The sequence below is a fragment of the Nilaparvata lugens genome, unplaced genomic scaffold, assembly GCF_014356525.2.
Source record: "Nilaparvata lugens isolate BPH unplaced genomic scaffold, ASM1435652v1 scaffold1768, whole genome shotgun sequence".
In the NCBI taxonomy this organism is placed as follows: domain Eukaryota; kingdom Metazoa; phylum Arthropoda; class Insecta; order Hemiptera; family Delphacidae; genus Nilaparvata; species Nilaparvata lugens.
This window is the reverse complement of record NW_024090259.1, coordinates 12,510-84,598: the sequence shown is the minus strand read 5'-3', so window position 1 is coordinate 84,598 and position 72,089 is coordinate 12,510. Positions and strand designations below refer to the sequence as shown.

At 33.4% G+C, this 72,089-nt stretch overlaps 2 protein-coding genes across 5 annotated transcripts; one reads left to right on the top strand and one right to left on the bottom strand.

The window, feature by feature from the left end:
- The first annotated feature begins 3,163 nt into the window (after positions 1 to 3,163).
- On the top strand, positions 3,164 to 5,167 carry LOC120355454. The gene is made up of 3 exons (XM_039443835.1): positions 3,164 to 3,526; positions 4,384 to 4,618; positions 5,157 to 5,167. Exons 1-3 carry the CDS (start codon positions 3,164 to 3,166, stop codon positions 5,165 to 5,167), a joined length of 609 nt encoding a protein of 202 aa, XP_039299769.1.
- A 24,546-nt stretch (positions 5,168 to 29,713) lies between these two features.
- On the bottom strand, positions 29,714 to 53,918 carry LOC111050392. 4 transcript variants are annotated; one of them, XM_022336709.2, is made up of 13 exons: positions 53,796 to 53,918; positions 49,438 to 49,805; positions 47,848 to 47,986; positions 45,867 to 46,041; positions 43,887 to 44,012; positions 40,392 to 40,501; positions 37,920 to 38,017; positions 36,539 to 36,724; positions 36,038 to 36,175; positions 35,301 to 35,599; positions 33,241 to 33,330; positions 30,749 to 30,870; positions 29,714 to 30,044 (listed from the first exon to the last, which is right to left on the bottom strand). In XM_022336709.2, exons 2-13 carry the CDS (start codon positions 49,802 to 49,804, stop codon positions 29,921 to 29,923), a joined length of 1,974 nt encoding a protein of 657 aa, XP_022192401.2. In that variant the 5' UTR covers position 49,805; positions 53,796 to 53,918; the 3' UTR covers positions 29,714 to 29,920. The 4 variants fall into 4 exon arrangements, with proteins under 4 accessions (XP_022192401.2, XP_039299772.1, XP_039299771.1 ...); XM_039443838.1 differs by having other exon boundaries at positions 36,545 to 36,724; XM_039443837.1 differs by lacking the exon at positions 53,796 to 53,918 and adding an exon at positions 52,732 to 52,865.
- Between the last annotated feature and the right edge of the window lie 18,171 nt (positions 53,919 to 72,089).

Here is a 72,089-nt window from a genome sequence, read left to right as displayed (position 1 = left end):
TTGGAATAATACTTTGAATTCATCTATTCAGATTGCATTTCAAAAACAGATGGCCCCATGCGTTATCTCTTATTCTCGCTACTGCTTTTTCCTCTATTACGAAAGAGAAATCCAAATTTCCTTTAATTCGCATCTTCGATATCTATCAACTATATTCTTATTTATAATATAACATACGCTTATATGTTCTGACTTCAGTTCTTCACTTTTACCAGGTTTTATAAATGTTAAATATTCCTCAAACGTTAGTCCTTCTTTTCCGAAATTATTCAATTCTAATATTGTTTTGTCAATAAGTTCGAAATAACAACATCTATATTTTTTATCGATTTTATTCGAAAAATAGTTCTTATCAAATGAAATTGAATCCATCTCCAATCTGAAATTAAACAGAATATGCTATCAATCTTGTTCTAAGCCTGTCTCATCTGAAGAATCTCGTAAAAAATTCCAGATAAGTTTATTTAATTGTTCTTTTGTTAAATGTTTATTTTTTTCTGTTATAACCTTCTTAATTTTATCGATAGACTCTTTAAGATGACCACAATCACATCTGTATGAGCCTGGGATATTGCCATTCTCCCAGAATTTATCATATGATGTACCGTATAATTCACAAACTAAAATATGATTATAGTTATCACTATGCCAAACTCCTAATTTTTCATAATCTCTCACAAATGTTAAATATTGTAGATTTGTCCATCCTTTTTCTGCTAACTGGTCCAATAATTGGTGATGCGTCTCCAATAGTTCAGTTAGTTCACAACGATAACTTTGTATTCTCGCCATTTTTTCTAAAGAAACAGAATCATATTTACGTAATTCATTAAAATGCCTATTTATAATATACTAAGCTTATATATTCATCAAATGATTTCCGTTCGAGAGCACATATCTGAAAACATATTAAACTATAAGTTGGAATGATCAGCGTATATAATCAATTGTAAAATATTTACTTAGTTAGTAATTGACTCTTATCTATCCAAGACGGTTCACTAAAGTGTGATTTTCTAACTACAAATCATCATTTTTGTTTCCAAGGAGAATATAAAGAAGACTATAATGTGATAGCAGATAACAATAAAACTGTTGGGATTGATTGTTTGAGTTGGGCCAATAGCAAAACCTTTGAGCCTATTCAAGATAGCTTGTCACTCTTGAATGATAGTAGAAATTATTTCCAAAATGCTCCAATTTATTCTGTGTCCTTGGCTAAAATGTGGAGAAAACTGACAGATAATTTGAAAAATAGTTGTTGTTTGATCTATAATGATCTTCTACAGTATGTTTACTGGGGGTAATAGCAATACCAGCAAATTGAGTGGAGTACAAGTAAAGCTTCCCACTGACCCACAACATAGAAATAAAATAATATCCTATGTAATCTCTGCATTTAGCTTTAATCTACTACCTATTAATTATGTGGAAATTTTCGAGGATCCATCAAACAAAAATAATATCAGTTTCTCACAAAAGTGTGGAGAGTGGAGAGACTTTTTTCTCCAAGTCAACCACAGTTTTCTCTACCATATCCAAAGTTGTTGACCTAGATGAGTTGGGTCTTGTAGCAACAGGTAACTTAATACCACAAGTCTTAAGAAAACGGGCAAACATAACTTGTGAGCTTCCTCCATACCCTTGTCTCCTATCTCAGTGCTATCAGCCAAGAAGCGTAAGCTAGAACTGGATGAAATTGATCTAAAAACGGAGGAAAATTGAGTTTTTTGAAGCCACACAGTCATTTAGGGAACAGCATAAGCAGCTAGAAGAATTTTAAAATAGAAAATTTGAGAGGAACTTGGACCATTCACATTGGCGAAATTTTGAGCCTAGTGGAGTTTATAATGTGACTGCATTTACTGTGAATAATACTGGGAAATTCCCATATGTAGGTGTACTAGGGGAGAAAGATGGTTTGAAAAACGTTTACTTTGTAAAGGGCTGTCATAAAAATGTTTTCATTAATGCATACAAAGCTATCGAAACTCTCAAGAAAGAGGGTTATTTTGTAATCCCTTACACTGACAAAAAAGAAATTATTTGTCTACCAAGGGAAGAGAAAATTTGTGTAATTACAGTCAATGCTATGTCAAGCTATAATGGGCATACATTTCCTAGAATAGAATCAGTTAAGTTTCTCCCAGATGTTTGGAAAAACTTGGAAGACACTCCCTTCACACAAAAAGAAGTGGAGCAGTATAATAACATCACAGTGCTGGAAATTAAAGGGAAAGTGAAAGTAGGAGAGTGTAAAAAAGATTGGAAGAGTTACCACAAGGTATAGAGTTAGTCATTATTGCAATAAAAGAAGTGTACAATAGAAACAATACTCGGTATATACTACAGTTTGAAAATGTGGAAGCATTTTCAAACTATTGGTTAGAGGAAGAATTTGAAAAGCCGAACATAGATTTGAATTATAAAATTAGAATCAAGCTAGATGTTTTATTCCCAGTAGGAATAAGGAAAGAGTTACTTTCTGTATTTGATTTTGGGCATAGATATGCTTTGATGTATGTATAATAATTAAAAAATAAAGAAAATTATTGTGACAATCCTCATGACATTGGGCTCTCACCTCTTCTCCTGATTCCTCTCTCATTTTTTCTTTCCTGCTAAACGAGTGGAGGAGGAGGAGGAGGAGGAGGACAAAGGACAATTTTTGTCCTCGGAGGGGAGGAGGAGGAGAACAATTGTCCTCCGAGGAGAGGAGGAGGAGAAAAATTTAAGTAAAAATGAACTTACATGTGTTGATTTGACGAAATGAAGCTCAGCTAGCACCTCGGCTATGATTTTCTAGATGCAGGTAAGGTTCCTTCACGAGAGCACAATTGCTTATGAGTAGTGAGGTGAGAAAATGCTGTGGAAAAACAATGTAACCAAACTGTAACACTAAATATATATTATAAAAATCAACACTTTCACAAAAATATGAGAATATAACAAAAATTTTCACTTACAATCAATAATGACCTCAAGCTAAAGCTCTGGGGAGTATCGGCAGTGTTTGCCAATTGTGATACACACCTCCTTTGTGTTTCCATCTCACTCGTACAAGCATGCAACAGACAGAGAAACGACTTGCTATATAATCGCTTTTCTCAGTGGAAAATCATCATTCACGTTAGAGAGCTATTAGTACGCGCTTCTCGACACCATGGACAAGTCACACCGTGCATCCTTATCCTCATTCTTATTACTAGACAGCCCGCCTCCGGAGAGGGAGCTGAACTACTGGGAACAGCAGAAGCAGCAGAAGAAGCAGCAGAAAAGCCTCAGCTCAGCTGCCACCTCTGCCGCCCCCTCCTCCTCAGCCTCAACCTCAGATCCCTTGAAGAAACAAGGGATCTTCGTCCAAGATGAGGATTCCAGCATCATCGTGGGAGACAGCAGCCCTCCCCCGCAAGCTACTGGGGCACCACGCCGAGCAACGCTCACATCGGTACCCGCTCCCAAGCAGTCTGTCAAGAGGAGGCTGTTTGTCGACGATGAGGAGCCTGGCGTCCTCACTCAATCAAAGGTTAGCATACAAAAAATTATTATTGTAATGTACACAAAATCTTTATAAAATGTGAATCTTATAAATCTTTTGTGTGCATTTACTGATTCTTATACTGCGAGCGAAGACTGAGCTATCTAATTGTACTATCAAAACAATCCGAACACAGATAAATTGTCACGATGGTTGCATTGAAATTTGGATAAAAATTCAAAACATGTTTTAGTAATTTCGATAATAAATTCGAATATGTTGCATGAAACAATTCAATTATCTACCAATTTGAATTGAGTTCAAGTAATCGGAGAATTTCCGAGTTATTACTTATATATATTAGTTACTATATCAAATTACTGATTCGAATAATGCATAAACTGTTTTTGTGAAACAAAAATTTGCATGAGTAATGAAACGTGAAATTCGAATAATATTGTTATTATAAATCCAATCATATTATTCTGCAATAACTTTGATGACAAATTACTTATTACTTATATGAAAAATCCAATCATATTATTCTGCAATAACTTTGATGACAAATTACTTATTACTTATATGAAAAATAGTTGTTGTTTGAGTGTGAAACAAAAATTTGCATGATTAATGATTAATTTATGTTTTCTGCAATCATTTATGTTGATTGTAATGAAGTGAAAAATTTTTTCCGATAATTGAGAGTTATGTCAGAGAATTTCCAAGTTATTACTCACATTTTTTGAGTAGTGAATCTGTTGAGCGCAAGATCACTCTCTCATGTCAGAGAATTGCGAGTTATTAGTCACAGTTTTGAGTAGTGAATCTGTTGAGCGCAAGATCTCTCTCTTGTATGATTTTATAACCTGAAACAAATAAGAGTCTAATGAAATATTTTTCAACAGAAACGTGCGGTGGAAGAGGATGAGGAGGAGGACAGCTCCATAATGACGTTGTTACAGCAGGAGGAGGATGAAATTCTCCCCGAGGAGCACTTCCTCACCGTCATCAATAGGTACTCCCCGAAACCCTGGACTCCTCTAAGAGAGTTGATGGAGGGTACACCTTACCCTATTGAGGACGTGAGGGAGGTCTGCAATCAACATGGACGTCACGTGGTGCTCAAGATCCGGCTGTCAGGTCAGAGAACAACAGATGTTTACATACCTGAACGTTTCACGCAGATCTTGACCTCCAAAGACATCCAAAATTTTAAAAGTAAATGCAAATCATTGTTACTGTTTGTGAAACATATTAATCAGTACATGACTGACATAAACATTGTTAAAATGCATAAAATTTAAATCATGATAATTATATTACTTATTACTTATTTTGTTAATAATCTTGTAACAAATTTTCAGATTTACTTTTAGGGTTTCAGTTAACATTTTATGAATTTTATTATTACTTATAAGTTATTTTGTTATCCGGCTGTCAGGTCAGAGAACAACAGATGTTTACATACCTGAACGTTTCACGCAGATCTTGACCTCCAAAGACATCCAAAATTTTAAAAGTAAATGCAAATCATTGTTACTGTTTTGTGAAACATATTAATCAGTACATGACTGACATAAACATTGTTAAAATGCATAAAATTTAAATCATGATAATTATATTACTTATTACTTATTTTGTTATAATCTTGTAACAAATTTTCGGATTTACTTTTAAGGTTTCAGTTAACATTTTATGAATTTTATTATTACTTATAAGTTATTTTGTTATCCGGCTGTCAGGTCAGAGAACAACAGATGTTTACATACCTGAACGTTTCACGCAGATCTTGACCTCCAAAGACATCCAAAATTTTAAAAGTAAATGCAAATCATTGTTACTGTTTTGTGAAACATATTAATCAGTACATGACTGACATAAACATTGTTAAAATGCATAAAATTTAAATCATGATAATTATATTACTTATTACTTATTTTGTTAATAATCTTGTAACAAATTTTCGGACTTGACATTACATCGTCTTTCAGCAATATAACCTATATCTTGTAAATCACAATTTTCAAGTATTTAGTTTTGGCACAAGCCATTACATATATTTTCATTATAATCTATAATTTTCAAGTATTGTGTTTCCTCCACTTCACTCAGCTGAGGTTGTATGAATCTATAATTTACAAGTTTTGTGTTAAGGTGACAATTGCATCGCATATCAGCATATACATAACCTACTTTGTTAACCGCATAATTTACTTGTTATATATCAATAAAAAATAGTTTGTTATTCTATAAAAAGTTTTCACTCACCTATCACACTAGTATACGTGTAGAGAACTCTCCACACTCTCCAAGTTGCATTGAGTGATAAGAAAAATTAAAATGTGTTTTATAGAATGAAGTGTGTACGCACGCGCAAGCATACGCATGAGCTGACAACATCGGGCGATCGCTCACTGTGTCAAGGTCGGCTCAACGCTCTGCCTTCCTTGTTGCGAAGTGAGGACATTGGCCCTTACACATCTGGTGTGATGCATTTCATTCATTCACGACCTTGCAAGGTCTTGTGTACATCGTACACATGGCTGGATTGACATTCCATTCATTCTTATCTGTATGACTTTTTCACATCAACTATTTGAAATGCATTTTGCAAATGCATTTCAAATAGATGATCTGAATAGATGAATTCAAAGTATTATTCCAAATTAATAGAAAATTTCCATTTTTCTTTTAGATAGTGTAATGATTAATTAATTAACTTTAGTTCTGTGGGTAGATGACACAAGTTGATAAGTCACATTTTTGACCATATTGAGTTATGCATATGGTTGTGTTCAGAAAAATTAGATCTATAAGATGGTATAACTAAATATGTTGTACCTTTTTAAATAGCTGAGATATAGACCTTGCTTAAGCCTGATACTGCATTTTCTTCCAAACCCCAAGTTGACAAATATTGATAAGTACATATATCTCAACACTCTTCTACCGGTTTGTATTATAATCCAATTATCAAAAGATGACAAAATTTGATAAGTGTATGTACTGGTAGGCTATTATAAAATCTGAAAATCAATAACCCATATTGAGAACTACATAACCCATACAACTTTGGTTAACTTGATCAATACTTGTAAATAATATCAATTAATTTTTAAAACATATATTCAAATTTCTATAAAATCGATTTTTAAGATATTACCTATACTGTTACATTGTGATTTGAAACATTTGACAGATGGCAAAACATGATATCTCTGACATCACTTGCAACAATGCTCCTTGTATTGTGAAAAACACCTAATTTTCAGCTTCAACCATCATCACCAGCTACATTGTCTTCACATTGACATTTCGCACAATGACATAAGTTCATGAGATTGTGTTCTATGAGAACCACCCGTTAGATGCACTTCATTTCAGTATTTCCTAGTGGAGAGGCGCGCATGAGGACACCTCAAGGATCAAAATTTCAAAAACTTATAACTTTTGACACAATACTCAGATTTCATCGTATTACACTTCATTCTTATCGGCTCGTCAATGCGGTCCAAAATCATGCATAAGTCAAATTCGGTAGGAAAATGGAAAATTTATTGTTGAGTGTACTTAAGCCAACACAAAAAATGGCCAATTTCTATATTAAAAGCTATGTATCTCGGTAACTCCATATTATAAAAATCATAACTTGATCTTGAAATGTACAATAGCATTTTCTCTTTCATCTGCTGTAAACAATTCATGAGATATGTTCATAAAATGAGATTTGATTGTTGGAAAAAATCCCGAAATTGTAGATATTTCACTCATATTAACGTTTTTGGTAGTTCTATGATATGTAAAAGGAATTCAAGATGAATTTTAGGCAACTGATCTCGTAGAGGATGAATTTATCTACAATTTGGAATCAATCGTGAATTTCTATGATGTATCAGACTTGTTTTAGAAACTCTTGATCAACAGTAAAACGAGGAAAAAAATGTAAAAACTGAAATCGCTATTTTTAAAATCTTCTGTAACTTTCGAATTGTATTTGAATTAAAAGTATTATTTATTGGAGTGGGACAATTTCCACATACTCACTAGATTTGGGAATTTTATCAGAAGTATTTCATAAGACATGCAGCTTTTAATATAGAAATTGGCAATTTTTTGTGTATTGGAATATGGGCTTAAGTACACTCAACAATAAATTTTCCATTTTCCGACCGAATTTGACTTATGATGCATGATTTTGGACCGCATTGACGAGAGTTCCGAATGATCTCATTTCATTCAGAACTATATACTGTAATCTTAAAAAAAAGCGAGAGCAAATTTTTCTCTCCGATTACTGGATTTGGTGGAAATAGCTGAAAACTGGAAAATGAGCCGAAAATACAGGGTTTTTGGGCTACTCTGTATATAGCACAAGGAAATTCTGCATGAAGAAATTGGTTCTGGACTTCTCTTATGTACCCAAATAATATATTAAAAAATCAGAACTGCAGTATAAATTGCATGCACCAATGTATATAGTGACTGGACTACTGATAGTATTTTGAATTCTACTTCAAGTAGTGTGAGTTATCCCATTTCCTTGTGAACTAATGATTTTCTCACATATAAGAGAACGGGTGATAATATTTTTTTTCGTGAAGTACGGATAATTCTCTCATGAATTGAGAGAGAACTCTCTTGTGAACTGATTTTATATACTATATTTTACCTAAACTAGTAATTTTTGTTCCATTTTCCAGTTAACTTGCAGCAGTTGTTGTGTATTTCTAGTGTTATATTATTTAAATAATGTACAGTTTTGTGTGAACTTGATTACTAGTATAATATGGCTGCTTCTGAAGTTAATTTAGTCAGGCTTAGAGGTAAAAAGCATCAAAAAACAAATTTTGATGAGGTTAATGAATTTCTCAGTGGAAATGTGCTGCCAAATAGATTAGCTAATGTTAGGGAAAAAATTCAATTCAGACAAAAATGCAGAGCATTCAGTTTGATTGGTGGGAGGTTGATATATAGAAAAAAAATTAAAACAGAGAATAATGAATACGAAATGAGGTCGGTTGAAATAATCAGACATCGTGAAGAACAATTGAAAATTATTGAGATGATGCACAAGGGAAGCGAGTGTTCAGTGCAGGCGACTGCACTCTCTTCACATCGTGGCGTAACGTCAACAACGGACCTCATTTCGAAGAGATTTTATTGGCACAATTTCACCTCAGATATTAGGAAGTATATAAAAAACTGTAATATATGCCAAAATGTCAACCCTCGACACTTGAAAATTGTTCCTGAACTCCAGCCTGTACATAGGCCAATCACACCTATGAGCCAGATAGGGGTGGACATTGTCCACTTGCCAGAATCGGGTGGTATGAAATACATTGTAGTAGCAATAGACTACTTCACGAAATGGGTGGAGGCAAAGGCTTTGCCCACTAAAGAGGCCACTGAAATTGCTAAATTTCTATATGAAAATATAGTGTGCCGACATGGGTGTCCACAAATTCAGATCAATGATCAAGGGAGGGAATTTGTAAATGCCGTTTCAAAAGAGTTTCATAGGTTAACTGGAACTTCCCAGAGAATTACATCGGCATACCACCCTCAAGCTAATGGAATGGTAGAAAGGGAAAACCGAACTATAAAAACATTTATTTTGAAAACTCTTCAAGAACAAACAGACCAATGGCCACAAATATTGGAGGGTGTACTTTTTGCGCAACGCACCGTTCGGCATCGGAGTACAGGCTTTTCCCCATTTTTCCTATTATATAATAGGGAACCAATCCTCCCGATAGACACCATCGAAAGCCTTAATGATGTACAAACAGATGAACAATCAGAAATCCTGAACGAAGAAAATTGGTTTCTAGACTACAAAACATTCCAAAATCATTTACAAAAAGTTATTAAATTAAAAAAAGTAGTTGAAAATAGCGCCAAAAAAAATATTATTAAAGAGCAAGATATACAAAAAAAATATTTTGATAAGAGACATGAAACTCGCGGCAGTAGAATTAATGAGGGAGCAAAGGTATTGGTAAGAAATCTCAAGAGAGACGATAAAAAGGGTTGTTGGAGCGAAATGCCGTGGATTGGGCCCTACATAGTGGAAAAAATAATAAATAATAATACATGTGTTTTAAAATCCATGAAAGGTGATATTTTAAAGAAAAAACAAAATCTGAAAAATATTAAAATATATTATTGCGATGAACAAGATGGTGATGGGGAAAAAAGTACACCCTCCAATATTTGTGGTGATAATGATGGTGACATCTGCTTCATTGATGAATTTCCGTTGAGCCAAAACTTCTTCCATCCAGTAGATAGGCAGTGGCAAGAAGAAAAATGCAAAGAATTCAATCTTAAATTCTTCAATCCTTTAACTATTATCAATTTCACAGGAAAAACCGCACTCACTGAACCTCTTGGTATAAGAAAAATTGAGCCTGATGGCAACTGTTGGTTTCGAGCAATTTCTTATGTGATCACTGGGAGTGAAGAGTACCACAGTAGAATAAGACAAGATCTCGTACAGTTCATGCGCTCGGAACCTATGCATTCTCAGTTAATAAGATCTTTTCCACCCCAACATATAATTAAAAATATGGGGGATGATGGCGTCTGGGCAACTGAAATAGAAATATTCTCCACAGCGGCAATGTTAGGAACAGATATATATGTATACTCAAGAATTTCTAATAGTAAAAAGGATTGGCAAAAATTTTCCAAGAAATTTATTTCAAATAACGGTGATCTTGGCGTTTGTACTAATCAAAAATCTATATTTATAAGTAATGTGAGTGGAATCCATTACGAGGTGGTACTTTCTGTAAAAATTTCATAGTTGATCAGTTTTGGTTGGGTTGGGCATATTGTATAATATACTGTAGTAAAAGGTTAAACTTGGTAATGGCTAACGAGTTCGAAACTTTGTTGTGTAAAAATATTTTTTACAGACCTATATTTTTGTAAGGGTCGTGTGATTCACTTAATCTATCAGGTTCAGTTAAATATTTATAGGCTGACTATACTTACTAATAGTTACTATTCTTATAATATATAAATAAGTTATTACTCTTACTATATACTTACTCTGGTGAAAATTTGTCATTTTATTTTAAGGTCTGTGGAATGTTAGAAGGGTTTAGATTGGAATCAATATGCAGTTCGGGTAATTTTTTGTGTAGCCTATAGGCCTACATTACATAAAACATGAAATTTATTTATTTTAACTAATACATTAGTTATCCATAGAATATAATATTCAATAACAATAATTGAATTATTATTATTAATTATTATCTTTGAATTTCGCATTTGAATGCAAACTATGTGTTGTGCATTTATCTTTTGTCCCTCGAAGGATTATAGAAAAATTATAGGTTTCTAATATCATAATTATGTTATTGTAGGGATGATTTCAATTTCAATTTATTTATTCACACACACACATAAGATACATCAATATGAAATAAAAATTAATTACATCAGTAAAAAAACATTACAGTATAAAATAAATAACATAAATATGAGAACACATTACAATATTAGAAGGCAAATTATACATGTTATGTGGTGAAGAAGGGTAGAGGATCAAAAGTTCTTCCAACTATGGCTATCCATGTCATAGGAAGGCTTTTGATCCTTGGAATTTTTGGAAAGGATTGGGAAAGGTATGTGATAGAGCACAAGTAGGGGAAGTGAGCGCACTAATCAGAAAAGTTCTCTGTTAACTTTCTCAAAGGTAGAAGAAGTAGTTAATTTTGATCCAAGCATTGATATCTGTTTTTACTTTTTTTGTTATCTTGGCACAGCTAATAATTTGTTCAGGAATTTTATTTATAATTTTAGTGCTTAAATATATGAGTTGTCTTCTAATATTTTCAATGTTAGTATGATAGATTAGGTACTTATTAGAGGTGGGTCTTAAATTGTATTGATTATTGATAGTATAATTAGTGCAAATGAAATTATTTTTATATTTAAATATATACTTCACTACATTCATTACATACAACTGTCTAACTGTCAACACGTTAAACTCTTCAAAAGTCAGGTTGGTTGGGAAAAGTCTAGGCTTATTTAAGATTGTTTTAATGATTGATTTTTGAATTATGAAAAGCTCTTCCAAGTGGGAATTATAACAGGCCCCCCATACTGTAATACCATACTGAATTATGGACTGTACCAGTGCAAAGTATACCATTTTAAGATGATTTGAGTTTGGATTTTTTTTGCTTCGTAGAAATTATAAGAAAGATATCTGATTCTTTTGCATAAAAATTTGCATAAAATATTCATCTATTATGACGCCTAGATATTTTGTGCTTGTTACTCTTTTTATTATGGGACAAGTGCAGTTATTGAAGTTCATGTTGCAGTTTGAATGTAGTCTCAGATTCATTTTTTCGTCGGGTTTACCAGTTGTATTGAGTGCAAAGGTGATGTAATTGGTTTTATCAATGTTCAAGCTCAAAGTGTTTTTGTCAAACCATTTTCTAATAACCAAAATTATTACCGTATGTGATGTTATAAAATGTGTTTTGTATTAAATGCACTGAATTTGGTAGAAGTGTTTATGTCCTGTTGAGAATTTTCTAGATAAATGAAATTTAAGATCTTTTGTTTTACATCTGAATGTTTTTATAAAATTTATTGATGTTATAAAACATCTGTGAAGTATATATTTCAATCTTTCTTTCCAATTTGTGTTAGATATTTTGTTTGATTATAAAAGCCATAAGCCTGCCTTGAAACCTGTAAATGAAAGATAAGTACTCTTAGTTTATAAGTTTTATATTTTGGTCTAGATTTGAAACAATAATTTCTGAGTTTTGAGAAAGCTTTTGAATCTAGTTTTGATGAACGTATCAAACATATTTGTAACCTGAATCATGTTCAATCTATGTATGATTATTTGTTCTAGTGTAAACTGAATTTTTTCAAATCATTTGAAAATTATAATTTGATTATTTGCTCTGAACTGGACTTCTTATTCATAGGCATTAAATCCGTAATCCATAGGCCATCCGAAAAATGTCATCAAGCTCTTAAATTATAAATGCTTAATCAATTTTGCAGACCATAAAAATTTAAATTTCAAATTCTTCTTAAAATAGGCTTTCTACCTATTCTCTTTTTTCAATTAGTCTATTTTTTTATTATTTCTTCAGTCTTTTTTCTATTTTCTATTGTGTCTTGTGTTATTTGCTATTTATAATGTTTCTTCCAAACTATTTTTATTGCTATTTTTCGTTTTTTCTTTCTTACTAATTTAGTTTCAGTTTGTGTAAACAATTGATTTTCAATGAGGCTTGTTTTGACATAAAGCTGTAAGCCTCTATATGTTGTTGTAATTTTTCTATTGATGTAAATAAATAAATAAACTTGTGATTTCAATAAATGTATTTGATAGAACTTGATCAATTATTTTGAATTTAATTCTTAAGTAACCTTATGAGTTTATCAATGAATAAATAACGAGCAAAGCTCGGTGCCCCGATATTTGGTATTAATAGATAGAATTTACAAAATGTACTTGTTCAGATGATATCTTTATTCCAAAAACCAAACCATTTAAAGATACATTTTGTTCGACTTGTGTTATTTACTCCTGTAATGTTAAAAAGTAAATACTACCAACAACACAACATCAGTGACAACCTATTCCAATTCATGATAAATATCGGGGCACCGAGCTCCGCTCTAGAGTACCTACAAATGCATATAAAAATTATTACGAAAGAAGAAATTATACTAAATATTCATAGTTCATACAGAAAGGTTCTATCTAATCACAGTCGATTGAGATTAATTCGCAGAGGAATTCAAAAATTTCTCTCACAAAAGCATGTTAAATTTTATAATCCTGATTCATGTCACGTGAACCAAATCACAGGAGACAATCTCAAAAAGATAGCTTATCCGATTGGTTCTACTGGAATTAATCAGGATTAAAATTTAACCGGCTTTTGTACAACTGTCACTAAGTACCTGATTGAATTATGTACAAAAGTTCAACAGCTGAGTCATAATTTTTTCTCAGTCCCACACACATGCACTCGCTCACTCACTTACGTCATCAACAGACGCCGAAATTATCAGCTGTTTTTCCAAGGATGAATAAATTCTTTTAATGTCCTTCAGCGAGTTTCCCCAGGGATGAGACCTAGTGTAATCGAATTTTCATATTATAAACCTACTATGTTCTGAATTTCGTGAGAATCGTTAGAGCCGTTTTCGAGATCCGGTGAAATACAAACATATAAACATCTAAAAATTTAAACATCTAAACAGAAATTGCTCGTTTAATAGTATAGGATTTAGAATACCTAAACTTGCCGACATTATATATTGTATGAATAAAATCGTTCCAAATTTGTATGAATGTTTACCAAGATTGCTATGCAATATTCTTTTGCAATAAATAATTATCAATGATATTATTATTCAACTTTTTATAAATAACCTTAACATTTAAAAAGCAAAGCCTCCCTTACTTATCTTTTAATATCCTATTGAAATATGTGTCATGTAGTTTTTCCTGATGTAATGAAGTTCTTTCTAGTCCTCCCGAACAAGAACGGGTGCACTGATAGTCTCAAAAATAATATCAAAAAGATACTTTATTTCTATTTTAAAGAGATAAGAAACGATGGTATATATTTTTACAATATTATGAAAACAGAAAGAATTCCTCTCAAGACCAAAGGTAAATAATGTCCTTTGGAAGATTAGAATGTAGAGGTGCGTACAGATATACGCGCCGCGAACATGAGCAATTCACTTTTAATCAGCTGATTATATCTGTATTTTTACAGAAACAGTACCTAATATACAGATATAAAAAGCTTGGCATCAGCTGATTAAAAGTGAATTGCACATGTTCGCGGCGCGTATATCTGTAAGCACCTTAAGATGTGAATTTTATTGTCATACACTGACTAATGTTAAAAACTAAAGAGTTGAGAGTTGGGGTACTTTGGGGGGGGGGTCATTAAACATGGATTGGGGGGCATTACACTTGAATTGGGGGGGGGCATGCGCCATTGGCCTTGGGGGGGCTGGGCACCCCTGATAAAAGCCATAAGCCTGCCTTGAAACCTGTAAATGAAAGATAAGTACTCTTAGTTTATAAGTTTTATATTTTGGTCTAGATTTGATACAATAATTTCTGAGTTTTGAGAAAGCTTTTGAATCTATTTTTGATGAACGTATCAAACATATTTGTAACCTGAATAATGTTCAATCTATGTTCAGTCCATGTATGATTATTTGTTCTAGTGTAAACTGAATTTTTTCAAATCATTTGAAAATTATAATTTGATTTGCTCTGAACTGGACTTCTTATTCATAGGCATTAAATCCATTCATGATTTATCAAGATGTTAGTATAACTGGAACCGATGACTTTCCTTGGGTGATAGGTGAAATACTATCAAACCTATTGGACAAAATTGGTAGCACGCCAGTATGAAAGTAATTTACACATTTGCGTTGGAACACAGCGCATTCCAACAATAGGTAATGTCAACGTTGAGGCCAATATTAACAGTAGGGCCTCTTTGACTTCTCAACAATTAGTTGAAGAATCTTTTTCTGTAATGGCATCGTAAATGAATTATTGATCCTGTAATCTGTAAATACATGTGAATGAAATACTGTATATTGGTTATGTAGTGCATTATGTAGTGCTGCCAATCAGTGTTGTAAATTCAAACTCAACTAAAAAGTGTTAGCCTTAACAGTAGGCTAAGTGCTGTAGCATGTTATTGCAAGAACAAGAAAACTACTGTATTCTCTTCGTGAAAATATGAATTGCAGTACAAAATAGTTTTTTCACCCGGTCTTTTTGAAATAATATCATATTCATTATCTCATTGATGAATGAGTTTCATGCATTTTTATTCCTAATATATCTTCTTGTCGTTTTATTTTTCCATATTGATATAACTTAGTCAGCGTTCATTCTTTGTGTATTTCAATAATATTAGATCAAAATGTTTCACGAGTGGTTCAGGTGTGCCCCAGGGGAGTAATCTTGGGCCTCTTTTGTTCCTTTTACTTATTAATGACATTCTAGAGTGTATAAAAACAGTAATTGTCTTATTTATGGAGATGATGTTAAAATTTATCGAACTATACAAGATGATCAGGACTCTAAGATGTTACAGGAGGATTTGGGCAGGTTGAATGATTGCAGTGAAAGAAACAATCTGGCATTAAATGTGAAGAAATGTAAAACTATTGTCTTCACTAGACAGCGACAGATTTTTGCTGACTACAAATTATTAGATGAACATCTTGAAAGAGTTTATGTGATTAAGGATTTGGGTGTCTATAGACTCCACTCTCACCTTCAGAGATCACATTAATTTATTACATCCTTAATAATTCAAATAAGATGCTAGGATTTATCATGAGAAATGTCACACACTTCACAGACATTGATTTAATCAAGATGCTGTATCTAGCCTTGGTGAGAAATAGACTTGAGTATTGTGCAGTTGTTTGGAGTCCTTATCAAGAGATATATATTAGTAGTATCGAACGCATACAAAATGAATTCCTCAGATTCATGTATTGCAAGAAGTATGTACATTCATGCCCGTATGACTGACTATTCTATGAGGTTTCTGAGAGTCAGTTTTCAAATTATGTCGTTGAAGAACAGGCGGGATTTCATATAATTAATTGTTCTATTTAGAATATTGAATAATCATTTAGACATTCCGAATATTATCGAACTCTTTAGTATCTTTGTTCCGTTAAATAGACCTAAATTAAATTTGTTTTTTGCTTTGGATAGAACATACACGGTACATCATGCAAATTGCTTCTTACAAAAAACTGTTAGATTGTACAATTCTTTGAATACGATTCTAGATATATTCACTGATAATATGTGCAATTTTAGTGAAAAATGTCATCAAGCTCTTAAATTATAAATGCTTAATCAATTTTGAAGACCATAAAAATTTAAATTTCAAATTCTTCTTAAAATAGGCTTTCTACCTATTCTCTTTTTTCAATTAGTCTATTTTTTTATTATTTCTTCAGTCTTTTTTCTATTTTCTATTGTGTCTTGTGTTATTTGCTACTGTAATATTACATTTTTTCTCGATTGGAATCGAATCTTCAATTCGAGATCTATAAAACTTTATAGTAAATATCAGAGTCATCGATATACGGACAACTTTTTGACTGAGAATTTATTGTAAATGATTGTGTTGCATGTTCAATGGTATCACTGAAAAAACAAACTCTGTAAACAGAGTTAACAAAATTAACAGATAATATAGAGATGGTATATAAAATTTAAAATAACAGTTTCAAAATAAAGTTTTATTGAGAACAAATATAAAATGTGAATTCTAAACTTGTAATTTATAATTTTTTTGGTGACTTGTCCGTAACGTCGACACTGGTTTGAGGGGTCTACAAAGCATTGCTCTGTTCCTTGTAGCTAGGCTTCCTTTCTTCTCTCTAAAAATATGGCTGGCTGCGTGTGTTGTAATTTTGTGCTCTCTGAATATTTTTCTGTTTAAGTGAATTATTAATGTTTTAAATTGAATTTTGAACAGTTTATAGTGTTCTATTTTGTCTATAATTTGTTTCTTGTGTATACAAGCCTATAGCCATTGTTTTTCAACTATATAAACTGGATAAGTATTTAGCTTGTAGTGACTTTAGATGCTTAAACATGTAAGATATTGTTCTTTGTGTATTTGTGTAGTATATTGCCAAAATTCTTCTGAAGATTATAAGTTCATTTGCTCTGAAAACTGGATTTCTCATTCATAGGCGATAGATCCATTCATAGTTTACCAAGAATCTATTACGTTGGAGCCGATAACCTTCCTTAGGTTAATAGGTGAAAATTTGCTATCCAACCGATTTAGGAGAAATTGGTAGCACAGCAAATGGTACCCCTGGTGGGACTCAAACTACAAAATATATCCCTGGTTATAAAAAATTATTGGTAGGATAGATATCTTGAAGATTTATGAATGGGAGATGCTGCTGAGTGGGAAATCGGTTCGAGAAAGTTCAGGTTCTAATGAGTAAATATTTTTTATGCAGTAGCAAGATGGAGAACAATAAAAATAATGAAGTTTTATCCAGTGAAAACATTCAAAACTTAGATGAAGAATCACAAGATTTAGACCTAACCTTAAACAATGACTCAAACGATATTGTAGCTGTAAGTGAAAACGTTTCAAATGTAACAATTCATGAGAAAGTAGTAGAAATATCAAATGAAACAAGTATGGTAGGAGCTAAAAATGATATAAATCTTATAGCATTCCTAACACAAAGATTTGATAATTTGAAACAAGAGCAAAATGCTAGGTTTGATGAGCAAAATGCTAGGTTTGATGAGTTAAATGCTAGATTTGATGAGCAAAATGCTAAGTTTGATAAGCAAAATGCTAAGATTGATAAATTGAAACAAGATCAAAATGCTAGGTTTGATGATATGAAGCAAGAATTTGCTAGCATAAGACTAGAGCAGGTTAGTATAAACCTTCTATTGAAAGATGCACATGAAACATTGAGTGATAATCATGAAGATGAAAACAAATTGAAGCATGATAATAGTAGTGTTAAGATACAAGATCAACTCATTCAAGTTTCTGACAATGTAGGCCTAGTTACTGTTGTTGAAAAAGTCAACCCTAATGAGATAGTAGAATTGAGTAAAGAAGTAGGTAGGGAGTTGTCTTCACTGAAAGTCAACTATCATGAAAGTGATATTGCTACATTGAAGGTTAGGAAAACTATAAACAAAGTGAATGATTACATGAGACAGGTTTCTGTGGAGGTTAGGAACAATGTAAACAAAATGAATCTTGCTTTGAATCAAGTTGATGAATTCAACTTTCAACTGAAAATTGAAAAGGTGTATGCAAAGCATTATTTAGTAAACATGACTGACTTTTGTGAGCAAAATGGCTTTGTTGAAACAAATTAACCCATGAATAAAATCATGTTCTTGAAGAAAACAAAGCACAAAGTCTCCATTGATGTGTTAGTATTCAAAGGTTGTTTTAAGTTGCTTACTTACAAGATGATGACAGTGAATCACATGATGAAAGGGTATTCCCCAGCACACAATGATTAGGAATCCTGTGTTATGCCGGGATTCAGAATAGCATAATCGCTACGCAGTGTATGGTAAGAGTCCATAATTGTGTCTTTTTTCTTTCCTGTAGCCTATTTTTCTTGGCCCTAAATCTTTTCAAATTTCGATTCTTTCCTGTCTTTGTGTAATGTTCAGTAAAATTCTTCTATGATGCATATCTTAACCAATCTTGTCCATAGTCATTTAAATTTGTATTCTTCTGAAATAATTTTGGAAGTTATAATAGTAGCTTATTTTCCTAATCTTTAAATTGTTGATAAAACTTAACTTTTCTAAAATCTATCCATTGTAGTGTAAATAATTGTTTGCTTGCGGTATATTTTTTAATCATGTATTACATATTTTAATTATGTCTATTTTTTTCAGGTATCATATTAGGTAATTAGGTTTTTCAGAGCAAATTATGTCCCATGTTCTCATCTTTCATTGCATATCGTGCCATAAGCCATATGTAATTAGGTTATAGTTTTCTTCTGGGCTTTTAACCCATTTTGCATTTTATTTTTTTTGCTGTCCAATACTTTGGATTTTTGGTAGACAAGTAGGTGTGATTCTTTTAGAGGTGTGGGCGTGAACCACATATGGCTGGACTCGATTATCTGACCTACTTGTTTGCGATATAAAAACTTTAAGACTGCAACATCAAATGTTTGTAAAAACTTTTGCATACTTTTGTTTTTGTGGTCCGATACTAGAGTCTGCTATCACATTGCCTTACAGACATCTAGGAACTCTCCACCCAGTCACAATAGTCAACATATTTTTCCCTTCACCAGTTGTTTTTGTGGGAGTGATAGCTCACAATTATAACAAATTAGAGTCATACTTGGAATTTACAAAATTCCATAGTAGTATATTTTATTAAATATACTTCCTTATGAAAGTTCAGTACTGACATGTAGGATAGGCTCTAATTAATCTTTCTCTTCTTTGTATTATTTAGGAAATTTATTTACCCAATTTTCTTTTTCTCTTGTTTGTATTTTTTAGGGAACTTATTTACCCATTATCCATCTTGATCATCTTTGTATTGTAATCTTGAAATGTTTGTATTTATTATACAGTCTTCAAATTATGAAATTATTTAAAAAATAAATGGTTCAATTTAGAACATGCTGAAATCTATTCTTATGTATAAATTCTTTTGTTATAATAAATAAACTTTAAAAATTGAAAGTATTAATGAATTGTGTAGCCATATATATGAGATGTATTAATGAAAGTTAACTTGAATAATGTTTTCATTGAATAAAAACGTCTTGTTATATTATTAATTGAAATGAGTTAAAGGTTAAAAAATTCTCTAAAGTTTTTGTAATTGATGTCTTTTTCTAAATTTTTTAAAATTGTTTATTCTATAAATTTTGATATGATTGATTATCGTTTGAAATGAATGCTGGAGTGTATGTAGAAATTTTAGTGGGGTTTGCTGATTAGAATTTTGCTGGTATGTGATTGTTTTTTGAGATGGAAACCCATTATTGCCTAAAGAAGGAATAACAGAGGTTATGACTTAGAGAGGCAGTAATGAGAGAATATTTTTTGTGTTGATTAATAATGTTGATTGCCATAGATGCAAAATAATGATTAATAATGTTGATTGCCATAGATGCTGTTTACTTATGAATATTGATTGCCTTTGAAGCAAAATATTATTGATGTTTTGAATGAATTCTTGTTTAATGATTGATAGTAAAGTTTTGTCATGAAATGTAGTTTGTGTTTAGAACATTGAAAAGTCGAAATAAACTATAGTATCCAACAAACGATGATTAATAATATTGAATAATTTGCTTTTTATAAAATATTTGAACAATGAATAAATGGAAATGAAATTATTTTTTTTTCTAGTGAAAATTTGTAATTGATGTCTCCAAATTTCACAATATATGTATTGCTGACTGTATAATAAGATGTTAACAAATTTCATTTTATATTGATTATATACTTAGAAATAATTTTCATGTGTATTAGATTGTATTGATAGCCTAATCAAAATTTTCTTTTTAGTTTATAAGCATTTTAAGATAACAGGTACAGCACAGACATTAACATTGAAATAATTATCATGTGAATCTCGAAATCGACAACAAGTGAACGCCATGAAAAGTGTTAAGAACATTTGGGTGATTTTCGAACTAGTGTGACTCATCAATTGAATAACAACACCAATAACTACGCCACTATCTACGCTGATGTCTACACCAATAACTACGCCAATATTTGCTCTGATGTCAATATCTACACCAATATCTACGCTGATGCCTACACCAATACCAATGCCAATAACTACGCCAATATCTACACTAATATCTACACCAATAACTACGCCAATATCTGCTCTGATGTCAATATCTACGCCAATAACTACACCGATGCCTGTGCTGATGCCAATGCCAATATCTACGCCGATGCCTGCGCCGATGCCAATGCCTGCGCCAATGCTGATGCCAATGCCAATATCAACGCCGATGCCAATGCCGACACCAAAGCATACGCCAATGACAACGCCAACGCTTATTGCTGACCTTGTATCTCAAACTTCAACACTATCACATTACCTGGAGGTAATTGCCATCCATGTTCACGTTTGCAACTTTGAATTCAGAATAACAGTCACAGTATCATGAAAGAATTGATTCAAAAAATCCTCTCCCAAATTATTCCTGTATGCAGAACTCTAAACCTTGAAAGCTGAAAATATCAAAAAACCAAACCTTACCTAAATTAATCCTCACCTAAATTAATCCTGTATGCAGCATCTATCTCTTTTCCGAAAAACAAATTACATTGTCATTTCAAGCCTGAAATGTACATTGTATAATTACAAATATGATACAAAATTTACGTGACTCTGTATCGAGTTTGGTATGCAGCCGTCTACTACAAGCATGAGGCAATGCTAACTGAGATGTCACCTGTATCGAGTTTGATATGCATCAGTCGACTACAAGTATCAGCCCAACACTACGTGCATCCAGATCAGCCCAACACTACGAGCATCCGGATCAGCCCAACACTAACGTCATCACACTGGAGTTACACTTAACTGAAAATCATACTGAGTGCCTTAACGGACTGTTTTCCAAAATTTGCATCGATAAAATCAACCGCGTCAATAGTGAAAGAAATGAACATTTTTTGATTTATTGAAATTTTATGTGAAAATTAAATGTAACAATTCATCAATTCATTTAAAAAAAAAAAATAATAATAATAATTTTTTTTTATTCAACATACTAAATTTCTTTTATGCAATAAAAAATTGCATTTTTCTATCTATTAAATTCATGTGCAATTTCAAAAAAAAAAAATTCTTTATATATTAAACTTTCTGTTGAGATATTTTCCTTTAAATTATAAAGCTAAATCAAAAGTAATTTTGATATTCTATACTTTGAAATATTGTTTGGAAACATATAACAAATGCTATTGATGAATTTTTATAATAATTTTCAATATTATAGGACAACATGTAATGTTTTTATAAAAAAAATTGTTACTGTTCTCGAATTTACAATTCAAAATTTTCCATTTGGGTCAATGTAATTTTTTCTTTAAATTTTCAAACAGTAAAATTTTTTATGTCAAGAGGGGGGTATTTGTAATATTACATTTTTTCTCGATTGGAATCGAATCTTCAATTTGAGATTTATAAAACTTTATAGTAAATATCAGAGTCATCGATATACGGACAACTTTTTGACTGAGAATTTATCGTAAATGATTGTGTTGCATGTTCAATGGTATCACTGAAAAAACAAACTCTGTAAACAGAGTTAACAAAATTAACAGATAATATAGAGATGGTATATAAAATTTAAAATAACAGTTTCAAAATAAAGTTTTATTGAGAACAAATATAAAATGTGAATTCTAAACTTGTAATTTATAATTTTTTTGGTGACGTGTCCGTAACGTCGACACTGGTTTGAGGGGTCTACAAAGCATTGCTCTGTTCCTTGTAGCTAGGCTTCCTTTCTTCTCTCTAAAAATATGGCTGGCTGCGTGTGTTGTAATTTTGTGCTCTCTGAATATTTTTCTGTTTAAGTGAATTATTAATGTTTTAAATTGAATTTTGAACAGTTTATAGTGTTCTATTTTGTCTATAATTTGTTTCTTGTGTATACAAGCCTATAGCCATTGTTTTTCAACTATATAAACTGGATAAGTATTTAGCTTGTAGTGACTTTAGATGCTTAAACGTGTAAGATATTGTTCTTTGTGTATTTGTGTAGTATATTGCCAAAATTCTTCTGAAGATTATAAGTTCATTTGCTCTGAAAACTGGATTTCTCATTCATAGGCGATAGATCCATTCATAGTTTACCAAGAATCTATTACGTTGGAGCCGATAACCTTCCTTAGGTTAATAGGTGAAAATTTGCTATCCAACCGATTTAGGAGAAATTGGTAGCACGGCACTACCTATTTATAATGTTTCTTCCAAACTATTTTTATTGCTATTTTTCGTTTTTTCTTTCTTACTAATTTAGTTTCAGTTTGTGTAAACAATTGATTTTCAATGAGGCTTGTTTTGGCATAAAGCTGTAAGCCTCTATATGTTGTTTTAATTTTTCTATTGATGTAAATAAATAAATAAACTTGTGATTTCAATAAATGTATTTGATAGAACTTGATCAATTATTTCGAATTTAATTCTTAAGTAACCTTATGAGTTTTTCAATGAATATCAGCCGTCTGACATGTGCACTTAATTCTGTATGAGCGCCTATGTCACCTAATCTACTTCATTTAAATTATTTAAAACGCAATCCATTGCAATAGCAATCTTTATATTTATGCAACGCTTATTTTCGTTAACAGAAATTCATTGTTATATTTAAGAAGTTTATTCTATAGTTTCTATCGAACTCACTTCTTCGTAGCAGCTAACATGAAGCCTGTTTCACACCTTGCTTATTTATTAGAGTAGAACACATGAAAATAATCCATTAGAAAGTGGCAAAAAATCCATTACATCAGGTAGCCTATATTATGAAAATATAAACTAATTTTTATTTATAATCAGCTAAATTGGCTACGTTGTATCAAGTCTCAATGGACTATATTCAAGCGTTTTACTCTAGTTGCTGATGAAATAGTAGTATCAGTAGCTTCTAGGAATAGCAGCTAATAAACTATAACTTATGTCAATCATGCTACTCATAAAACAGTAGCCTGTTATATTCCATTATGACAGGCTCAATAGTACCTAGTTAACGGGCTACTCAACATGATAATTCAAAAAACACTTCATTCACATGGGCTACTTTTTAAATTAATAAAAACAATATAAAAATCTTGAAGCACCCTTTATTTAAAAAAAAAACTTTAAAATAGTTCAACAACTAGTTTCGGTGATCACACCATCGTCAGGTTATAAACCTGAACGATTGAAACTAGTTTTTGAACTATTTTTAAGCTTTTTAAAAATAAAAAGGGTGCTTTTATTGTTTTTATTATGCTAATTCCATTATGCTGTGTATATGATAGAATTTTCAGTTACCGTACATTTGATCGAATCAACTCGATAATCAATCAACAGCTGATCGGATACCAGTGCATTATATTGAATAATACTAGGTTCATCAACAATATTGTTGCATAAAATCAGTTAATCTTGAATCTACTTTAACTCACTCACGATTATTATTGAATGGACTTTGATGAAATATTTTATTTCAGTCTTACATCTAAAAGGTTTTTATAAACTAAAAGTGGAATATTAATCATTGGATTATCAGGATTAGCATAAATGAGTGAGCCGCCTGCAAGAAAAACCATGAAATTAAACTTGATAACGCACATCAGAATTATGGATATAGAATATACACCTATATGATTTTCTATTTTCATAGAGTTTATCGCAATACTTTGAAAACAAATACAAATACAATCTTGAGTCAATATATTCAGTGACTATAATAATACGAGTATTATGATATTGACTTCGTTACACACTGCAGTCATATTTATCCATTACAGATGCCATAGATGAATAGATCTTTGGAAAAGATCAAACAGGTTTAGAAAGAGAGAGAATGATGTGTGGGAGAGTAGCGGTGGCGTGATGTATAGTTTGAGCATAGTGCGATCTTGAGCGTGCGTGCGAGAGGTAAGATTGTGACGTATACTACATTAGTAGGAAGAGGGGAGCGCGACAAACTGGTTTAGAAAGGGTAGAGAGGGATTGATGTTTGGGTGGGAAGTGGTGGAGTGATGACGCGGTGTACACTCTGAGCATAGGTCGGTTCTCGCATACTACACGTTGAAACGTAGAAAAATCTACCATCAAAATATTATCATGAAAAAATAACATTTTTCCCGCTATTTTGGGAAACGATAACTGTATATCTTACAGTATTGAAAATGACATTCAAAATGAAAAACAATACTGAACAATTTTATTATATTCAAAATTCTCAATGTTCGAGTATAGGCTATTAACCCTCCAGTAGAACCTCAACACAGTAGAACCTCTATAATTTGTAGCTTACGGGACCAAGCATTTAATACGAATTTTGGAGGGTGACGAATTATATATCAAGCCTTGCAATATCGAGGCTGATAAAATAAAATACGAAAAAAATATATCATGGATACTGATCCCATAATTACCCATAATTAATTCATAATATAGCCTCTATGAATGGATATTAGAAAATATTGTTAAATATTAATTTGACATACTTGTAAAAGATTTCAGAGATCAATACAACTGTTCATGAGCGAGTTCTTTAACCAAGGGTGTCTCTAGTTATATTATTATATATGAATCCATAGAACTTTAAAGTTCACTCCGTATGGGTAAATAATTCACAATCAGAATTCAAAATCCCTAAACTAATAATACCAATTACTATAACGTTATAGGTATTTCTATCACAAGTTATATTATCTAATACGTGTAGGCTATGTTGAAAACTAACAATAGAGAGGCAGACAGACATTAACGATAGCGAGTTGATGTAAAATTTGTATATTAATCAGCTGAATTCGGGGCATTAAGGACAGTCTATGTGATAATTCTCAAATAGCATTAGCTGTTATGAATAAATGGGTAAATTGTGGTAATTGCATGCAATTAATATTCCAGCTTACTAATGATAAATCACAACACCCTTTTTCCCGATTCACTTCATCAGTTGATGTGATTTTCGGTGTCCTCATCACTGGAGTTATTAGTTACTGTAGCATAATTTTCGATGAACTCATTACTGGAGTTATCAGTTACTATGGCATATACGGGGGTCCACCCATCCTTGAGAAATGGACTTTGTAACCTCCTTCTCGTGCATGAGGTAGGTAGGTAGAGCAGTTTATAAAAAGAACACATAGTCGAGATATTTCATCTGTAGAACAGCTGTTTTGACGACTTTAGAAAAAATCATCGAATTTCACAATTTACACAAAGGAAAAAGAACTCTGAAAACAATTATATATATACACATATACAGTAGTCTGATCGTAGTTTCAAATATGTTACCGCCAATCGTCATTATGTTATTCCCCTAAATTATTCCTAAATTATTCTCGTTTGAGAATGAGGCTTACAGTTCAATGAGCAAGGAAAGTTGTGTGAGTGTACCACACTAGTCTCTCTATCCGACCACCAGGATCATACAGATGGACAACGGCAGAGAATTTGACAACGCTGGTATACATGATTTTCTAAAACTTAATGAAGTCGAACCTTATATTACCCCTGGTCATCCAGACTCGCAAGGGTTAATTGAACGAACTCACTCCACTCTAATTGAACTTTTAAATTCTATCCAACTTCAAAATAGAAATAATAGCACTGAAACTAACATGAAAACGGCCGTGATTGCGTTCAATAACACACTCAATTGCACCTTAAAAATGACACCAATGGAAATAACATTCGGCATCTCTGAGAAATCGTTTCTGAATAACTCTACAGAACAGCTTATCACTGAAGAGCGTACCAAAGAGTATCACGATAGGTTACAGCTTATACATAGATTGCTAAAAGATAAGGTAGAGATGGAAAAACAAACTAGGACACAATTATTGAATAAGAATAGGGAAACAGACATCGAAATCACCCAGGCCCCATTTATTAAAACAACCTTCAATAAAAAGAACAAGCCAAAATTCTTCCAAGTACAATATGATAAACAACAAAATGTTGTTACAAATCCGAGAGCAATTCAAAAACGACCATTGAAAATGCATCCTAATAGGATGAAACGACCACGGAAAATAGTTGAAAAGAACAATAATAAATTAGTTTGAGAACAAGATGCTCCTTTGTGCTGCTGCTGTCAACTATAAAGTAACCGACCAACCGATCCAATCATGTGGCTTTACAGCACCAGTTCCAGCACACCACCTAACAACTCAATGGCACATACACATACATCCACAACATAAGCATTACACCACTACATGTTCAACTAACACATATTGAACACTGTCAACCTTTTAAGAGCTAACGATAGTGATAAGAATCGTTGTAATATCTTACGTTTGTATTTAGATGATAATTAAGCTTAAATTTGATCATATTCATATAAATAATCTTAGAATGAGAGAGGTCTCATAAACGGACTTGGTTCCGCAATAAGCTGGATTACAGGAAATATGGACGCTGACGACAAAGCGAAATATGACAAAATTTTAGAGAAAGTGCAAGCAAACGAATATCATTTAGAGCATAATGTCGAAAATCAATTGTTAATCAATAGAAACTTGATACACAAATTTAACAATGGGATTGATGTCATTCATGCCAACAATGTCAAGCTAAAATAGCTATTTATGTATTAAGAGCGTAATGCGTGACTTTATCACTTGCGCCAAACATTTATCACGCGAAGCAGAGCGTGATAATTTTGCAAGAGTGATAAAGAAGCATTTTGCGCGAATTACATACAAAATTTTTTCAACAACTACCCAAACCTGTTAAATTACTTATATCGGCGGATTTACAATTACCGACTTTTTAGGTTGAGATCTGACTTTTTGGCGAGCTGCTTACCATCAGCTGATTAGCGAGCGTAAAGAAACTCTTCTGCGCATACGCAAATGATAAGCGAGCGTAAAGAAAATCTACTGTGCATGCGCGGATGGTTGGCGAGCGAAAAAGTAGATTCTCCTCAGAAATAAGCTGTTTTACGAGGAGAATTGAGTATGTAAATTTTTTTTACGCGCAGTTGTAGAAAAAATTATTTTAATTCAATCACCACTCAATTCACTTCAATAGAGCTAACTCAACAACATTCTTTCTCATTCAACACATTGACTCTCATAAATAAAATAGATGATATTATGGTGAGCTTAGAATTTTGTCGACTAATCATAATCCATTCAAGTATTCTGTCTAGAAACGAATTGTCTTTATTAATTCATTCGGCTAAATTGTCTCTCATTTCTGATGAACCCGAAATTTTGTGGCAGCTAGGGTCTGCACATTGTCATGTGAAACATGATTTCATTGAGTATTTTATACAATTGCCTTTGAGATTGCTTTTTCATGCCTATGAGACATTTTTCTCCTATCCAGTCGTAAAAGAAAATGAATTGAGAACAATTGTTGAACATCCGTCATTCATAATTCGAAAAGATAACTCATTGTTTGCAGGAGATTGTTTACTAATAAGTAATAATATTATTAGTGTAAGAATATGTCTAGAATAGTTAATAAGTGTGTAAGTCAACTTTTAGACGATAAGGACCCTAATGATTGTAAATCTTTAGACTGTGAGATTCAACAGCTGCACTCAAGAAACCATCATTCCGCACTCGCCTACGGCTTGTGCGTAAACGTTTCTTTCGGTGCAGCATAGTGGCACTTTGCGCACTAGTTGCACAAATAACAATTTATTGATTCTGTATGCATTTTAGTGTGATGTTACTATAATTATAAGAATGTCCTAAATATTTATTTATAATCTACAGATGTGGACCAATCAGTCTAAAAATGTGATGATATGATGTTAGGAACTCCTGACTCATATCTAATATTATTGTTCTCATTCAAACAACTGATTAAAAAATAATTAATTTCCATCTTTCCAGATTTTCAGAAGAGATTGTAAATATAAGGTGAGTAGGGAATATTAGGATAGATTTGTAAAAATTAATGTATTAATATATATTAATAAATTGCAACTTGAAAATTATATAGAATATCAAGACTTTTTATTTCTTTCATTAAAAAAACACCTTGTGTGACTAATTTGTTTCAAATTTTCGATGTTTTTTCCTTACATGAAAAATCACTGTTGTTGGGTCTAGTCCAACAAGGAAAGTTCAGACTTGATCATTGTTGAAGCATTGTCCAGATGCTGCATTCCAGATCTGACTCGACTAGAATTATAAAAATTATAAAGTACAGCATACAGCATTGTAATATTCAAGAAATAGATTGAGAGTCATAAGAAATTATGATTGAACTAATGTGAATGATTGTGCTCACTATTAAATTGATGAAATCTATCACTTTATTTTTTAATTACAAAATATAATACAACTTATATAAAATATAAAAATGAAAAATATAAATGAATGTTTAAATATAGATAGAAATTCAAATCTCAGTACCCTTTTAAATTATTCTATCACAACATGTTTCGGACATTAATGCCATTTTCAGACTTGAAAATGGCTTCAATGTCTGAAACATATTGTGATGAAATAATAATTTAAAAGGGTACTGAGACAGATTTGTATTTCTATTCATATTACAAGTACTCATAAAGAAAAAAGACAAATGAATGTTTATATGTGATTCAGAAACTACTTATTATGAAAGTTTGGGAATTATGTTGTGTGAATAAGTCTTAAGTCTAGTAACACACACATCAATTTTTGAACTTACGATTTTATTCCATCCTAATAAATTTGATTAAATTGAACAAAATTTGACAAACATTATTACGATGTGATGATGAGTTGGTCAAGCTGCTGATAGAATTTATAAGGAGGTCAAAAAATCGTTCATTCAAAAATTGAAGTGTGTGTAGTTGAACACACATCGACTTTGGACGTTCGATAAAAATTTGTTGGAATTTTTATTGTGCAACCAAAACTTGAAGTAGGTAGCTTTTAGACACATCGATTTTATATCGTGGACGTGCATTTTCAATTATTTGCTTCAGCTGCTTGCCAGCAGTAACATATTGCCATTTAAAAGCCAAAACATTTTGTTTTACATTTTCATTTCCTCCCACACATTTTCTTTTACATTTGAGCCTAATAAAATAGAATTTATTAGATCATGTTTATTTATGACTAGACTGCCTGTGTATCAGCCTGCAATGTGAACGCAATGCTGTGACAACGTCCCATGTTCATGAACATCACAATGTCTTTTGACTGTCGACGTCGATAGCTACTAGACGGTACTTCCCAGTTTGGTGAAGTTTATGACGAATACTCTGACCGTTTTCATCCTTCAAATCAACCTCCACATAGTCATCATTTCTAAAAAAATAAAAACATTTTATTAATATTCAAATGTTATAAATTAGTTGTAGACTGAAACAATCAGTGAAGCAAGAACATTGAACTGAAACTTATTTCTCTGAAAAAAGCTTCCCTTGTTCTTGTAACCAACTACCAAAATAGATAATGCAATCCAAATATATTATTTATAATTGAAAAAATGACCAAACAAAACTTATTCTCTTTCAATAAGTTTTTAACAGCATACAGTATTTTCATTATAATAAATGACTGCTATTGAACACAATTTGATATACGAAAAAAAGGAATGCTTGAATCATACATAATACGAAACCTTTGTTATCAAAAATCACTAATAGGAAGAGAAAAATTAGCAGAAAAAGGTAATCAAACAAAAAGTTGAATTCTTAATCAGTTTCCGTAAATTGAAAATATTTCTTTAAAAATGAAGTAGTTATCATATATGGTGATTGAATCAACAAAACCAATCAAAATTTAATGTACCTAATAACATGTCACCTACATTTATGAGGTTTGGTGCTTAAAGCTATAAGTAAGTGCTTATAGCTATAAGCTATAAGTTCAACTAGTAAGGCATTGGCACAGGTTTATTCAAGCAATTTCAAATATAAAATTCTGGTGGTAGACGCTCAAAGTAATTCTTTAGTAATAATATTGGACGTTACTGAGAAGAAATTACATTTGGAAGGAACGCTTCGTACCTTTTTGTAACTGTTCCAAAAATAATTCTGTGTTCCCATTGGGAAATAATTGATGACGGTGGCTCATTAGGTCCCCATTGCTCCTTTAACTCTTCTACTCCTGCTATACAAAATTGAGTAGCCTGGAAAATAGAGTTCACCACATTTACATATAAATATTTTCAAATATTTTACATTTATTTGTTGATTATTTGAAGCTATCACGAGAAAAAAAGTAATCAATAATTGAACGTAAGACTTGATCTCGGGTATAGCTTGATTTGGAATCATTGAAATTAAGGAGGTAATAGAGTAGAGGTTCCCTTGCCAAGGGGGCATGAATACCGCTTCTTGGGGGGATTTGAATGGCCAAATTGATATTTGAGAGGAGGGGGATGAACGGGTGTTAGGTGGACAGAGTTATGGGGGAAAATGAAGGTGGGCAGCGAATTGTAGACCATGCACTGGCTTTCGCTTTGGCAATAGTCAATACTTTTGTGAAGGGAATCCCCTTCATGGCTACCAAGTCATTAACGTTCGTTGCCTTGGCAACCCTTCACAGAAAAAGTTTTTTATCTTGTTTATGTTTAGTCAGTAATGTTTGAACAGTAGACTTTTTCATTTAATTTTTGCGTTGTCAGTTCCTTACACTTTCTTTCAAAAAGAAAAAGGGAAGAACAGCTCATAACCTATATGAGTGGAAGACAAAGGAGCCAGATAGATTATATACTGTGGCGGAGGGATCATCGGAGGAAAATAAAGGACATCAAGGTGTTAATGGTGAAAATGTAGCTGCACAACATAAACTGATGATGATGGACTGGGAGATGGCGAAGAGAGAAAGCAGAATGTTCAGAAGGAATGCCGAATAAAGTTGTGGAAGTTGAAGGATGGTCTACTAGGGAAGACTCCATGAAGGAGGTCAAGGGGAAATAAGAAGGCATGGTGGTGGAATGAGGATGTGAGAGCTGTGGTTAGGAAGAAAAAGGAAGCTATGAAGCAGTTGATTGTGTCTGGTAGCACAAGAGTCAAGGAGTTATATACTCAAGCAAAGAAGGAGGCTAAAAGAGCAGTTGCCAGGGCAAAGGATGAGGCGATGGATGAAGCATACAGGGAAAGTTCGGGAGGGGAGGGTGTGGATTTATTATGGGTCCTCATGGCGAAGATGTAGGAGCAGAAGGAAATGCCAGATGAATGACGCAGCAGCATATTGGTCCCTATCTTCAAAGGCTTTGGTGACGTACATGATTGTAACAATACTACAGGGGTATAACGCTGATGTATCACACAATGAAGGCTTGGAAAAGAGTGATTGAGAGAAGAGACTGAGACAGGAGACGGTGATTGGTGAGGAGCAGTTTGACTTTATGCCTAGAAGAGGAACCACAGATGCGATATTTGCGCTTAGGCAGCTGGTGGAGAAGGCAAGAGAGACACGGTCTGAGCTGCACTTGGCCTTTGTGGACTTGGAGAAGGCCTATGATAGGGGGTCCAGGCAGGAGCTGAGGTGAAGTAAGAGGGAAAGGTTTGTCCCTGAAAAATATATTCGTCTGGTGAGGGAAATATTAAGAGGAGCCATCACACACGTAAGAACAAGTTTGGGAAAAACTGATAAGTTCCAAGTACAAGTCAGTCTTCACCAAGGCTCAGCACTCAGTCCATACTTGTTTTACTTAATTATTGATGTCATAGGATCTGAGGTTAAGAGGCCAGTACCAAGGTGCATGCAGTTTGCAGATGACATTGTACTCTGCGAAACGACTAGAAACCAGTTGAACGGGATATTGGAAAGCTGGAGAAAAGTGCTTGAGGAAAGAGGCATAACAGAGTACATGGCATTGGGGAACGATGAGGAACTGACCGTAGGACTAGATGGAAGCCAACTCAAATCAATGGTGAGCTTCAAGTATCTGGGGGCTCACGTTTGCAAAGGGACAGTGAACTGGATGCGGAAATACAGCATAGACTGAATTGCGCGGATGGTTCAACTGGAGATGGACAAGTAGTGTGCTCTGCGATAAGAGAGTGAACTGTAAGATGAATGCCTCTTTCAAAGAGGCTAGAGAAGAAAATGGAAGTGACTGAAATGAGAATAGAATGCTGAGATGGAAGTGAGGGGTCACGATTCGTAATGAGGTGATTAAGAGGTACAGTTGGGGTGGGACCATTGGGTAGGAAGATGCAGGAGGCCAGGATGAGGTGATTTGGACGTGAGGAGGATTATGTGGCACGGAGGGTGCAGGATTTGAATCTGGGTGGGACGAGAGGGCGAGGAAGGCCAATGATGAGGTGGAGAGGCTGATTCGTGGGAGAGGGGTTGGCGACGCGGGGAGGAGAAGGACAGGATTTTGTGGAGGAGACGGCTGAAGGAGGGAAACGCCGACCCCAATTGATTGTGATAAGGCTTGGTCAAAGAAGAAGAAATTAGCGGGGTAATTGAGATAGACAATATGAGCCGTTATGCTTGTCAAGAAATACTTGAAATTTTCATTTTTTATAAATTTAAATCAAACCTGTGGAGGAAGATGTAGAAATCTGGGTTCCATACGACGCAAATCACTGAGAGGAATTCTATTTGTCTCCCCGAAATCAATTAGGAATACCTGAAAATCAAATATTTCTATTTCATTACACATAAAAATCATTACGAATATTTTTATAGAATCACTAGTACCCTTTTATTTCAATTGATAACACGACTGGTTTCGCCCAATCATGCCATTATCAGGTGCCAAACTTTTTTTGAAAAAATCTGGTGTGGTACACTCACACAACTTTCCTTGCTCATTGAACTATAAGCCTCATTATCAAACGAGAATAATTTAGGGGAATAACATAATGACGATTGACGGAAACATATTTGCAACTACAATTAGACTACTGTATATGTGTATATACAATTGTTTTCAGAGTACTTTTTCCTTTATGTAAATTGTGAAATTCGATGATTTTTTCGAAATTCGTCAAAACAGCTGTTCTACAGATGGAATATCTTGACTATGACTGTGTTCTTTTTATAAACTGCTCTACCTACCCACGGTATATGGAAGAAAAAAAGTAAAAACCGTGTACCTACCTACCTCATGCACGAGAAGGAGGTTACAAAGTACATTTCTCAAGGATTGGGTGGACCCCCATTAGTACCCCAGCAAAAAGACTCATGTCAGTTGAAAGCTAATAAATAACTATACAGGATATGGATTTGAAAAAAATCTTTAGAGCCGTTTTCGAGAAAACCGTGAAAAACATGGCTTTTTTAGTCATTATCCGCCATTTTTCTCAAGAATATTACGGAGCTCCTGAAATTTTCCCAGGAATGAGACTCATGCCAGTTGATAGGGCTTATGAATAGCTATCCATGGTATGGATTTGAAGAAAATCGATGGAGCCGTTTTCGAGAAAACCGTAAAAAACATGGTTTTTTAGTCATTATCCGCCATTTTTCTCAAGAATATTACGGAGCTCCTGAAATTTTCTCTGAAATTAGACTTATGCCAGTTGATAGGGCTTATAAATAGCTATCCATGGTATAAATTTGAAGAAAATCGTTAGAGCCGTTTTCGAGAAAAATGTGAAAAACATGGTTTTTTAGTAATTATCCGCCATTTTTTCCGCCATCTTGAATTGAATTTTATTGAATTTCTTATTGTCGGGTCCTGATGGTATAAGGACCTTAAGTTTAAAATTTCAAGTCAATCGGTTAATTAGGAATGGAGTTATCGTGTTCACAGACATACACACATACACACACACACACATACACACACACACACATACACACACACACACACATACACACACACAGACCAATACCCAAAAATCATGTTTTTGGACTCAGGGGACCTTGAAACGTATAGAAAACTTGAAATTGGGGTACCTTAATTTTTTTTGGAAAGCAATACTTTCCTTACCTATGGTAGTAGGGCAAGGAAAGTAAAAATGATGGCATTCGTATGAGAAGAGTTTCCAAACATACTTGCCTTCTCAATACTCATCATAGATAACTTAATCGCAACTCATAATAAAATTCACTTAGAAGATACGGTCATGTACTGAAATACGAAAAAAATATTAAGCTCTGAAAATATTAATACTGATTAGAACTAGATTTCAATAGAACAGCTGATAGAACCTCAGCTGCATTTTTGAAAATTATTCTGCGAATTTTTCTCAGTCAAGAAAAAAGTATATTCTCATAAAAGGATTACATCCGATAGAATGCAGCAATTCACGTCTTCTTGGAGTGAAAATTGCATCAAAATAACGCTACTCTCAGGCAATCGGCGCAGTGAAATTTTGATGATGAGAAAATCATAATTACCATATGAGACTACAGATTGATTAACAAGGCAACTGACAAATATTTCTGTCAGCTGATTATAGAAATTATTAAGCTTTAGAATCTTTTTACTGAAAAAGAATGTTTATTTTAGTTTTATTGAAACTGATTTTTTTATTCAATTTTTAACTTAGTGAATATAATTTACGCATGCAGTTAATAAAACTCCCAGCAAGGTCAGACTTGTTAAAATTAGTTATAAAAATAACAATAAATGAAATACACTGGACTTACATCACACGATTTTTCGCCAAACCGTTGTACGTCACGCACTTTGGCTCGTAACCAAATAAATCTTCCATCTTTGAAATTTTTTTTTGCAATCACCAATTCACCAATCAGTGGAAATACGTTGAGATGCTGGTAGTGGCGAATGTTGTACGGCTCATTCAATGCTGTCATTAATGTGTGCAACGTTTCTTTACAAGATTCACCTTCATCATCTTCACCACCAGAATACTCAACAGATTCGTAGTCTATTTGCATATACGTGACATATGATCTACGAACAATTTTCCGGTTCTTTTCATCATCTGATTAAAAAACAAAACAATTTATCACAACAATAAATTATATTATAATTATTTTTTTTCATTTCGGATGATGCCCACATGAGCTATTAGTTTGTGCGTGCGTGGGTAATCAAAAGTGCATGGGTGATTTGATGAGATGATCAAACGAGCCCACGACCAGGTAGCGCTAGCAGACTGAAGGATGCAACGCTCAGCTATCCTGGCCAGCAAAGACTGGTTATTGCAAGTATAACTAGACAACATTAATATAACTAGTACAACATATAACTAACATAACCTGGCTAATAAAGAATGATTCAACTTGAGAGGCAAATATGCAGATTATGAGATATAAATTGAGCTTCTAGACAAGAACATCAATTCAACTGTAATGTATGTACGGAATTTCAAATAAATTAGTACATCTTCTGAGTTTTTATAAAAATGAGAAAATCTTACCATTGATAAACTCCCAATGCCCATAGAACCGTGTAGGTGATAGACATCCGTTTTGTAGGACGTTGATCTTTATAATGCGTCCCTCCCCTGGCAATTTTCGTCGTGTGTAAGTTTCAGTGTTGACAACTGCAGATACATCTGCAACAAATTAATATTCATTGAGACTTCTCACTTTATTCAATGCCACATTCACTGATCCTATTCTAGTGTCACATTACATGTGATGATTATATCTTGCAAACCTATCGACTCAGTAACGTCATGTTCTATTTTTGGAATTGAACTATAAAACTATTATAAAATAATATAAAGCTATTATATAATACTGTAAAGCTATTATAAATTGCGGGAACTATTAAAGAACTGCACTTGGGTATCTAATTTTCTGAAAATATCCAAATTATTTATATCATACGTTTGTACTGACCGACTAAGTTTATTTAAGATGAATCAAGAGTTTAGAAATAATTACCAATATTATGAAAATAATATGATATTTACCTTTACCCATGAATTTATGTATTTGTCGACATCCTAACTTCGGACAACGACCAGTCTCTCTGTAAAAGCTACAAATTGTCTCCTCGTCCATGGGAATGCATCCAGAGGTTGCCATCAACTTTTTGTCATTAAAATTATCCAGTCTGTTAGTTTCAGCAAAGAAGTTGCTTGCCGTAGGGTTCCACTCTGAAATAAATTCAATTTACGAGCTGATTATATATTCTTTGTCCCATGAGAGCCTGACTTGATAGCCTTATTTGAGAGGGTCTCAGTACATCACCTGCCTATTTTGGCCATTTCGTGAGATACTGAAACAAGTGGCAAGTTGAGCCACTCAGTTCGTCGAATCTCACGGCTCCACGACATAACATAAAAAGTAATCTTGAATTATGTTTCAAAGGAAAAGGGAAGGTTAAGGGGTTCGGTTTTTCTTTTGAATGACAATATTCTGATATTATTCGAGAAATATTAAAAATATCATTCGAATATATTATTATGTATAGAGTGTAAGAATGAATTTTGGCCCCTTTTGATCGCAAAAACTGTTATTTGATGTGAATGGGCAGTGCAGCGTCTTGATTAACAGAATGACAATGTTGATGGAACTAGTCATTATATAGTTATAAAGACAAAACAACAATACAGCCAACATAAGCAAAAATATACCTATATTGTCGACAATAATTGACCTACACCCTTACACCTACATCAAATATCTATTTTGATTTATTCAGAATGTAAGTTACAGGGACGTGAGAGTAATCACTTCATAGAATAATTACAGCATGTAGAATCTACTCGAATTCTACTAAAATGGCCCTAAATATAACGTAAAATGACAAATTAGTATAATGAAAACACTCGGATGTTGTCAGAAATATCATCAATTTTCTAAGAAACACATAATTTTCTAAGAAACATCCCAGTGTTTTCATTATGGATGGATATCAAAACATCTCACCAACATCAGTATCTGAAGACAAATCAATATTACTCCATCTACAATTGGCACGGTAGAACGGTCTTCACGGAAGTCTACATGAATACAGGGTCACTTTCTAGAAATAGTGAGTTCAAGTAAAAACGTCTGATTTACCCAAGTACAATTGCAACATCTTTAGTGACACAATAGGCTACAAATTATTGTAACTATATACATGAAATAACATTTATATTTACAATATTTAATAATTTTTTGAACAACAACATTAAAATGAAAGAATTAAATAAATATTAATGTATACAAAAACACAATAATATAATACTTTTCCTTATTCAAGAAAAACATGTAAAATAACATTGATAGCTAACATTTATTTACTTTTGGTACCAAATTGGCAACCATTGGTACTATTCACTGGAAAGCAGTTTGCCTACTTACTATTTTGTTCTCTGGAGAGGGCTTTCATGCCTATATATTTGATTATTTTGTCGTTTATTGATTCATCATGAATTTTGACAACAACCTCCAACGAATTCCTGAAATGGATAAACAATTAATATGTGGTATGAGATGATTCAAGTAGAGGCAGGTTACATTTATTAGGAGAAAACAATTTATTTAGATTGTTACATGAATCACATCTTGATAGATAAGTATCCTTTGCAAGTTGGAAGAACATCAGCCGGAAAACAGCCAAATGCTGATACAGTACTAATATAAAATTGACCAAGACATGGAGGGGAAAATAGCAACGTAGCAAAAACATGACCGGAATAAACCAGGGATCGCATTTTTGGTAATTCACTCAAAACTGCCACAATTGGTTGGATGGAAAGAGTGGATTTTATGTTTAGTTTCGTTTCTCAACTAACATTCTCTTTGAGGAGAGTGCCGTCCTGACTGTAAGACAGCTCTTCATTAAAAACATTTCAACACATTTATTGTCAAACATGAACATTCTTGGGCCCATTACACATATGCATCAAACGCGGCCGTATGCTATGAAAACTGGTATTACAGCTATACCCCTCCAGAGATCTCTTATACAAACCAATTCCTTCTATATTTCACATGTTCTGTATCGTAACTTGGCTCGTCACTTCCCACATCAGATAGTATTTCAGGAGGTCTCTAAATCCTCATTTAAATTGAAATTGAAGACATTTTAATACAGCTGAGAATGGACAATGCAGAAAACATCATCACAACAAATTATAATACCCATCTTGATCGATAAATTAACTGGTGATGATAACCTCTATACTGGTCTTGGAATCTGTATGCACCATTACACTAATAATTAATACTTTTTTCGAGATATCCAATAATTCACTGAATGCAATTATAACTATATTCGATAAGATTCTTTATGTATCAAAATTAGTGTTTCATTTCTCTCTGTAAAACTTGTAATTTGCAACTCTGGTTTGCGCACAGGCATTAATTTTTTCCCATGCAGACCGTTTTCTAAAAATTTCATTTGGCTTTTGTATTCATGAAGTTGTTTTTTATTGAAACTGAGTACATGAGATTTTTACTTTGTAGATTGCGTTTTTTTTTAAATAAATATCTTTTGTCTGTCTGTCTGTCTATGATGTATCGTTCCTCATCATTTTCTCTAACTGCTTCAACTCTTTCCAACAAACCCTTAGTAAACTTCTTCATCACAGCCTTCTGATTCAGTAATCAATGTACATAATAATTATGTTGTACCACCCTCGGGTTAATAGGCAGATGATAACCTCTTGAATATTCAACTCTCCTGTTATTTTCAGCAAGTCACACTTCTTCGACCTTCCTAAATATGACTTTTCCACACAAAACTTCAGATTTCTGCGGCGATAAATTACTTTTATCTCGTTCAATTCAATCCCTTGAATTCAATCTCAATTTAGGATGAGTCCACAAAATATAGGGAACCTTATTATCCTAAAATAAGATCTTCCATCACACTTCAATAAACTTCTATTTATTTCTTAACAACTTACACTTTTCAAATTAACTTATACATTTGAGTAAATTCCAGAAACTAAATGTTGATTTTTGTCAAATTTGTTATTTTAATGAATAATATTTTAAACGCATGATAATAAAATAATATGTGTTACGTTATTCACCATATTAGAAGTTCTAACAACACTGGATAATAGCTAGCAAAATAAAATATTTCCTACAGTATTGAGCCCTGCAACCCTAGATTAGTCTTAGGCTAGCCACGACAGGACATGCATGATGAACATGTGTTTACACACATGTCGTCATACATTGATGTCTCACCAAAAAGGCTTGAAGTTGTCTCTGAAAATGATCTCATCACTAAGAGAAAACACTATACTAATTACGTGAAACCAAGAGAAAATGTAAAAAATTAATGTGAAATTGCATGTATCAAATCGAAATAGTGTTCTATTAACGGGTTTCATTGAATGAGCTGGCGGAAATGATGGGAATTCCTCCTGAAATTTTGAATTGTTATAGTTTTATAGAGAATTTAATGCTGAACTTTTTGGTGTGGCTCACGACTATGTAGTGTTGGCTGTGATGGCTTAAAGTAGGCCATTTTTACGTTGAGAAGTCTACGCGTGACGTCACATCATAGCCGGCTGTGTTCTCCACACGTGTTGTGGAATCGAGGCAACCCCCTGTATACTATCCTTGAATTTACCGCTCATGAGTTTCAAAGTTGAAGAGATTCGCTGAATGAACTTTTTATCACTACTGTAATATCAGGGTTGATATTTTTCATACAGACCTGCAATTTAATTGGGAAATTTCGTAAGTCGCAATTTCTAACAATTTGGCAACGCTGATATTTCGTCGGCTGGAGGGCCATGTCTCAACCAACTCTCAATTCAGACTATAATATATGCCATTTAAGGATTACAATAAAATTATCATGAAGTTACTTACCTATTGGAATTGTTGACAACAGTCATTTTCAGTGGTTCTTTGGTTATAAGAAGAGATGTCAAGTAGTTGGCAACATCTTCTGAATCGATCTTATCCTCAATCTTTGGTACCTATGGAATTGATAGATTTATGACAATATCTTCCAAACAAATATTCAAAATACAGAACAGGTATCTGAATAAAGTAATAAATAATAATAAAAATGCAACATACACATTGTTTCCTTCAAAGTACAATAGCTTAAAACCGATTCTTGATCCAATCAGTGATCATTTTCGTAAATTATGCTTGAAATGTTTACAAGATCTTCAATTTCAACTGTTCATTTGAAAACCATTAAAAATCTTCTTTGTTTAGCTTTTCTCTTATTTTTTTAACAACTCTTTATCGGTTTTCTTTATTCATTTTAGTTTCAATTTTTAATATTAAATTCTTATTTCAGAAGAACAACATCTGAATCATACTTTTGAGGTGAATGAGGTTTGTTTTGTCGTTGAGCTGTAAATGTAATGAAAGAAAATAATACATCTCAAAGAAGTCTACAGCTCAACGCTTCAAACCCAGAGGCCAAAATTTAGACAGTGTATAATTGCAGTTCTTAAGAAAAATATTCTCAGAAATTGAGAATTCTAGTGGGACCACGTTATAATGACAGTGAAGAAAGAGCTTTGCAGATTCTCTGCCTTTCTACTGCCTTATACCGGTATATCTGATGTAATTATATTAATTGTTCATTCTTGTTTATGAATTATTGTATTTTATTCGTCAAGAAAATATGGTTTTCAATGATTAAATAATAAATTTTCATAATTTAGATTACATATTATGTTAATTAATTACATATTTCTAGATTGTTAAGACAATCTGGCAACGTTGCAGAGGTAGAAAAGGATAACGCTATCTGCTTTGTCGAATGATAAACAATAATAGCAATTTTAATGTTAATGTAGTAGTAGTAGTAAATCAACCTTTATTGACAAAATTATAGTAAACAATACAATTTATTACACAATAAATTGAATTATATTTGATATTATTAGGTTGGTGACTGGCATAACCTTTGAAGTTGTCTGTCAGGAGTCGGTTATATCCTAGTAATTGAATTCCCGTATCATATCATTTCTTAAATTCAAAGCCGCCATCAGAAATGCCGTCAAATCATCCGATCCCTTCCCGTTCAGCCATTCGACTACCTCAACCGCGGAGAGTCTACACCTTCCAAGCCATGCTATTCGCACATCCGCAAATATCGGACAAACCCCCACAAAATGAAGCATGTCCTCTTTCTCCACCAAATTGCATAAGGAACATAACCACTGTCTCTCCTCTCTTCCACGCCCAAAGTTGAGATAGAAGAATGAACCTCTGGCTTTAAGAATCAAACTTATCTTTTTTCTATCGTAGCCCGAGTTTGTATGAGATTTGACATCACTCCCCTGCTCCAACTGTTTATACAGTGGATGAAATTCTGCTTCATTAGCTCTCCTTACCCATTCAACTCTCATTTTCTCTTTCATTCCCTCGTACATGGACATGAAATCATTTCTCCTTTCAGTCCTATCAGTCAGTCACAAGGTAGTCATCTCACAAGGTTACAGTCCAATTACTCGTCCCATCTCATCCACTCTCTACACCAAAAACTCTTTCTTCTTAATACCTTTTCTGCTAACTCTCTAAGTAGTCTCATAACTCTGAACAGATTAAAGTTTTTCAACAAAAAAGTCGTTGCAAAGTCTCTAGCATGTCGTAGCTCTTATAACCCTAAACCTGTGCTCCATATGTTGCCACTGTTCTCATCACCGCCCCATACACCCTCCACTTCACATTCATATCGATGTCATTTCGAACAATAACATCTTTCCATACTCCATTTATTCCAAACTTGGCAAGAGAAGTTCGTTCTTTGACATGCTCGACAAAGGATAATTTGGATGTTAATATGACGCCTGAATATTTGACCACTTCTACATTAACAAACAGTGAGAAGAGCAATGGTGATAGCAAGCAACCCTGTTTTAATCCACAGGTAGTCTTGAAAAACTGTGACACTCTATCCTTACACAAATACTAGCCGTTGTGTCCGTGTACAAACTAGAAATAATTTTTACAAACTGGTCTGACAGCCCTATTGCGTACAGTTTATGGATTAGCGTTAGTCTATCTACTTTATCATAGGCGGCTTTCAAATCGACAAAAAAACAATATATATTTTTCCCTCTTCCCCTTATTTTCATATTAATTATACGAACTAGGTTGAAAATGTTGTCGACCGTGGAATATCCTTTTCTAAAGCCTGTCTGATATTCGCATTTTTCTAGCCTTCCAAGCAGTACCCCAGCAAACCATTTGGCGAAGGAATTAACAAAAGAAATCCCTCTATAATTTTCCACATTTGATACGTCTCCTTTCTTAAATATTGGAGAAATGGCCGTTTCCCTAAAACATCTGCTCTGAAGTGCATGGTTGAACAATGATAAGACGGTATTGAGCAATTCCTCTGCAGCTTTCTTAAAGAATTCTATCGGTATCCCATCTGTTCCAGGGGCTTTTCCATCCTTTCCCCTCAGCAATGCTTCTTTCAACTCATTCATATTTATCACTGCATCTAGAATCTCGATCCTATTAATAGGCACCACATGCATATCAATATCTCAGAGGTAAACTGTCGCTCAAAAAATCTACTCCACTGTTCCGGGGTTATAGAGCTAGTTGATAACCTTTTCGACTTCTTAAACCAGCCTACCGTCTCCCAAAAATTCTTGGATTCTCTTACATTAGCTAATTTGATCCCTGCATCCTGATAATACTGTTTCCTTTTATTCTTACACAATGACTTATAGTTGTGTTTTACTTCTGAATTATTTCTTCTTAATAAATTTAACATTTTAAAGCATCGCACACGCGCTCTTTCGCACTCCCAATCATACCATACATGTCTAAATTTACCATCTCTTCTTGCACTCACACGCTGCCTCTCCTTGATTATTTCTTCAAGTGTTTGTTCTACATCACTTACATCACCCATATTCGATCCACCTAGGTAGCTTATTTCTAATTCGTTGTTTATACTGCGTCTCCATATTTCCAGCCCAGCCCAGCCCAGCTATATGTTGGTAGCGGTAACGAGTAATCCTCATTTTCATGTAACCCACTTTTACATACTTCTACTTCGATCGGAAAGTGGTCGGAGAATATTTCTTGTTTCACCTTGAAATCATTAACCTGTAATATTAACTCAACCATCGTTAAAACGATCTGGCAACGTTGCAGAGGTAGAAAAGGATAGCGCTATCTGCTTTGTCGAATGATAAACAAGAATAGCAATTTTAATGTTAATCAAATACTGCCATTATAAAGTGGACCTCACTATAGTCAGCTACAGACCTTGAATTATCTTTTAGATTTTGGGAAATGGGAACAAATTTAGATGGGGAACGGTTTTACGTTGGGGAGAGGAGTACACTTTAATGTATTTATCAATGAAAATATACTAACGTTTTGAAGATGGCACAGTTTAGCCATTTTGTCGAGGAGAAAAAAGTGCTCATTCAAATTTCGTAAATCTTCGATCTTCCTGAATACTTTTACACCGAAATCCACGAGGTATACAAATGCTTCTTTCTGTAAAGAAATTATAAAACAATGAGATGAACAGTGAATTGATTGAAATGAGAAAATAACACTGGTTTGTAGGCGACCGACACATTGCCATGGCAGATTGGCACACATCAGTATTAGTGCAAGTGTCCAGTACCACAGTGAGAATTGCCATCAGTTCTAATTGCCATCAGACTATTCATACACTTTGCTCGGCTGGCAATAGCTCCATTAGAGCTCAATATTTTCACTGTACCGGTCACTCATTCTGATAATGGCATGTGGCAATCTGCCTTCAATTACATTTTGAGCAAAGATTAAATAATTTAGATAAGACTAGCAGGTAACCTGTGCTCAGCAAGGGTCAGTTTAAAGCACAAATAGATTGAATTTAGTTGTATAGTTCCTTGCTGATATTTCAAGTAAGAACAACACTGTAATCATTTACAATGGAATAACAATTTGAAGAAGCTTTCATCTTATGTAAACTTTACATCACAAATTGAATAAAATTAATTATTAAAATTATAATTAATCAATCAACAGAAATAAAACTAGGCCTTTAACCACCCTCGGTAATCTCTATGCATAATTATTGCACGTTGATCAGTTCAGTAGTTCAGACCATTAGTGTATTTTCTAGCCCGTACATGTATGAGCCAGTTCTTTTCTTTATTATATTATAGATATAAATATTGATTCAGCAAACTTATAAGAAGACCAAGTGAAACAGTGAGATTGGTTACACATGCATGTAATCAAATAAATCTTATTCCAGGTCAATCTCATTTTGTTTTCGTTCTTGCATTTTTACGAAGAATTTAAGATTAACTGCAATAATTACAGGCTACTCTGTAAGTAATAGGAACTATCAATGTGTAAAAAATTCTGCAATTTTGACTACGTAAGTCTAATTCAATTCAATTACAAGTTCAGTTTCGAAAAGTTATTTTTATAAACTTAATATAGAAAAGATGAAAAACCCCAATGCCAATCGGAATATAAAGTGATTTCCACCTGAACGCAAAAAAATATACAATAATATATTCAAGTAAGGATCGTAATTTACTTTGAAGCTTGCAAATTCATTGAGTTCAATGGTTATGGTTCAGGAGTGTCATTGGGTCGAATGAATAAAAACTAGAATCTAGTGACTGGCAACTAGCAATTTATTAGTTCTTGCTAGTGCAAAAACTCAGTTGAAGAGCCATTTGCTAGATCCAGGTAGATGCAACTAGGATTAATCACATGTTTCCGGAAAGTTCTTAGGATAAGATCACATTGGGTGCACAACCGTTCAATGCATGTGGATTGAAATTGACGTGGCAACAGCTGCTAGACCTAGTATTTGCTTAAAGGTATGATCACATTGGATGAACGAATGTGCAAGTACACGTGAGATCATGCATGACCAAGCGCGCAGATAAGAAGCAAAATCTGGAAAGAGCCACATGAACACTCATACTGAACGCGTGCACTTGCTAGTAGCGTTAAGTGTGAACAGCTACAGCCAATTCACAACGTGCTTCTATGACTCTTTCCAGATTTTGCTTCTTATCTGCGCACTTGGTCATGCCTGATCTCTCGTGCACTTGCACATCCGTTCATTCAATGTGATCATACCTTTAAGCAAATACTAGGTCTAGCAGCTGTTGCTACGTCCGATTTTAATCGACATGCATTGAACGGTTGTTATAGCTAAGATTCGTAGTTCCACTTAGGCTTAGTTAGTGCTAGTCGACCTAAACCGAGTCTTGAAAATTACTTAGAATTAGCGATTGCTATTTTTTCAACCGACCCATTAAATACATAATTTAATTGAATATATAATATAAAATATAATTAACTAGTAATAACATGGTGAGAAATGGTTCTTACGCCTCTCAAATAGATGACTTCACCTCTATACCAGGTAGTGAGAGGAGCTGGGTGACCCACGCTGGGACGATCCACACACCAAATATATTTGCAGGCGCAATACTTTGATCTTGGGTTCATTCTCCAATCCACTGGGTTGCAATTTGAATAAAACCTTTCAAGTTCTACCTGCAGCCTGCAGAAGAGAAGAAATCACGTAAGAAGTTACTTTGTAGAAACCATACAACGCTAAACTATACTAAACTTTTAACCAATTCAAGTTACAAATATTACCTTTCAATGTTAAATGTTTCTCCAATTTTTTCAAGTTGCTAGAAAAGGAGACTAAAGATTACTAGATGAGACATGACGTCTTTAGAAACTCAAGTCACAAACACTATTTACAAGGCAGAAAAACTCTTCCCATTATACAAAAAATATATCTAGTGAAGACTATCCAAATAACAATCAAAAGAAACTGGTTTGAAGATACTGTAGCAAAGATCCACAGTTTTATGGTTTATATAGAATGAAATTAGACTTTTGGTCCAGTGTCTCAGTTTGGAGCCTTATTATCTTATTCTCTCACATATCTGTGTACCATTGATATAAAATAAATGGCGGCACTGATTCCACCAAAATATTCAATTCAAAAGATTAATGTTTTACTGTACCCGCCACTTATTTCCGCGCATAGATATGTTGAACCTGGAGCATGAAGCCACTGTTATATAATATTGATTTATTTATTTATTAATAATCATTACATTACATCAATTTTGGGAATAATCCCATTTGACAGATAACTTGTCAGTACTAATACTAAATAGATATTAGGTATATTGATTAGTAATTATTAATTGATAGTAGGTATAGAAACTGTGTATCTTCATTTTCAAGTAATAATCATTGTATTATGCATAAACAAATCAACGAGTTTTATTAATACTAAACAGTCTTAATCGACTATCCCCAAATACTGGACTAAACATAGTCTAGGGTGGTCCTTGCAAAATTACTACTGTAGTGCTAATAGTTCAGTATCAGACTGAACGAGTCTATTGGTAAAAATAATATTGATACTGAACGTGTTTGTCATTAGCAACAGGCACCCGTATAGATGCACTACTCTCCACTTATTGGTTCTAAGGGAACATTCATTTCATGGAAACTCTGTAAACCAATCAGAGGCTGATTAAACAATAAATAAATAGAATCAAATAATAATAACCTCGATTAGTATCAATTTGGAGCATTAGTCGATTAATAGCATGTGATAAAAAAGGTTCGAATGTGTAATAAAGTAATAATAGATATTATATTATGTTGAATGGAATGGAATTCATTTTAGAAAAATTCTCAGTTGTTAGAAACTACTTCGTGCAAATGAATAGGTGGCCTACAAATTGATGCTCCATCATTTTTGGTCCGCTTGGAGCCAAAACTAAAATGCATAACTTATGTAGAACGTGTCTTCTAATATAAAACCAACTTTCATAATGTTTGAAATTCTGAATTGATTTTAATAAATAGATAACCACTTCATAAGCTTTTAGACGCCCACATCGTTATCACCCAAGCTTCCTAGAAGGGTTGAGAAAATGCAATCTCTGCTATGTGCGCTTTCATTGGATAAGATACTTACGCTCGGTACTTCATTTGAAGTTTGGCAAAAAGGTTGAAAATGAGATGAAAAATTAGTAGGGTTATCAGTGCTGCTCAAGTGAGTTAAGCACAGTACGAAGCAAAGAAAAAGGAAAAGCATTCTAATAGAGGAAACAAAACAGGGATGAGCGTGGGATAAGCACAGTACGAAGCAAAGAAAAAGGAAAAGCATTCTAATAGAGGAAACAAAACAGGGATGAGCGTGGGATAAGCACAGTACGAAGCAGAGAAAAAGGAAAAGCTTTCTAATAGAGGAAATAAAACAGGGATGAGCAATAATGTAAAGGTTTTTCAGATTTCAACTCGTGCAATCATCCAGCATTAAATTTCTACTTACACAGCTACTTTGGCATTGTTCTCATTGTCTAGTTGAACATAGAACTCATGAGGCGATACAACATATGTGCAAATTGCACGCAATTCTTCATTACATACGTAATGCACTACAGGTGTTTTCAATTTGTAATTGAAAAGTACTGAAAAACATTGAGCAAGTATAGTTTTAGAAAATGATTGAATTAAATAAAAAATAATTTAATAGAAAACAATTTGATTTTAAAAACACTTTTGCAGAAGAAAAAGCATTTATTTTTATGTCAGGTTTCTAGAACCCCTTATTAAACTTAATATACCATTAAAGTTGAAAGTTGTAAATCATTATCAAGTTGAGGTAATTTCAATCATCATTCGTATTTTTATATCATATTGAGTTACATGTGATCAATTTTAAATGTTCAAATATTCTATCACTATTTTAAAAGCAAAGAAGGCTTTTCTTACTATACTTCTTCAATTAAGCTATAACTCAAATCGGTATTCAAAGACGGTTTAAAACTGTATTTTCTCAAAAAATGTAATAGATTTGGAATTGCAATGGCAAAGAAATCATATTTTGAAAGAAAACGTTTTGACCACATTGTAATTGAAACACCCGGAGTGCTGTATACTATGTTTTCGTAGCTAACATCAAAATGTTCATTGCATTTCTTCGTTTTTATAATAATTATCATATATTTAATCAATATTTAAACATACAGGGATGGTGAAAATTATGGAAACAGCTTGATATTACTTTTACAAGGATAATTTGACAGTGGGTTTCATTGAGAATCCTGTTCGAATCTAAAAAACATATATTTTTCAGTCGCTTCAAAATTTTGGTCCGCTATCTTGAATAAGACTTCATTTTCTTTATTTCATACTTCAACTTTAATGATCCATTAACTGATAAGAATTATAGAAACCAGAAATTATAATTACTACTTAACGTGATTTTTCTACTTCAAAAGTGTTTTTGAATCCATATCAAATTAATAAAGGAAAAGAATGGATACTTTTCAATGATTAATAACAGAATAAAAAAATATTTATAATAATATTAATTGTCTATGAATAAATAAATACTTGAAAGATTTTTCAATAAATATTATGAGCATAAAAGTAAGGAGAGATAAAATAAAATTTTTGCAATACATATTCAGGCACTTTAGAGCGAAAAGGAATTCAAACATAAAAACATAAATCAATTCATTATGTTGGTTGGGATACATATAATATACTATAATCTAGAAAGTTGAATTAATTGGTTTAGTTTATTCTTTGCCACAGTCGATTGATTGAGGAATTATAAGATTAGTGCTTCACCCATAATATGGAGTCCTATGGTGACTTGAGTACGATCAACTGATCATAGCACTGAAACCTCATTCATTTAAAACTCAATGAAAGGTTAAGAGGAAAGTTTTGGAAGACAATTTATGACCCCGCACCTCTGTTCAGGGTAGTAAGAAAGTGAACATGTCAAAAGTACCCAGCCCTACCCACTGTGCTGAGGGTGTGAATGTGGTTCAAAGGAGTAAAGGGGTATTAATTTACAGTTCAGGAAACTCATTAGTGTCTCAAAGAGGAGTAAAGAATGTTAACGTACCTTGATTTTGTTTAACAGCTTGATTTGGTTTGAAGTCTGTAGTCGAACGCGGAATAGCACTTCCAAGTGACTGATTTGCAGCCGGATAGCCAGATACATGGTTTGGCGGTGGTGGTAAGGCATAAGGCGAACGCGAAATCGCACTTCCAAGTGACTGATTTGCAGCCGGATAGCCAGATACTTGCGTTGGCAGTGGTGGAAATAGACAGTTCATATTAAAAGGATACCCCACGAATGGCATCCCATTTGGAAGGACGGGAATTGAAGGGTAGTCCGTCATTAGATTCATTAGATTCATATTTTGAAGTTCGATTGTCCGAATATTATCGGCTATTGTTTTTTTAAGTTCATCGATATTTGCCTCCATACTGAAAAATATTTATAGTATTAGAATCCATGATTATAAATCAGCAGGGTACAGAGATAATATTTCAAGAGTTTTTCACAAGCTCTTTAATACACTAATATCAAACTAATTTAACCAGCTTAAAAAGTTGTTTGATCAAAAAGTTATTTCAAGTAGATATATTATCTATCTTTTGGTTATAAGAAACCAGTCTGAGCGAGTTACTCTTCGAATAATGCTTATCACTGAAAAAATATAAGAGATATCTGTTACAGATACCGTCATTACACAAATATCAGTACGATACCGAATACGAAATAAATTAAATCCAAAGTGATCAAGTAGCTACATTAGCAGCTATCTTAACAACTAGAAAGGAACGCCCCAACACGAAATGAAAATAGATGATAGAACAATTGAAAGTATTCATGAGATTAAAATTAATTTCCTTTCAATGAACTCTTAAAGAAATATAAATGCAGATGTACTTCTTACATCTGCAATTAAAAATAAAAAAAATGTGTAGTACAGTCACTGGAAAAGATTTCCACTTTATAAGCATTATGCCTAGATAAATATAGTTTTGTAAGAAATATAGATTTGAACTGAACTTTACGACCTTCTACGAAGAGCTTTCTTGCAACGAAGAGCAAAATACCCAAGGTCAAATCACCAATAAGCTTATCAAACTATCGACTTACAGCTTGTCACTCATGTTAATATGAGGCTTGCAACTCTAATGAAATGTTGGCAAATAAGTGCAAAACAAAATTCAATTATACTAAAGTAAAATAACCAGGATCAAGATTTTCACACATGAAAACATTTGAGTTGTACAGGCAAGCCGATGCTCGTTACTAAACCAAACAGAAATTCATTTTATCAGTTGATTGCTAATTCAAATCATTATCATTAACATCAACAAACACTTTCATTGTTTTCGAATCACAAGAGTCCGGAACCACACTTATAGGGAGATTGGTATATAATAATAAGTCACGTGCTTATTACTTTCATATGGTTTCCATGAGTGATAATGGCAACATACTATTTACTATTTATTTATAAATAAGTTCTTGTTTTAAGGTGGCATTAAATAGATGTTCAATACTAACGAATATATTTCCTTATTTTAAGATATAACACATTGACGACGAGGTAAAAACTTAAATTCAAGAATGCTGACAAAAAGACTGCTGTGCCGAGGAAGCACCAAGAAAACAATGTTCAACAGCAATTTCCAAGTGAAATGAACAATGGAAATGGACTTGTAAGCAATGTTGTTTGAAACTGAAACTTGAAGCAATGTTGTATGTCAAACATATCTCGAAAACGTCTTTAACGATTTTGATTAAATTAGGAATATAGTGGGTTTGCGATAAAAGAAATTATTTTGGAACAGGTCTCAAATCTGGGAAAATTCGCTAAAGTTCCTTGAGAAAGGATTATTGGTCCTTCAAGTAGCAACTGATCAGAAAAAAGTCTTCCATAGTCTGTTGAAAACGTGAGAAAAAGAGTTTGAGCAAGTGAAAAATATTATAATAGTTGTAGTTGATTATTATAGATAAAGATATCTATCGATACTTATAGAATAAAATATTTTTATAATATAATAGCTGTATTTAAGTTAACAAATTTGGCGACCTTATTTTAAAACATTGCAGTATTCATGGAACATATGGAAGAATAACTGGAACAGGAAGTAATTGGATGATAGCAAAAGAAATTTAAAATAGATTTCTCTAAACATATAGTAGTTAAAAGTAATTTTCATTGTGAGGTGATAGATATTCGACCAATTTCTTCAGCTATGTTTGTATGCAGCCATGGCCATCAGAGAGCCAGTTGCTCTGTCTGTTAATTCCTAATCTGGACTAAATACCACGAAAGCCAATCAGAGGAGCCTTCTATTAAAAAAACCCTGCTCTGATTAGTTCTCATGAAATTTAATTATGATTGAAATTGAACAGACTTTTGTGCAACTGGGTCTGATATTTTCATAGTTCAAAATCAGCTAAAACTAAATAAAAAAACATAATATTCCAACAGCTGCTCCTATTTCCTTACATGACACAAGACAAACCTATTGATATTGGTAAATTATAAGTGAATACTAAAGTTGTCGATTTAGATAGAAATAAAATTTAGTTACACGTTAATTTACATCCAAATTTTCATCCCTAGGCTTTTGGTTTCAAGCAAAAATTTAAGAAATAAATCATAATAATTAATAGTAATCAATAATCAAAGTGATTGAATAAACTCTATTGAGATTTATGCAAATTTCACATTAAAACTATCCCACTTTAATGTTTATGATAGTAAAGTTGAGGACATGAGAAATCAGTCACAATAAATAATACTAACTATTATGAATGGACTCTTTATGTACGAATGGACTTCCATGGAAAAGAGAATCTGTGGATTGGCTGCTTTTACACATTTGGATAAGTGAAACGAAAAGTAAGTGATAGGCTTAATTTTTGAGCTGAGTCTCATCTCTGAGATAACTTGAAAGGAAAAATTGATCATTCAAGTGGTAGCTGATTGAAACAGAAATTTCAATCGTTTGTTGAAAACGAAAGAGAGAAAATCAACAGCTGTGATTATAAAAAGTTCGGCAATGTAATTTGAAAACATTGCATGATTCAAAAAACATATTCACTGATGTCAAGACGAGTACACAAAAAGAGCAACTGGGTGACACCATAGGCCATCGCTAAACGTGATTGCTTTTTAATATACGCAGTTGAATTTATTTTTCAACAGTGTATTATGTGTTGTTCAAAGTGCGGTGATAGCAACTCACTGACGATTTGTGGGTATCTAATTATTATTGAAATGTATTTCTATTCAGTTTTATTTAGCAAGCGATTTTTGTTTGTACGATGGATCTCAAAAACGATTTTGATAGAATTATAGAAAATAATTCACATTAATAATCTTACCTTTTTTAGTTCCCGTTGCGAAGCACGGGTGCCCTACTAGTCATTCATAAAGCTCTAAAATAAATACTGAAACACTGAATAATGAATACGGTATCTAAAATTGATCAAAATAAAATACCAAGTTCCGAAACCTGGGGCCCATTTCACAAAGGTACAAGTAGGTTACAAGTCTTGTTGCCAACCATGGTTTTGGAGAACAGCTGATTACTAGCGTTTCACAAAAGCAGAATTGTAAACTTGTAGCTACAATGAATTTCTACAAGTTTACAAGTGATTTGCTTGTTACGAACAAGTGTTTCACAAAGATTTTCATTGTAGCCAACAATTTTTGTCGAAAATACTTGTTCGTAACTATGAAATTTCTACCGAGGTGGAAAGCTATGTAAAGGATTTACAAGTGATCATTAAAATGATTTTAAATATTCAATAAATATTTCTAATAATCAAAAATGCCCTATATCCCTCTAAAATTCATTATTTTGTAAATATATGCATCAGGAAATCAAATTTAATAAATTTCCAAAATAGTTATTAATGTGTTACCTCATAGGTTATGTGTACTATAGTATATATACACAGTATATATAGTATACATTATATATAGTACATCTACTATATATATATACAGAGTACATATAGTGTGTAGGTTACAAATTCAGCAATAAATGAAGTAAACTGTACGAAAAACATTATATTGCTTTCAAATATTTTCAAAGTAATTATTGAAAAGTACAAGTAACCTTTATAAAGGATGAAAAAAGGAAATCATCATGAAAATAGGTTATGTTTACTATTGAAGTACTAGTAGACTTGTAAAATTGTAAACTTGTAAACTTGTAGATCATAAATTTTTGTGAAACGTGAGTACTTGTAAACTTGTAACTACAAGTACTTGTTCGTAACCATGGTTGGTAACAATACTTGTACCTTTGTGAAATAGGCCCCTGTCGAGGTATAACAGAGGTTATACATGCGGTTGGTTTAGAAATCAATGGAATTAACCATGCAAACTTATGCAACCAAGATAATAATATGAAATAAATCTTACAGAATCGTCTACTTACTTTTACAAGCATTCATAGAACGAATATAGTTTTAACATGTAAAAGCCAAAAGACACTTTATATTCAATTATTCATGGTTAGGTTTTCCACTGGGAGCGACGGCGCATGCACGCAACCAAGGAGGATTATGGCCTTATGGGAGCGATACAAAAATGCACTTGTATTAAACTTAGACCAGTTATAGAATAGACACGCTGGGAAGTCTAGCCTCTGAAGCCAACATCCACTGCCAAATATCCAAATCGTGACGTCATCATCGGATAGAAAACTTTCAGATTGTGTCTATTTCAGAAGGATGTAAATTATTATTCATAAATATGGTGAACTCCAGCTGCGCTTCCGCTGAAATAGACACAATCTGACATTAAAAACAATGTAAACAAACTCTACAGAAAAGTTTTCTATCTGATGCTGACGTCACGATTTGGAGATATGGCAGTAGATGTTGGCTTCATCGACTTTCAGTATGAATATACAATAGGCCGTGTCTATTCTGCTATAACTGGTCTAAGGTTTTAAACGGCGCATGTTCTTTGTACTTCATAGCCGCTCTTACATGAGCTGTCTCATGGTCTCATAGATACAGCGCGAATTCGAGTTTGGTGTCTACTATACCTCAGAAATTTGCATTCATTCATTCATTCTGCATTCATTAAATGATGCATACTAATGTGTGTATAGTACATTCTCATGCTTTCTCTCTTAAATAAATGAGTCTTTCACAATTTGAATAGGCTATACTTTTACTTCAATAGGCTAATAATAATTATTGTAACTGATTCAGTTAAATATAAAATTCAGTTAAAAAATTACTAAAATAATAACTGTTAGTTCTGAATAAAAGAAGTTGGAGATTAAAGAAATGTTTATGATGTTAAATATTATTGTATACAACTAAAATAGTTGTTGATTTATTAATTGATTAATTTTTATGATGATAAATATTGTCCACAGCTAAAATAGTTGAGTTATCTGTAGCATGGACAATAATAGGTAGCTCATTCATGTATTAAGAGTGTAAAACTCGACTTTATCGCTCGAATTACGTACAAAATTTTTCTACTACTGCAGTATTGGATTCCAATACAATAAAGAGTTTTTAAATAATTTATCCAATTATTTTGATAAATCAATTGATAATAATAAAATGATTCAATTCAATTATTCTATTTAATGATACTAATTTATTTTATGATATATTATTAGAATCAGATAAAACAATAATATCATCTGCAAAGAAAAACTGGTTGGAATGAGATTTGAATTATCCAGGTACACATATAGTCCAGGCACTGGCTTACATTGAGTATACATGAGAGAGACAGAGAATTTGACTTCGGATTATTGTTAGGGGGTCTTTAGTGTATAATGTATATGAAACTCGATGTCGTCACGTACCAGGGAGGTCAACAGATTGTGGGGGAGGGTGGTAATACAAGGATTTCTAATACGGATAAATAAGCCAAATTGAATGATGGAAGAAAATTTCAAACTCACTCAGCTCATTTACAATCTCGACAGGACTTCAAAATGTTGAATCAATATTTAATCAAAAGATCTATTCAGGACAATATAAAGCCTGTTTCGTGCTGCAATCACTCATCGTCTATTTTAACTTCCAACAATCTGTATAATTAAAAGTATTGTCGTACTGCTGCAACACCGAGATTCTGCTCATTCTTCTTTTCTCTAAAATCTTCACCCATACTTTATGTGATCTGTCTAAACTTCTCCTCCCATCTGGTTGATGATAGAAACTCTCTGGTAATAAGGAAATGTTGAATTCATATGTTTTTTCAACATTACAAGAGTCTTGTCTAACCTCTCTCGAAACTTTATTTCAGCCGCCTGTGCAGTAACTTGCTCGAATGCAACAAGATTTTTATTGATATGTTTTTTATTGTGAGGTGTGTCACAACGGTGTATGAGAGATTACATTACTAATGCTCCATTAAAGTTTCATTTGATCATTTTCTGGTATTATTCGTTTAGTCCTTGATTCCAGTTGATGATGGGTTCGCTATGAAATGAAATGTCTAACTTTAAATGAAGTTCTTTTCGAGAAAGTAAGATATAAAATAAAGTTGAAGAAATGGTACTTTTGGAAATGGATTTTTATGTTAATACGAGTAGCCCTTACCAAGAAATGATATATTTATATCCTCCTGATGAATTGTGACCAAGATCACAGATAGCCGTCTGAGTGCCCGAGCCCTTACCAGAGGTTTTTTAATTATTATTAAAGGGAAAAATCTTAAAACATGAACAATATATTCAATTCGTGGAGCTCCAAATTCATAAAACAGGATAGATTATGTGTGCCATCGTGTTTAAAAAAATGACTAAAGGGGACTTCAAACTTCCCTTCTCTAAATTATGATTTAGGAGACTAAAGCAGACTTCAAACTCTAGGGTTGTAGGTGGAATGAAGGGAAAAGGGCTGACCTATGGGGTCACAACAATTCCAAAGCCACGCCCAAGCGCCGAATAATTTATCAGGTCATGGGTGAGTCTGTCTCTCCCTCTACTTTCCCCTAAGTGTACAAATATCTGACAGTTTTCTGGTGGGGGGGGGGCTAATGTTCTGTCTCGGGGGGGGGGGGGGATGTGTGTTAAGTCAATGTTGTTAGTGTCTGGGTCGTTATTCTCAATAATTATCTAAAAGTAATTTAGAATCTTTTGGAATATCTGTAAACGTTATCAAAAAGAACAAGTTATTGAAAATTCGATCAAATTCAATTTTATATACTTTGAATCAAAACTTGTAATTACGTGTTGACAGATAATGTTATCTTCTGTATTGCAGAACACCAAGTGCCAAAGCTAGGGCAGGAGACACTTTTATTACCCTTATTACATTATAGAGGGACATCAGTCTACAATGAGGTTCACATTTCAATAGCAGTGGGGAAAGAAAGGAGAACAGCGTTGATTCTCTGCCTTGTCACTGCCTTCTATAGAGAATAGATGATACCAGTAATGTGATATCAACTGTTCATTTTTCTTTTTAATAATCAATTATATTTTATTCGTCAAGAAAATTTATTTTTTAATATTTAAATAATAAATTTCCATTATTGTGGGGGAGGGTGGTAAGTTGTAAAAAACACGCGCTTATAACATCGCCTGTTCTGCAGTTACTATTCATAGTACAGCTTTGAATTTTTCCTAAATATTATCATAGAGAAACAATAGCATAAGTAGATATCCCATGGTATAGGGCGTTTATGTCGCAACTTTTACTGTTATCTCAAGCTGATAGTCCACGTAGTTCTTTCCCGTGAAGCTTTATGACGCTGGTAGTCTCTTATATTGTGCCGTTCTTACACCCTTACCCGGTCAAAACAGTAAAAATTGACAATAATCGACAGTAATCGGCTTGAGATAACAGTAAAAGTTGCGACATAAACGCCCTATACCATAGGATATCTACTTACGCTATTGTTTCTCTATGATATTATCTACATAAAACTGGCTTTCAATATGGTCCTCTACATTTCTACGATAAACCGCATAGTTTTTCCGTAAAAAATAAAATATCTCGAAAAATGAATTTTATTATGGAATTTTTTTATTTCTTGAATATTCAAGTCATTAGCCGACTTAGAGGAAAATGTTCCCAATAAAGGTTGTACGCCGTTTCTTCCTAAATCCAATGATGTATATAGTTTAGGGGTTACGATCATAGGTGCAATGGTGGGAGGGGGATAAGTAGCACTGTTACACTGCGACATGGTCCACCCCAATGATCAATGCGTGTAGCAGCCTGCCTATCGCATCGCTCCTACTAGTCTATATGCATTCAAATTATGTATTTCAAGAACGCTATCTTATGTATTTTCGGTTGCTGAGCACGATTTTCAACTCTCAAGCCTCAATAATTGATCATTCTCTTCATATTCTACAAATTATGGTCAAAATTACAAACTTCATCTCATTCTGCAAGGAAACTAAGAAATGACTTTGAAATAAACGACATGATACATGAAGATTTAATAGCTCTTCAATAGTTCTTTAGATTTGAATAGCTCGAAATACAATCTTCAAATGCTCTGATGTGGACTGTATAAAACAAATCAAATCTTTGAGTTGAATAATATATCCATTCATCGAGCCAAATGCTTAGGAAAATCTCATTATATGTAAAAGGTTCGATGGGCCATAGAACCTCCTGTAAATGTTCTATATCATAAGGAGGGTCCATGTACCATCGATTTGATGTGTAATAGAGCTTCTGCCATTGAATCCACTTTTCATGAAATACATCATTAGCTACCTCCTGTCATTGTCACCTACAAACCCATCTTATTTAGAATCATTTTCCGTCTCACTATCGTCTGTGAGACGATTCATCGTCTAAATTGCCTACTGCATATTTCATTTTTTTGTCAGTTGACCGATTTCTTATAATTAATTATTAGAAAAGTTGTAATATTGTAAATATGGGGGCGATTTAAAGGTACCTCCTTGAGAGACATTTATAAGTCCGGTGTCCCTGGAAACAATGTCTCTAGCACTTTCAATTGAGATAATAATAGATGACATGGATAAATCTTCACAATATACTGGACTCTCTTAATGGTCATTCTAATTAATTAGTTTGGAAATTGTATGCTATTCATGAGCAAGGTCTACTGTTTGCAGAACTACTAGTTTATTAAACATTAAAATATTACAAGTGTTATGGGCGAGCCCTCACTTCGACTTGACCCAAAAATAGGAGCACTCACAAAAGAGTTGAAAGACCAGCAACCTCTATTCATGCATACAGTACCTATTATCACGTTGTTGATGTTACCTGCGATGCTGCGAATTGGCATTGGGTGGACCCTGCGTGACTACTTGACTATAGCAACTATTCATTAGTTCTTGGTACCTATACAGATAATATTATACAGCTGACTCGAATCCTAGCATACGAAATGACTTAATATTATTTTTTTAGAATTCAAATCAGCTGTATAATCTTATTTGTATATAGGTACCTAGAACTATCTAGTTGCTAGTCACTACATTCTAATTCTTATTCAATTGTCCCATTCTATGTCCTTGAGAGTATTGTAATTTATTTTATAACCCAGTCAATGTAGATAGTAGATGGAGATGATACGAGACGAAAGAACATAACGAAACGTACTAATTTGTTTCTTTTTTGCTAAGGAACATGCCCACATGAGCTCTAGGCTTGTGCGTGGGTAATGAGGCGGATGGTAATGATAGATGAATGGACCCACAGTTTTAGAAGGTTTCCGAATATTGGAGTAATGTAATGCCTTATTTTAAAAACTGTAGACACTGGAATTGTCACTCACAAGGGTCGTTGAGAAACAAAATGGCGTTTTTAAAGCTGAACCTCTTGATAACTGACAAAAAACATCCTAGAGACCTAACACACCACTAGACCCTAACCGATGAATGATATAATGGGCAAAGAACCGGTTCCTGGAAATAGCCCATCTTTGCCGAAGTTACAGGAACACTCAATAATTTAAGAATGTGGAAGGAGTGATCACGTGGTAAGAACGATGGCGACTTTCGTGGAATTCGCCGCTACTATCCCTTATCGCAATTATTCTTCATAATAGTTACTACTTACTACAGTCAAATGAAAATTTTGTTTCAATAAAACGTATATTGACATAGAAGAACTTTCTTTGTTTAGAGAGAAACAATAATTCCTCTGTTTCTTTTCAGCAGAGCAGAGAAAATCTAAACCTAAAAATCAAATGTTTTCGGCTACCAGCTACAAGTGCCTTCCAAGAAATTCACCACTAATGAGGGTAATGTAGCGGTATCAGAGAGCAATGGACGCTAGTGGAGAGTTGAAAGATGATCCTTTTTAGGTCTTATTGAACTTTGATGATCCTTATTGAACAATACTCAAAGGACAGACAGCATGACCACAGGTGTTTCCAAAACCCGAGTAGCATCCTGACAATTCGAGATTTCATTGTAAGATCCATATTATGGAATTTTGGAATGTGAAAATACCCAGAACTCCATCCTGTCAATAAGCTAATAATAAAGACATATTGTATTCTATTTGTAAGGGCCCAGATCACCAATTACGGATTTTGCCAACACAATGGGACATAAATAAATCTTTGTCACTAAACTTTCATACTTCAGAAGGTGAGATATTCTTCAGAGATAGTCTAAATGAGTTTCATCAATCTTGAGTTTCAACAGAATTATCCTTACATCAGTGGATCAGACATGATGTATTGTGATGTATACTCTGTTTATAAAGGTACATGTTACTACTTGAAGTAATCTACGTTTATAAAGGCAGTTTTTGATTGAAAATGGTGTTGCTATCCTTTTCTATCATTCGACAAATGAAACGAAGGATGAGACACTTAATTGGAGTTCAATATTATACTTCAATTTCATGTATGCTGTGAAAAAACATATGCATTTCAGTTTCACTATGGATTTCAACGAAGACCTGTGATCTCGGAGTGGTGATCAGAAAGGAAGAGTGTGGAACGAAAGTATTGGGTTCATCCCTAGATCTAAAGGTGGTCACAGACTTATGCGCCACGAACACACATACTTCGCTCTTCATCAGCTACTCTTATTATATCAGTATCTTACTTTTTCTGTACAATTACAGATATAAGAAGCTGATGAACAGGAAAATGCGTGTACGCAAAAGCAAATGGTCTGTACGCACCTAAAGATCACCAATAAAACTGGATGCATATAATTCAGAATCTCAATGTAATGGTGAACCTGACTAGTGTAAATAAGTCAGAATTGAAATTCAAGGCAGACAGCTAAAATCATCACGTGATAGCGCATAAGATACTGACACTACTAGTGATAGTTTCCAAAATACAATCAGCTGGATGATAAGTCACTGCAATCGCCGGCTTCGTGGGATTCGTCTCCGAGCTGACAGGCGCAGACGAGATAGTACTGGTTGGAGACTCAAAACAAATATCTTACATCAAGAGAAGTGGTTTACCAGCAGTCTGGAAAAATATTTCTGTTTTCGCGGATCCGGATTCTTACCAATCAGTAACCAACAGATGTCCAATGGATGTGTACTGTCCGTTGTTCAACTACTACAATGATATCTGCACTACAAATAAAATTATTCGATCAATTGAACCAACAATAACTAACGGAGAACCTCACATACACCACCTACAACCACAAACTTTAATCCTCACATTCACGCAATCAGAAAAACAAATGGTACTGGAAGCTGTTGAAAACAAGGCTCCCGCTGGCTCATTAACAATACTAACTATACATGAAGCTCAGGGTTTAACGTTTAGAGATGTTATCCTAGTGAGGAAAAATACTAAACTACTCAAGATTTACAATAGCATTCAGCACATAATAGTAGCACTTAGTAGGCATACCAACTCATTCAGATATTTAACAGTTGGAGAGCAAGATCTCATGCTGTCATTAACTCAAAAAATACAATCAGTTGAGGACAAGGATATCTACAATCGGCACACAAATGATTATAAACACAAAAACAAAAATGGCTGATTTGATGGAGGATTTGGATTTATTAGACATTGAAGACTTTTCGATTTCAAATTCACAAGATGTCAACAATAGAATCCAACCTTTCAACTTGAAAATCATCAATTTCAACATCAGAAGCTACAATAAAAATTTTGAAGAATTTCTTATTCAACTGGAAGACATGAACGTGGATTTCGACGTGATAGTCTTAACGGAATGCTGGATTGCTGGTGGTGTTTCCTTGAAATCAATTAATAATCATACCTGCCACAAAACAGAAAGCAATATTCTACAGAATGATGGAGTAATAATTTATGTCAAATCCGACTATTTTGTCGAAATAAAAGAAATTTTAGTTAGGCAAGCCAACTGTTTGAATATGCATTTGAAAATTGGGAAAGATACTTTTGTTATTACATAATAATTCTAACACTAAGTAGTTCAACCTAGTTTAGGTTTGAAAGGAATTCTTGTACACTATAAAAAGCTCTATCAACTAAATATTTTTTAATTTGTTTTTTGAAAATCTTCAAATCATCATTACTTTTCAAGATTTGAGGTAGCTTGTTATAAAATTTCCTACCAATATAATCTGGTTTTTGTTCAAATAACCTACTATTGTGACCCATTATATGATAATCTGCTCTGTTTCGCGTATTATACTCATGAACATCTGAATTCTGGATCACACCACTCGTTTTCACATGCATTACAACTTCATATACATACAAAGATGGCACAGTTAATAGACCAAGCTTTTTAAATAAAGCTTTTAAATAAACCTATTCACTTTCTCTATACATCTGAGTGCCTTCTTTTGAATCTTAAACACCCTGTCCATATTTTGTTGAGATGAATTACCCCATACTAAAATAGCATACCTAATATGAGATAGTATAAGTCCATGGTAAGCAGTTAACAGTAGTTTTTTATCATTCAGCCTAGCAAGCTGCCGCAGGACAAATACCCCAGATGATATCTTATTACATATCCTCTCAATGTAAGGATGCCATGATAATTTCCTGTCCAATAAAATTCCCAAGAATGCTACTTTCTCTTCTTGGTCTAATTCATTTTCCTCTACAAACACATTTATTTCTCTATCCTCTACTGAATTATATTTACTTTTGAATTGTAGGAATTGACATTTCTTACTATTTATTGTTAATTGCCTTTGCTTCAAGAATTGGACAATTGACTGTACTCCAGTAAAAGCATTTATTTCTAGACTATCTAATAATAATTGTTAAAGATAAGCGATGTGTCATCAGCAAACAACAGAGCTCTGTGATCTTTTAACTCTTTTGGTAATTGGTTCACATACAACAGAAACAGTAAGGGACCCAGAATTGAGCCTTGAGGTACTCCAGCCTGGACCTCCAGTTTTTGAGATTTAATTTTTACTATTTCATTCCCATCCACCTTGGTAAGCTCAACACACTGGTTTCTACCTATGAGATATGATTCAAACCATTTTAGTTCTATACCATTCACACCTACAGTTTTTAGTATTTCCAATAATATTCTATGGTTCACACAATCAAAAGCTTTGGATAAATCAAGAAATATTGCGGCTGCCTTCTCACTTGAATCTATTATATCTATTAGTCTTTCAACAAGGGATACTATTGCAGTCTTAGTAGATTTCCCTTTCTGGAACCCATGCTGTTCATCACATATGAAATTAATTTCTTCCAGGTGCATCAATAGCCTATTTAAAACTACTCTTTCAAAAATTTTACTTATTACATTTAGAATACTAATGGGTCTATAATTTTCAACTCTTTCAGAATCACCGCTCTTGAAAATTGGCAAAATTTTTCCTTGTTTCAGATCATCAGGGAAAATACCCTGCTCTAGTGAAGTATTAAGGAGATGCAATAAAGGGTCCAGTAATTCATTTTCATATTCTTTTAAAATTTTGCTTGAGACCCCATCCAATCCTACTGTTTTTTTGTTATTCAAATTTTTTATTATTCTTGACAACTCATCTCTTGATAATGGATGAAATTTAAATACCTTTTCAATTGGCTCAGCATTTAATGTAGTTGTATTACAAGTATTAGTGTTCAGTGACTTTTGGAGATTATATGCAACCTTTTGATAATACTTATTGAAAAAGTTACAAATGTCTATACTATCATCCATATAATTTCCATGTTCATCGATTATCCTAGGGACATTAGTAACTGTATCTTTTTGAGCTGCTCTCCTATTTCTATTAATTACCTCCCAAACAGCATAGTTAAAATTGGTACTAGTTGTTAATATTTCAGCTGTTTTCTTACACTTAGCTTTCCTCACTTCTTTTGCATAGTTTTTCTTTAGACATTTGTATTTGACTTCACTCGGAACATCCCTCACTAATTTAAATTCCTCATAGGCTTCCCTAACAATATTTCTTTGAGTAAGAATATCTTCAGTTATCCATTCATCTACTTTGTCCAATTTACTTTTTACTTTGACTTTTTTTATTGGACAGCATACACTAATGTGAAATCTTAGAGTATCAATGAATTGCTTATATTTGTAATTTAGGTTACAACTGTTATAAACACTACTCCAATTTTCTTGAAGCAGTTCCTGCTTCAAACAATTTATATTTCCTAGCTCATATTGCTGAATTTCTTTCACAAAAGTTTTTTTCTGCTTGGATTCTGGCCCTGCAACTTAACATCTAAAATTTGATAGTTATGATCTGATAGATCTGAGCTACCTAACCTGACATTACAACCTTCTATATTTGTGAGGATATTATCAATAATTGTCTGTGAAGTTCGAGTTACTCTTGTATATTCGTGGACCTTAATTTCTAAATTATTCATATTAATAATATCTCTAATATCCTCTGTCATTTTATCCTGCCTGGCAAAATCGGTATTGAAATCTCCTACTACTATAACATTTGTGAAACGAGCGGTTGTAATTTCCAAAAGTGTGTGGAGCAGCTCACAAAATTTTTGCCAGTCTCCATTTGGTGACCTATAGATACCTAACACTGCTACCTCAAATCGATCATCAATTTTCAACCTTAGTCCCGTCACCTCTAAATCCATCTCAACAGAAAATCTCTTAACAAAATCCAGTTCATAAGTTTGGGTATGTTTAGCATTGCTAGTGAATATACATACACCACCACTTCTATGAGCTATTCTACAAAATTCTGATCTCAGTGAATAGCCTGGAATCCTAACTTGATTTATTTCCTTTATTTTTAAGCCATGCTCTGTGAAAATAACAATGTCAGGATCCTCCTGTTTAAGAAATACTTCTAATCTGTCAATTTTGTTGCGAAGATACTGAATATTTTGATGATAAATACTAAAAACCTTACCATCTTGTGCTACTCTATCTCTAGCATTTGTAGCTATTTCCTTTTCCCTGTTTTGAGCCAATTTACTAAAAAATCGTTATTTGTTTTTTTGACTGTTTTTAAACCAGAGGATTGCAAACGGCTTTCAATCAGCTCTGCCAATCTATTACAAAATATTACTTTGCCAGATCGATTTAGATGCCATGATTAGTGAAGTTATGTCTTTTCAGCCTTTCATTTAGAAAACAAATCCCCAGTTGTTTAGAATTCTTATTTTTTAGGCTGTTGATTGTATTATGGATTGATTTGTTTGTCGAATTGATTGCTTCATTTAACTCTGGCCTATCAAACCTATTAGGAATAGTACTTATTATTAAGTTTGTTTTTTTGCTGAGTGGCACAATTTCCTTGATTTTTTCTGTTACTTGAGGAAGATGATTCAAGTTAGGTTCATTTATATTATTTGAGCCACCCAGTACAATTAGATAGTCATTTTCATCAAAGTCTTTAGTTTGTTCCCTAGCTGACTCTACAACTGCATTAATTGATGCACTTGGCTTGAAAAAACATTGGACATCAAATTTATTTTTCAATCTTTTATCAAGGAGATCACTGCAATCACGTCCATGACTGGACGTCAGTAGCAGAACTCTCCCTTTCCTATCTTTATTTCCCTCAGCTATATTTTTGGTTGCTGTCTTCAAAACCTCACTGTACGTTTTATTTCGACCATTTTCAGAGCATTTCCCATCATTTAGGTTAGATTCTATTTTTTTGCATTTGGACGGAGGTTCTATCATACATTTAGTATTATCAAATTTAGAATTACATCAATAAGAAAGAGAGATAAATTACACAGACAAAGCAAGAATAATACAGCGAATCTACAGCTTAGAGAGTATTATAGAAGGTACAGAAATCTACTAACAACTGTAATGGAAAATGCGAAGAGACAATACTTTTCAAGGCGATTTGAAACTTCCAGCAACTCTAAGCAGACATGGGAAGTAATAAGAGAAATAACTGAAGTGCAATGGCCAAGAACACAAATCCACCAAATCAACTTGGAAGGGAGAGAATTGAAATTGGGAGAAGATGATAAAGATATGGCAAATTCTTTCAATGAATTTTTCATTAGTAATGGATCAAAACTTGCCCAGGACATTCTAAATAGCGATTGTAATGGTGCAGATGAGCATGCGGCAGCTGATCAGATAGTCTACCGGTCATTATTCTTTACACCTGTCAGTGAGGACGAAATTATAAAAATCATTAATAGTCTTAAAGCTAATAGTGCACCTGGACTCGATAATTTAAAACCAGATTTTTTCAAACAGAATAATACTATACTTGCCAAGCCTTTAACACATATTGCAAACAGAATTTTTGAGGAAGGTGTTTTTCCACAGTGTCTTAAGGAAGCTGTCATTTGTCCAATCTTCAAAACAGGAGATAAGAAAGATATGAATTGCTACAGACCCATATCATTACTCAGTACATTATCAAAAATTTTTGAAAAGTGTATCAAAACAAGACTGATCAGCTTTCTTTAAAAAAATAATCTTCTATCGCCAAACCAATATGGTTTTAGATCTAGTCGCAGTACAAATTATGCTATTCACTATGTGACCACTCAGATTGCCGATGAAATAAACACTGAAGAGAAACCATTAGCAGTATTCTTAGATTTAAAGAAGACTTTCGATACGGTGTCACATGACATTCTTCTTTCAAGGCTTGATAACTATGGAATAAGAGGAGTCGCATGGAATCTTTTCAGGAGCTACCTATCAAACCGAACACAATGTGTCAATGAGTCAATGGATGTATAAGCAACAAGCTGACTGTAAAGTTTGGAGTGCCACAAGGAACAGTACTAGGACCAATTCTTTTTCTTCTTTACATGAATCTATTATGCAACATGGAAATTAATGGATCAATCACCACCTTTGCAGATGATACTGTTCTACTGTTCTCTGAACCGACCTGGGAGATGACCTGGAGAGAAGCCGAGACTGGACTTCAGAGGGTGTCTCGCTGGTTGGCTGAAAATCTGCTAACATTGAACCATGAGAAAACCTTCTTTCTGACCTTTTCGGCGACTCAACATGGACAGCCAACAGGAGATGAGATAGTAATCAAGAATCAACGGAATAACACTTCATACACAGTTCACAGGAAACAGTCACAGAAATACCTGGGAGTTACAATGGACTCTTTTCTGCGCTGGGATCATCATCTCAATGAATTATGTGGGAGACTGAGGAAGACTATCTGCAGATTCAGGATTCTGAGGACACTGGTCGACAAGGGATTTCTAAGAGTTACCTACTTCTCTCTAGCACAGTCCCTCATGCTGTATGGGATTGTGGGATGGGGAGGTGCAAGCTTCTTGCACATCGAACCGCTCCTCAGGGTGCAGAAGCTGATCATGAGGGTCATCAACCAGAAGCCTCCACGCTATTTATCAGACCAGCTATTCAATGAGTTTGACGTGATGGATCCAAGACAGCTTTACTCCAAGGAGATACTATGCAGATTACACAAGAACCCAACAACATTTCAAACCAGAAACCACAACCACAACACCAGATACAAGAATCTTCTCATTACCAGTGTTGCAAGGAAGGCACTATACCAGAGACATTTCAATCATTTAGCATCAAAATTATATAATCTACTTCCTGCAAACTTTAAACAGATTAATCATCCTAGAAAGTTCAAAACAATAGTACACAATTGGTTGATGAGCAAAGGAAGACAGAACATAGAAAACATTATTTCAAATAACAGCTAACCACCTAATGACTTACTAAGCACTAACTAATTTTTTTTTGTGTAGTTGAGAAGTTGTATAGTTGTGAGTTTATAGTTTATCAGAGATTGACAATGGTGTAATAACCGAAACCGGTCTTTCTAATTTCAATAAATCAGTGGTTTTTTGACAATATCTTAGTCTTTTTCATTCACTAACTAATTAATAATACGCACAAAAAAAACTAACAAAACCTACTCTAGAACATGGTTTGCCATAGTGGAGTAGGTCAATTTCCACACAGAAAAAACTAAACAAGTAGAGGACACATAAAAGAATTTTTTGTAACTAACTATTGTATGTAATATTGTAATTTATCTAATATTTTGTGTAATTGATGTTGTAGTTTTAGTATTTTTTTGGAAATAAACATTTGTTTATTTAATCATAACTGTCAACTGAGTACAGTACTTTGAATTGATAACATTGTTTGAATCAAAGAATTAAGAATCTATTTTCTATCAATCATTCTATCACATTCTTCAAAGTATACTGATAGTAAGATGTATTTGATTGAATAGAAAAATCTATACCAGGTTAACTATCTACTGATGTACTGATATGAATTACATCTATACTATATGCAAGTATTATTTACTATCGAATCATCATAAATAATTATACATCCAGTACAAAATAATAAACCATACAATAATCGTACAATATCAATTTGGAATGGCCTGCTATTAATTGATTTGTACAATGAGCAATGCATTGATATGAGAGAGTTTTGTTAATTTACTCTATTAGGCCACTACCTAGCTCATTCATACTCTCAAACTATTGGTTAATATTTTCAAACAGCTAACATCTATATTCCACCGGTTATAACTACGGTAGGCCTGCATCATAATTATTATGTATGTTTAGGTTAAAAGTTTAGCACGTGATCGCTAATTGTCTCTATCAGTCACACACCTCCACCCATTCACTCACGTTGGTTACAAAAGCCTTTCGTTGGTTTTGAAAGCCAACTCACTTTCCATAGAATAGAGGCTTCTGTAATTTGACATAGTAAAAACAATAACAAGCTACAACAAAAACCCTTCACTATCACAATGGCTATTCAACAGCTTATATTTCAAAATACATTCAGTTGAAGAAATTTATAGAAAATGTTTGTTTTAAAAACAACAACCTTCGGAATGTTCAACGTTATGGTTCTATTTGGGAAGCTACCAAAATGTGGCACAATGTTGTAATAGTGTGATATTGAGAGGGTATTATTGTAGTTGTTTTTGTGTTTCTGATATTGTTTTTCAGGTTTTTGAACTGAAATGAACTTTGATTCTAACTGTATGTTGAACCCTGCGTTTTTAGTGTGAGAATTGACTCTGTCTTGTTTGAATTTGCTAACTTGCTGCTTAGCTGTCAAAATTAAAGCAATTTTCGTGCATTTTCCAAGTGCAGTTTCAATTTCATGTCGAAAAGCCACTGTATTTGAAAATTGTACGAGCATTGACCTTTTTGCAGCTTTGGCTTTTCCACTGGAAGTTATGCTCAACGCTCGTGGAGGGGGAATAATTTTCAGTGAAAAGGCCACAGTTCGAATTGAGACGTAACTGGGAAAACATGTAACAGTGTGCGAGCCTCGGTCCTCTGAATGGGCCCATTTCCCATTCAGAGGGACAAATTGTTATGTTTTCAGTTATCAGTAATTTTTATCTAGTTGAATAGGAAACCAAATTTTATAGAGTTAGTAGGAGTAGAATCAGGAAATTATTTGTGCGTGTGAGTTCAAGTATAGTGAGTTTTATTAAAGCGTATGTGAGTGTTTCTGAAGAGTCTAAGTTTGAATATTGTTAAAATGGTGAGTGCCGAACTTTTGGTGTTTTTCTTATTAAGCTCAAAATTTAGTTTCCTAGAATGACCGAGGCCCAAATTTAAATGCAGCAAGTTAGCAGGTTCCCAAAATGTGTAGATTGGAATTGAATATATTTTTTGTGAATCAATTGCTGAATCACTTTGTTCTGTTTGAAAATTTGACATGTTACCTGACTTTATTAATTCGTTCCACCTATTTAGAGTTCAATAAACCTGAAGTTGAATTTTATTAGTATTTTTCATTGAAGTTCCTGGCTCGTAGCTGCTAGTTGCTGAAATAGGTGACAATTAGTTAATGATGATAATCTGTGCATTTGAATGAACGAATCCACTAAAAGCTCCCAACCAATCAAGGATTCAAATACCGGTAGATGAATTGATAGCAGTAAACTTTAGCAAATATTATAGAAAAGAAGAAACAACCCCCCTCCGTTTACAATGTATACAATAGATCCGTGCTACTCAGCTATCAAATATTGGCTCATTTAGTTTTTTAGAATTACAATCCTGGCTTGGCTGGAAATGTGTTTTCGTGTGTGGTGATAGGCGAGGGAGGTGGGTGAAAACTTACAATCCCCCATAACTCTGTTGGGGTTGAGGTAGAAAATCCGTTAATGGAGGTATAAAATAGTAGAAAATAGGTAGAACATTTTGGCATAGTTTGTTTGGTTAAATTCGAATGTGGCCAGGCCAGCGACATGCACGTGACCTTTACATATGTTCGCCAATATCTCCGTTATGCGTGGTTAGATTTCAGTTTGGTTTGAGGTAGAAAATAGGTAGTAAATCTTGGCATATTTGGTTTGGTTAAATTCAAAGATGACCGGGCTGAGAAGTTATTGACCTTTTTATATTTTTGCTCATATCTCTGTTATCCTTGAGGTATAAAATCTGTTATTGGAGGTAGAAAATAGTAGAAAAAAGGTAGTAAATCTTGGCATAGTTTGTGTGGTGAAATTCAAAAATGGCCGGACTAACATGTCCCTGGCCCGGCACTTTAGTTTATTCAATATCTCTGTTATCTTTGAGGTAGAAAATCGGCTATTGGAGGTAGAAAATAGTAGAAAATAGATAGTAAATCTTGGCATAGTTTGTTTGGTGAAATTCGAATGTGGCCGGGCCAGCGACATGCACGTTTTATTTCTAACTGTTCCACTCACTCCTAACCTACGGAATTATTTTCTGGGAAATTTCTAGTAGTGAGTTGGAGGTGTTCAGATTGCAGAAGTGGTCCTTCTGGGTGTTGATTGGGGAATCAATACGAACAAGTTGTCGGCCCAACTTCAGAGATCTTGAAATTCTTCCATCCCCAAGCAAATATATTTTTGAAACAATCTGCTTCATCAAAAAAGAAATTCACGAATTAAGGTGAAGCATTTCATGGATACACTCGACCAGATACAGAAATAACTTGAGAGAGGATGCGCACTGGAGTAGCATGTATGAACGAGGTGTACGGAGCTCAGGTATTCGAATATACAACCTGTTGCCATCACACTTGAAAGAATTATCGGTGAGGAAATTCAGAATTCAATTGAGAAGGGAGCTGCTGTCAATTGGTGCATATTCAGTGGGAGAGTTCAATGAGCATTACAAACCTCAAGTTTGAGGTTTAAAGAGATAGCACACATTTTCTTGTTGCATGAACTTGACAAATCCATATATCTTTGTAGGAGGTCAGTGGATGAAAGGAAATAAATAAATAAATTGGAAAAAACAATTTCTCGCTTAATAAAATATGATGGATTATTTTAAGATTCATGACTTCTAATTTCTAATCCTGAACTGCTTATTTACATTTATTATATGCGTTTTAAAAGAATAGATTCATCATTTATCCAATCTTGATTTTTTGATTTGCCGTAGTCTTTATTCCGACTTTGTTTTTGATTTGGAATTGTTTTTCTAAGAGACAACGATTTACCATTTATAACGTAGTATAGTTGTATCACTTGTAAAAACAGCCAGTCACAAATCAAATATATTGCAATACAAGGATTTCTAATACGTATAAATAAGCCAAATTGAATGATGGAAGAAAATTTCAAACTCACTCAGCTCATTTAAAATCTCGACAGGACTTCAAAATGTTGAATGTAAAGATTTCAAACTTCTATCAATATTTAGTCAAAAGATCTATTCAGGACAATATAAGGCCTGTTTCTTGCTGCAATCACTCATCGTCTATTTTAACTTCCAACAATCTGTATAATTAAAAGTATTGTCGTACTGCTGCAACACCGAGATTCTGCTCATTCTTCTTTTCTCTAAAATCTTCACCCATACTTTATGTGATCTGTCTAAACTTCTCCTCCCATCTGGTTGATGATAGAAACTCTCTGGTAATAAGGAAATGTTGAATTCATATGTTTTTTCAACATTACAAGAGTCTTGTCTAACCTCTCTCGAAACTTTATTTCAGCCGCCTGTGCTGTAACTTGCTCGAATGCAACAAGATTTTTATTTATATGTTTTTTATTGTGAGGTGTGTCACAACGGTGTATGAGAGATTACATTACTAATGCTCCATTAAAGTTTCATTTGATCATTTTCTGGTATTATTCGTTTAGTCCTTGATTCCAGTTGATGATGGGTCCGCTATGAAATGAAATGTCTAACTTTAAATGAAGTTCTTTTCGAGAAAGTAAGATATAAAATAAAGTTGAAGAAATGGTACTTTTGGAAATGGATTTTTATGTTAATACGAGTAGCCCTTACCAAGAAATGATATATTTATATCCTCCTGATGAATTGTGACCAAGATCACAGATAGCCGTCTGAGTGCCCGAGCCCTTACCAGAGGTTTTTTAATTATTATTAAAGGGAAAAATCTTAAAACATGAACAATATATTC

Bases quoted from the DNA above. Each gene is read 5' to 3' on its own strand.
- LOC111050392 (XM_022336709.2), bottom strand. From the start codon at position 49,804: ATGGAGGCAAATATCGATGAACTTAAAAAAACAATAGCCGATAATATT. The intron at 38,018-40,391 runs GTAAGTAACTTC...TATCCATTTCAG, and splicing joins GTTGTCAACAATTCCAATAG to GAATTCGTTGGAGGTTGTTG. The intron at 30,045-30,748 runs GTACGAAGCGTT...TTATTTTTTTAG, and splicing joins TTTGGAACAGTTACAAAAAG to AAATGATGACTATGTGGAGG.
- LOC120355454 (XM_039443835.1), top strand. From the start codon at position 3,164: ATGGACAAGTCACACCGTGCATCCTTATCCTCATTCTTATTACTAGAC. The intron at 3,527-4,383 runs GTTAGCATACAA...ATTTTTCAACAG, and splicing joins GCGTCCTCACTCAATCAAAG to AAACGTGCGGTGGAAGAGGA.